The sequence below is a fragment of the Pseudonaja textilis genome, unplaced genomic scaffold (genome assembly GCF_049901715.1).
Source record: "Pseudonaja textilis isolate UNSWEBS1 unplaced genomic scaffold, rPseTex1.2 PTEXCTG76, whole genome shotgun sequence".
Classification (NCBI taxonomy): Eukaryota; Metazoa; Chordata; class Lepidosauria; order Squamata; family Elapidae; genus Pseudonaja; species Pseudonaja textilis.
The window spans coordinates 1-58,284 of NW_028262833.1; the positions used below are offsets into that span (position 1 = coordinate 1).

Here is a 58,284-nt window from a genome sequence, read left to right on the forward strand (position 1 = left end):
TTGCATCCACTTGAAATGTACTCCAAATGGAGCTTAATAAGCAATTTAAAACAGCCAGCAAGGTACTATGGAGGAAAAAAATGCCTGCATATATTCCCCTCATTATGACCAATTGCAACTTTGTATACTGTGCCTTAATAAGCTGAAATTGGTAGTGTTGGATTCAGTAAATTGGCTTTCATCTTTGACTTGTTTGCTATGTGTATTTAAGTACTATTAGGAAGTAGCCTAATAAAGCTCCTTCATGGGGTTTAATAATTTTATTATTCTATGACTATATTTTTAGGGATTTTTGTATTTGGTGTCTTAAGTTTCTTTTGCTGCTAGAAATAAAATATAAATATAGTGGTTAGAGCTTGTTCAAGTTATTTGTAGTCATAGGGCCTTATCCTGTTGGTCTTTATTTGCCTTATTGTTTCAACATTTACAGATGCCCTAAATAAAGTACAGATTGAGTGACCTGATCAGTGCATGCCAGACTCATAGCAATAACCACTAGGAAATCCTGCCAGACTATTTCTTCAGCTGTTAGTAAATGTAACCTTTGGCATAGCCCAGGATAATTATTTTTGAAAGCTTCTAAAGGCAGAACCATCAGCTCAGCAATGAAAAATTGATCAGTGTATTTGTTAGTTACTTTGTCCAGTGCTAAAGTGAACTGGCCCTGAGATACAAACTCCTGCTTCTTTCACAGACAAGACTTACTGTTTCAGTGTTAAATTCCTAGAAGAACATTTCAAAATAAAACCCTGTATTGTACATGTTACTGTAGGATGGGGAAGAATACCAAAGATGATAGCAATATCTGAAGCACAAGGAAGCATTTACAAAATAAAGTGAGGTACTTTCAATTGATACTATCTAGAACTACTTCAATATACTGTATTTGTGTCTTAGCTATTTTTTAAAAGGTGTGCATATCATTTAAGGAATCTTTAGAATCCCTTGAAAAACATTTTAGCACATGTCAAGCATTCTTTATATGTTTTCTGATTTGACCAGCTAAATAAAACAATCAAGATTCTACTTAGTAAAACAGCTGCAAAGAAAAAACTACCAATAATGCTGACAAATCTTTTTTTAGTATTTCTTTTATTTATAAGGAAATGTCAGCTAGTGTACACAAGGAAATAAACTCTTCCAAGTTATTACTTTTTTTGTAATTTGGATACCAGTAGATATATTTACCAACTGATGTAGGACAGGTAGTAAGTAGGTAGGTAAGTCCTCAATTATGACCACAATTGGGAACAACTTTCATTGCTAAGCAGTGTAGTCATTAAGTGAGTTGCATCTGATTTTACAGCTTTTTTGCTGTGGTTATTAAGCAAATATGTCTTTCCTTTTGACTCCGCTTGCTGGAACCCCTGAGAACTTGCAAAAGACAATCACATGATTCCAGGATGCTATAGCTGTCTTACATATGTGCTGGTTGCCAAGTGCCCAAATTTTGATCACATAACTGCATGAACACTGCAAAGGTAAGTGTGAGGACCAGGTGTAAGTCACTTTTAAATGCCAGTATAACTTTGCTTGGTCTTTAAGTAAATACTCAAGGTTAAAAACTACCTGTACAGAATGAGATAGACAAAGAATAGATATATCTGAATGAAAAGTGATTTAACTATTGCTTCCAGTTAACTATTTAATACACACCTAAAAAGTATTGACCTGATTAACATATACCAAATGTTTCTGCTTTCTGAAGCTTTTACTTCCTTGTCGTTTTTGCTTCTTTTATTTCACATAAATATACAGCCCTATTTCCACTTTTTTGGTATATGCCCCAACTGAATTGGTATATCGATATAACTGAATCCCACAACTCTTCTGTACAAGGAAACTAAAGAGAAAAAAATAAAAGTAACCAAAATATGTTTCAGGCTTCTAAAAATCAGAACTTTTAAATAAACTTGTTGGTAAAGCAAGTTACAATATCCTAGAATTTAGCATTCAGAACTTTTTAAAAAGTTCACTTTAGCCCACTAGTTTGATCCAAGATACTATGGAGGAAAAAGTACCCAATAGCCTGCATTACATAGTAAATCCTTTCTTTAACTCATTTTTAAAGTAACAGACACATTTTTCATGTGGGCTCTATCTAATAATCTGAAGTTTTTACTGCAAATTATACCATTCACATAAATTGACACAAATGATGTAAGTTTGGATATAGCGGACACCTCTCAATCCATTAAAAACATCCAATATACATATTTAAATAAAATGTATATAAATTCTGTTTCAGTCTTGGAAATTTTCACTTAGTAGAGCTAGGAAATACAAAACATCTCAGCCTGAAACAGTATTAGCCATATGGACAACTATTTCACTTGCCATAAGTGAAAACATAACTCTAGGAATCCTGTTTTCTTTTTGAATGTAACAAGTATAAATGCCCTCTTGCATTTTTATTTTTCATTAAAATACAGAATCATTCTTCTCATACACACAGTATTGCCAAGTAGAAGATAAGGGCACAGATTTGAAATGATGTATCAGTGAATGTGACTTTCAGATCATACTAGAATGGCTGTCTGAACTGCTTATAAAATCATAGCATGTAAGAGAATAGAATTTCTTATTTAGCCTTTTGAAGTGGCTAACATCAAGATGCATAGATGATTTTGAAGTGGCATTTCCCACCCACCCCAAAGCTAATGCCACCTTCAGAAGAGATTTTCCAAAGCAGAAAATAGGGTTTGCCTCAGACTGCCCTGCTTAGATGTCGATACAACCACTCCCATTATATAAAAAAATTACCCTGCATTTTAAATGCAAAAGTGTATACAACCTCATGTCTGAATCTAAGGCTTAATTTGATACAGATACAAATGGGAGTAAGTCCCATGGAACACAGCCGGTTTTATCTCTAAGTAAACTTGCATAGGATTATATTCCAAACCAGAATCCAATTTTTGTATGGTGGAAAAAATAAAACAAGGTTGTGAATTGAAGATAAGGAACAATTATAATATCCCAAAATGTAAAAGGATAATGAAGGATATGGTGTCATATTTATGAAAATTATATAGTATATCCTCACAGTATATTATGACAGGCTGGCTGCAGTATACCTACTCAATAAATGATGTAACACTTTTTTTTCACAGTGTAAAATGGAGAGTATTATCTCCAGAAATGCCTGTCCTGATTGTTTCTTATTTACCAAGTCAAATATACCAAAGAAGGTTATGAACAGAATAGAACAACAGAGTTGGGGGGGACCTTGAAGGTCTTCTAGTCCAACCCCCTATACCAGAGGTCTCCAAACTTGACAACTTTAAGACTTGTGGCCTTCAACTCCCAGAATTCCTCAGCCAGTGATTCTGGGAGTTGAAGGCCGCAAGTCTTAAAGTTGCCAAGTTTGGAGACCTCTGCCCTGTGCCATTTCAGGCAGGAACCCCTATACCATTTCAGACAAATGGTTGTCCAATGACAAGGTGAATGATTACATGGTTTTCCATTAGGACTAAACAGAATTTATTGGAAAACAATTGGTGCAGAAACATTTTTACATTATCTTAATTTAAGATAATATTAATCAAAGCTGTGCATTCTTTGAGGCAAACTATCCAGACTTTTAAGTCAAGGGTGTTTCTTCAGCCTTTCTTCCTGAAATTATTCTCTCATACAACCCACTATATCAGGCTTCTCATCAGGTTCCTGCCTGTCCCCTGTATTGATAGCGTGTTAGAACTTATTATCCAGCCTTGCCTTTCTAGTTCTAGCACACTAAGACCCAGTGGGCTGGTGAAGATACCATTAACATTTGAAGTTAGGCCTTTTTGCTTAGAGAAAATACTCTTAGGTAAGTTTCTGCACCTGAATTCACAGAAACAAGTTTATTTTGCTGGAATAAGAAATCGTAGATTGGGAAATGACAGCTCATTTGAGTTTTCAGCTATCATTCTTGTAATCCCACCAAATTATACTAAGACACTAGCCATATTAATAGGCTTCAGAATTATAAAACGTTCTTAACTAAAATCTTTACTCTCATTAACTAAAACTAACAATTTCTATTTCAGCCACTAGAGGGAGAGGTTACCATATAAACTGGTGTTACTTAGTTTTAGTTCCATTGGAGAGAGATGTGTAACTGCAACCAGATTTTAATGAACGTAAGAATTAAAACCCCAGCTATGAACACACTATAAAACCTGGCAGCATGATGTCTCTAATACATGACACAGGTCCTAAAGTGGTACGTTATACAATATAATAATAGATCTGGGGTAAATGCCTAACACATTAGAGTTAAATCACACAACATAACAGTACTGAGACAAGATCTACTGGAGAAGTAATTTGGGGTATCTAATCACATGGCCAATGGAGGGGTTTTTTTTCCAGGCACAAACAACATGAGTATTCTAAAGTCTCATGAGTGACCAACATGGCAGAACAAACGTATTTCAGATACAGAAATGTTTAATGGTATTAAAGTGCTACTATTAAGCAGAAACATATGCTAACATTTAAACACAATTCCACTGTACTGCTAAATGAGGTTATTTTGTTTTATTTTTTTTGTCCCAGTCCTATCTAAACAATAAAATTAAAGATCTACAGGACTGAAATTAACAACCAGTAATTATAATCAGCAATAAGTTATGAGTTTATAAAGCATTTTTTTTACTTTTCATTTTTTCTCTTAGTAATTGGGGGGACAGGCAAATTACTACCCCTTCCAAACAAAATCCTCAAATAAGTGTCATAAATGAAGTCTCAAAATAAAGAATAAAGTTTAAACTTGGTAAAGGAACAGTAATAAGTATCTGTGGTTAAAAAGCTTAAAGAAAAGCAAAGACCTCAAAGTGCAGGTTAGAAAGTTCAAAATAAAAACAATGATAAAAACATTGGATACAATCTTATTCTTTAACTGCAAAACAACAACAGTTTCTGCTCAGGAGAGATTGGAATCAGCCTGGCAGATTGTTAAATTGAGATGCTTCTTAGCTATGGACCCAAGATTATATTAGGAATCCAGGTGCCAAAGTCTGCAAAAGGAATCCAAAAGGTAGAGCCATAAAAACCAAGGAGGAGTCCCTGTTCCTCTTGTGCATGGCAGCAGGAAAACAAGTCCCTTTCAACTGGTGTTAATTATAAGAGAGATTTGCAGGATCATGCCTAGGAGATCTAAAAATACATTGTCCCGTATAGGTTATCTCACCCAAACAACTTTTACAAATGTTTACCAAAATGATTTGCAAAAGAAATAAATAGGTAACTGTGGCTCAGAATGGAGACTTGTGTCTTCTCTGCACATCATCCCTTGTTTTACAGGCTGGGTCTGTCTCTCACCCTCTGTTATCAGGAGAATCATTCTAGCTCAGCCACTGAATCCAGAGCATGGTTGCACCTGTGGTGGCCTAATACAACTCAATAATCTAGTGGTAAAATCATACAGAACCCAAGTTTCTTGCCTTGAAAACAGGTCCAGCTGAAACATTAAGCTAGAAGCAGAACATCCTGCTATTATTACCTTTCTCAGATGATAATGATCAAAGATGGCTGGAGATACCCAGTTAATAAAAGATGCTGACTGGACTAACTTTTGCTGGTGAGGATACAGGAAAACTATTTAACTGCTTAGATATATCGAAGAAAAATAAATTCATTGATGGAATTTAAAGAAATTTAAAATGGAGCTTAAAAAAAACCTTTAAAGTATTGTGCAAATGCACTGGAAGTGGTTCATCCAATGAACTATATCACCTTGGCTACTTTATCCCATAATTTGGGGAAAACATACGGGAAAACATTCCAGATATGCTAGATTTTCATAGATATTGGACATACTTTACATTATTAGCACCACAAGGGTCTTATTTGAACATGAGGAAAAAATGGTGACAAATTAAAAAGCAAGCACCTGAACAGCCAAGTTTCCCATCCAATCCATCTTTCAATATAGGTATCCATTGCTGATGGGAAAATCTCAGTCCAGCTATATGTAACTGGAATGGTAGCCTGGATTTGAAATTAACTGAAGTTTAGCACTAAGTCAAAAAATTTGGATTATGGTCAGATAAAGACTAATTAGTTCCCCTGCTAGGTCCCCACTCTTCCATGGACCCATGGAGTTATTCTAAAGTTGTGTCTGTCCAAGCTTAGCTGTTGAAGGTGGGTTGGGTAAGAAAAATACTGTATCTTAAGAGCTCTGCCATATGAAACTCAGTTGCCCCAAAGAAACCAGTTGCTCTGCTCTAGCACCAGGCTCTAGGAAGTGAAGGAGAGCTTGACACTAGCGCTGGAGTAACCCTCATCACTCCCAATGCTCTGCAAGCTGCTGTGATCATCAATGTCACTTGTACTGGTTGTGCTAATATCATCCACGTCTCCATGGGAGAACTCTGTGCTTTCCACATCCACTTCAATTTCTTCTGAAAAAAAAAAAAAAGAGTCTCAAGTTAGTATCAGAGCAAGTTTATATTTAAGACCATCCCTGCCTGAAGAATCTAGGTCAGCAGTGTCAAACCCGCTTGCACTGCAGGCCGTATCGTGATGTATTGTGATGGTTTTTTTGCCTTCACGGAGCTGGGGTGGGTGTGGCCTGTGCGGCCCATATTTGAACCACAGGCCACCAGCTTAACAGGCCTGATCTAGGTTCATTCCAGCCATGTCCTGAGGAGTTATTGTAAAGTTGTGTGATAAAATATTTGAGAAAATGAAAAACAAAAGAGATAAAAGTGCACTGTGCACATTTTTACAAATTTATATTAATAGCCAGCTATCATTTGATTGCTAATTCAATATTTATATCTAGTCATAGTACCTTGGATTAAATTAATAAATATTAATTCAATATTCTATACATGAATAGACATTTCTCTCACCCACCCACCCACCCAGATTTCTCAGTCTACATTAAGGAGCATTACTGTACATCAAGATAGGTATGCTGTTCATATAATAAAACATATTTGCATATTTGAAGTTTTAAAGTTCCACGTTAAGGATTTGAAGAAGTAATGCAAAATAACAGAAGATTATAAATCATGGATCATTGAGATTGTTTGTAAAACAGAAAGGGTAGTGTATAGCCTAAAGTCTCTTGATTAACTGAGTTTTCTATTCCAGTAAAGCTTTAGCCTCTGTTGCAGTGTCATCTAGCTCTCTCAGGTATTCTGGATCTATGTAGTCCCAGAAGTATCTTAAGCTAAGAGAGAAGAAGGCCCAAGTATCAGTTTATCAGTTGTTCAAAGTAATTAGAAATCCTTTCTGAGCAGATTTTTAAAAAATACATTTTTAAGGTGGCTAGGGCAAATGGCCTTGAAAAAAATCTGCAAAAATGCAGTGGCATCTGGTAAGCTCAAATGGATGCCTTGTAAAAAAACAACAACCCCACATTCTTTTGATTTGTCAATCATGGTGCCTCAACACTCTCAAACGATAACAAAAACTTCAAGGGGAAACACTAATATGCATTTAATTCCTGAATTGCACGTTCATCTAAGAAGAAGCAACATGTCTGTTTGAGAAACTCGTGTAAATGAATCAATGTTAAAATCAAATATTGTAAGAGGGATATCATCTCACAAAATTGTTGACTTCTCCTTTCCTATTATATCAGTTTGAGTATACTGCCTTAAAGCAAGGTATTTTATTATCCTACTGTCATAAAGCAAAAATCCCAATAATGTTTAAGTTGAGAGAAGCCTCTAGCCCTATTCAGAAAGAGAAAGGGAAAAACCCTCTGCACATGTAAAAAAGTCCTCTCCTTACCCCAAAGGTAATCCTCTCAGAGTATTCATAGTAGGGGAGTCTTTGCCTATAGAATTATGAACACTTTGGTTCATGTAGGCAAGAGTCCTGTATTACCATGTTTTTTGCCAGTACAGAATTCAGTATCTACATATAAAGGTTTTTCCTACAGACATTTGCCTATTTGCATGAACATCTTGAGGATATACCATTGATATGAATAACTTTTGATGGGTGCAATGTTTACCATAAGCACTCTTTCATTTGAATACCTAAGTAGAGCTAAAGATAATTGTATTTATATCAGTCTCATAATTCTAATGAAAGCGGTTTCTGGATGATGTGCAAATAATCTTGTGATGTCTTAGCATTTATGCCTTTCCTGTCAAAAAAAAATCATGATAGTATCACAAGAAAATAAACTGTATCCAAATAGGTTTCTACTTCATATTAATTTGAAAGCTCTCCTAGAATATCATTTGTATTGTTTTTAACTATCAAGAAAATTGAATTTATATTTCGGCAAATTTGGAGGGGATAAACAGAGGGGATGAGTACAAATGACAATTAACCAAGCAATAATGTTCCAGAGTGTAACTACTTTGTCAGATGGTTTGTCTATTGCAGGTCTACCACATTTAATCAGGTACAGAGTCTTCATACTAATGAAATACTATACATAAGACTAAATTATTTTAAGTAGCTATACTGTAGACCTCTAAGGTGCTAGTACTTGTATGAATTCAACCCAAACAGGCAAAAGACATCAAATATATTTTATACAGAGAGCAAAATTAAACAACTTTAAGATCAGCTAAATTTAATAGGATATTAAGGACTCCTCAGCACCTATGAAAAATTTAGATGACTTATGTTTCCAAGCAAGACATGGCTCCTTCATGGCAATGATCTTGCAATCTGAATGAAATTACGGTTACTCATAGGTTGAAGCAAAGAAATTGGACAGAACAAAGAGAACTGAACATTTTGTGTCTTTAATCAACATATGGAGGGATCAAATACTGACCTCGCTCTGAATCAGAGCGATCTGAGGACATGGTTGATCCAGTGCTGTCCATTCGTATTCGCTCGATGTCCTGAGGGCTTTGCAACTGCTCCAACCGTCGCTTTAGGAACCTTTGCTCTCTTTCCAGGTTCTCAAGCTGATGCTGGCTTCTCCTGTCGGCTTCTTCAAGTTTCTGCCATGATAAAAGATTGTTTTTCATTGTCTGGATTTTCCCAGCACTTTCCCCATTTCATTTACTAATATTCTCTGAGGATCTGATTCTGAGAGCTTTGTCAGAAGTAACTGGTGATCTTTTTGACTACAGAGAAAATAGGAAATATGTTTTGACAAAGTTGGAGGATCAGAGATGGCGTGTATGAACGATATATCACATAATGTGTTGCTGTGTAATTATGTGTCAGATATATGCCCTTAAATGGCATCCTTGCAAGTAAGGAAAAGTAGCGTCCTTACTCCCTACGAAAATCATCTGTTTCTCAGTCCAATCTTAGAGTAATTAAGAGGAGAGGATCGAGTAGAGCATGGCTAGTTCTTTTCCATCACTGCCTAGGCTCCGTTCAGATAACTTAACAGGCAAAGGCATCACAAGTAAAAAAGCGTATGTACCTTCACCACTTAATTTATCAGCTATTTTTTTGAAGCAGTTCCCCATTGACCAGTCATTTATGTAATCTACTGCAGACTCCTTTCATTACAGCTGGGAAGTCTTACCAGGCCAATGCACAGGGTTTCTTGATGGCCAGCAAGTTGCATAACTCCAAGTCATCTCAGGCTAATACCATCCATTTAAGTAAGCAGGGTTTCCCTCCCTGCTAAGCTTGAGCTGTTACAAAGTGTTTAAGCACATCCTGATCCCTGTGAGCCTGGCACTACTCTTAAAAAAAAAAAAAATCAGGAAAGCATCAGAAACACTGTAGCCAGGGCACCTGCTGTGCTCTTTTTAAAATACTTTTCTTTTTTGTCTGTTATTAAGTACTGTATTTATTTTCCAAGTGCAGTTCCCATATATTGTAAATGGAATGCAAAGAAAATGTGTAGATTTGAATAGTTAACACATGCTACTAATGACTCTTGGTCATTAATGGTATCTTCCTGATGTATGTGGCCTGCTCACTGGCACATGGAGCTGTGCAGAAAATGATCTGTTCTGAATAACTGACTGTCTGGATGAGGCCCACGTGGTTTAGAATAGATTATATTACTTGACGTTTCACTAGTAGTAAGTATAACCTTAAAATCTGGAACGCTTTTTCTTCAACATGGCCTTTCCTAAATTTGTGCCCTCTAATTAAACTGAGGACAGTAACGTTAGTCGGTTGAAGAAACGGGAGACAGCAAGTCAATTAATATTTTCAGCAAAATTACCAATTAAGGCACACAACAGAACTCTTGCATACTATGTTTTATATGATTTCAGACACATAGTTAGCATTTTGCTTTTATTATTGTTTCACAATGGTACTGTACAATATATTTGGGGTTAACAGTTTCTAAATAATGATATTGCTATCATATCTTTTGTATTTAAAAATATAAAAAAATTAATTTACTATCATAAAGTCATGAAAACATCAATGAAAAACATAACATTTCAGATCCTGGTACGTATTTGTCAGATGCCTGAAAACAATTTAGGAAAGAAACAGAGAAATAAAACTACATTTAACATAGGAATTATCTTGATAGTTGGGCCATATAATTTGGGCATTCAAACATAGATATGTCTATCTATTCAAAAACTATCTCAACAAACAATATTGAACTTCACAGAAAACACTTTGTTCGATGAAGCCCAATGACAATTTATAGTGCCAATGATACAATATACATTCCTGTTAACATTTCTTAATTGTATTTTGTGGAACTGTACTATTCTGGCATTTTAAATAATTTGTAGACATTTAAAAGATGGTATTTAAGCAATTATATGCTGAATGTTAGGTTAATGATTTCTATATCAGACTTCAGATTACTATCATTTCTATACTACTTCCTTACAGAGCAAACAAATTATGTAAATTTACTGAGAAAAATAATGCTACACATCATCTATGATGAACCGTCTGAGGAAGATGATAATCTTACCTGTAACTATAGTTGGTGGGGTAACTGAAACATTATTATAAATGGAAACTGATGTTGCTCTTACCTTAATGTGTGCTTTGGCTTTGTTAAGCAGCCCAAGGGTTGTGTGTCTGGTGCAGTCAGGTCCTAATGGTATCAGAACTTTTAAGCGTTCTAGACACAGGCGGAGATGAGCTCGTCTGGGAGGAAAAGGGGCAGAGAGAGATACATTGTGAACTGAAACTTGCTTTCTTCAAATAGCTTCCTAAATAATATCACATTGACTTCTACTGCAAAATGTGGAAACACTTTGAGTGGTGTTCTAACAAGCATAGCTGGTGAGTCAGTTAATAATTCTGACAGGTATTTGGGGAAAAAACGTATATTGAATTATTTCTCCATTGATATTCCACACATTCATCTTAACTGGCAAATTCTGATAGTTCCATGTTACTCCAGCGGACACAACAATGCTCAAAGAAAAATTATGCCTATCATGCTTTCCTTTTTTATTTTGCACTGGAAATTAAAATGGTCGACAATCTTGGTTCCACTTTGTTCTCACCCACATATTTCATGATTACTTTAACAAAGAAAGAGAAGGCTGCAACAACTTGCCACTCCACATTTTTAATATAACCCACTTTTCTTAAATTGACACTCTCCAGAATAAGTTGGACTACAATTCCCACTTCCACCAGCCATCTTGGTCAACAGACTGGGTGTGAACAAATCTGAGCAAAGCTGCTGCAGCTTTTCATGTTTTCTTCATTTCTAACCAAACAGAGAAAGAACTGTGGTGTAATTAAACATTTCAGTAAGAGGAGTGCAAAACAATTGTTAAATTATTTGGCTTCTGTCTTATTTATTTAGGCTATTCCATACACAGAACTATGCAACTACCCAATCTCCTACTGTCAAACATCAATATGACTGTTAGCACCCCCGCATACATTTCCAAAATCCCAGCTGCCCAACTGATTCATGCTCAGCTGCATCCTTGTGCCCCCATATTTGGAGCTGATAATTAGGATACGATGTGTGTCTGAATTGACAGCTCCAGTTTTTGCATGTTACTATAGTTAGAGGACAGGATGATCTGTCATTTAATTGGTTCATGTAATTTGGTGTAAGAGGCAAAAGTACATAAACTAGAATCTTGTGTTTAACACATAAACATAGAAGATAGGGAATTCTTTGGCAAGTTGCAGAGAACCATCCATTAAATACATTGTTCCACAATGACTAAGAAAGTAATATACAGTACTTAATTAGAGACATCCATACAAATAAAGCAACTGTTTTGCCCCATATATTTGGAGAATATTAACCTGCCAGCTTCCTACAATTATGGCACTATCCTAAATCAAAGGCACATCCTCTTTCATTGTAAATCTGATTGTTTGTGATAGTTAAACAAGAGATGGCCATTATACAAAACTGTTAGAGAATTTCTATTATTTCCAACTTTAATTCTGGTTATAGTAGGAAAGAAACCTAAACATGCAAGAATTTTTTTAAAGTTGAGTATAGGCCAGCCCTATTTTCCCTACATCTTCTCACTAACTTGCAACATCCAGTTATTGTTTTAGACAACCAGTACAAGATGTTTCCTATTAGAAATAAGAAGTATCGATATTGTATGTTAATATTATCATGCTGTGAGTAAAAGGCATACATTAACTGCAGACTGGCTTTTCAATGTGCATATAAATTATGTTAATTATGTGTGTCATATGCCCATCTCTCAGAATTAATTTCCACTAGTAGTTTCTTTGCTTTAATCATCAGTTGACACATTGAATCAAGTCCTGATGATAACTGAGCAGAAATGAACACTTCACCATATCCAGATCAGAAAATCCAAAACACAATTTCAGATTAGATGTCTTAGGCATTATATCCTCTTCATATGGAAAATGAAATGAGTTTTAACTTTGAATATAGGAAATGAGGATGAAGCAGCTTCATGGGTTACTTTAAGCTGCTTTGAGCCCCTAAAGAAAGGCAGCATATACATTTAATAAAAGAGTAAATAAACTGACATTTGGTAGAATGAGTCTTCTATGACTAGAATATAGCATCTGAAAAATACCATTTGTTTTAAAGGAGAATAAGCAATAAAAAGGGAAGAGTTCTACAGAGTGTTTAAAAATATACACAGTGACAGCTGACACACAGCTGTTCAGAAATCTAAGAATTAATTTTGTAATATTGTTTAAATCGTTTTTATTAAACAATATTGTGATAGGTACTATTGCTGATCACCCAACTAATAGAAATTGAAAGAGAGATTTCTCAAATGCAAACTGCAGAGTTTTCAAATGGGCATGAAAACATCAGGGAGAGGCAATATTCACATTCAGAAGGTAAGAAAGATACAAAAGAATTATGGACTCGGCTTAAATAAAAGGAAAGACTTAATCAGCAAAGAGGACAGATCACAAACCTTGGGGGAAAATTGACTACATAATTCAGGAGTTCTTTATACACACGTACACACACACACACACACACACACACACACATTAGCAAAGTGCAGGCAAATACACATTTTGGACTTCATAAAAGTGGACATTTTGGACTTCATAAAACTTCATATGTAGAGTCAGATGTTTAATGTTAAATAATTTCCTATAGTAGAAGAAACAAATAAGAAAATGAATCAAAGATGGGAAGTGAGATGTTTCCCAAAATAAGAGGCACTAAAATTGTTATTCCAGCAAGAGAGAAAACAACTGGCAAAAATCTAGTGACATTGCAGAAACCTTTGTGATGGTCTGCCAATAATATAAAATGGCTCTTTTACCATTGAAGAAGTCACCAGTAAGGAACACATATTGTTAGCTTGGATTGCAAATATGGTATCAGAAAGACTAAAACTTAAAATCATCTTAGTTGGGTAAAGGATGTTAAGAATAACAAAGTTTTATCTCCAGATAGTCTTTCTTTAAAGGAACAGAAAAAGAGCAGTGTACCACTTGCACAATACAGACAGGAAAATACTAAAACACAAATAATTCAATTCCTATTTTCATTCCTAGTGACGTTTGTGTTCTGGCATAAAGCTGAATATAGCAAAATGAAGAGATTGCTTTGAATTTCAGTGAAACTAAGAGTGATGTGATCAGGGAAAAATACTGTTTGAATCCCTGTAGAGTTCAAATCTCTAAAATCCTATTGTTCAGTAATAAATCTTATGGTCATAATATATTTTCATTTCAACCAAATGTTTGGCAAAATACTTAATGATATTCCAGAATGGGCTGGATGGCTCCAAAGTCATAACTAAAATGCTCAGATAATCTGTCAAAGTGGAGAAAGCAAAAGTGATACTCCAAGATTCAATCTTGAGCCCTCAACACTTCGATATGTTAATGGCTTGGATGACAAGATATATGGAATGTGTGTTCAAATGTAAAGATGACACAAACAATAGGAGGTAGAAAAATCATTCAAAATGATCTGGATAATTAAGAAATAGGCTGAAAATAAAATAACAAAATTTAGTTGGAACAAATGAAAAGTCCTTAGGAAAAAATAACTAAATGTATAGGTAGACCATATAAAAATGAGGTAGCAACCAGGCATTCTGATCTGGGCTTAGAAGCCTACTGGCAACAAATAAATGCACTGACTTTTGAAATCAATTTTATCCAACAAAATTGGGTTTGGCTTCCAAGCATTCTGGCTGCTACGTTCTGCACTAATTCATCTTCAGAGGCAGCTTCATATGAAGTGTGTTAGAGGTAATAAAGGTCATACCCCTTTCCAGAATTAGATCTTTATAACTATCATACAACCAGGTTAGTGACCACTGATATCTCAACTATGTTCGCGTGCATGTTAGAACTGAAAACATGCCAAAATGAGGGGAAAAATTCACTCCCCTTCCAATTTATGTTAATTGATGTGCTCTTGTCCTGGATCTTTGCAGTGTAAGAAATTGTAGTTATTATGCCCCTTTTCATTTCTGTTTTTCATGTAAAAAATAATTCCTGCAACAATACAATATGTATGAATGTATGTATGTATGTATGTATGTATGTATGTATGTATGTATGTATGTATAGGTTCCGTCAGTGATGGCTTCTAAAAGGCTATCCGGCTAAGAAGCCTGCAAAACAATATGACTTTAGCCTTCTATGCAAATCAAATTACTGCATCAAGACACACAAACAAGAGCAGGTCACATAGCCTCCTCATAAAATGTTCTCTTAAACCAGTTACACAATCACTCTCTATCTGACATTTGTCACATCTCCCAAAAGCAAATAATGTAAAACCTGAGGTTAAAATAATGCCCTTTCTCAGTACTGCAATATTGAGATTCCATAATGAACTGAGAACATATAAACAGAAATTCATTTTGATTTCAATGAAGTGATTTGCTTTTAACTGACAATTAATGAAAGTATTTAATATACTTTTAACCAGCTGCATGGTATTTCAGAGTAAGGGCAAAGGCTTAATCCTATTCTTGAACAATTTACTACCCAAATTTCTGTTTCAACCCTGAGCAGGAAAAGACAGGGGAAAATAGCTCTTTTCCCCCTCTCTCTTGAGTGTGGACGGTTATCCTTGGGATTCATTCTGGTCTCAGATAATCCATATGTTCCACGCTGATCTATGTAAAGTTTAAAGCTAATCCTCCAGCTTTCCTCCCTTTCTTCTGAAGAAATCTCTCCAGGACTCATTCACAAACTACAGCTGAAACTGAATCCTCCAAATCAATAACACAAAATGATGTCAGTCTCTGTTTATGTTCCTAAAAGCCTTCATTGGTCTTGCCCACAGACAAAGGAGGAATATGAGAGCTCCATCTACCCAAATGAAGGCTGAAAAATTAATCTGGCTCCTTCACTTACATGTGGCATTTAACAATGTTAATAAAGACTTGTGGAGGAGGGGATAAGAATGGTAATTCTGACAAGAAAGGATGACTAAGAATTTTGGGGTCAGAGGCTTGGCAGGGGACTGTCAGAAAAAAAGCAACTCTACAAGGGAGACCAGCTTATCGGTATTTCCATTCTAAATGTCCCTCTATTATAAAAAGGCGATTAGTCATTAAAAAAAACAAAACCAAAACTTTTGGCAAACACCAATTTGTGGCATAATAAAGACTACCAAATTGATTATCACACCTTTTTGTGGATTTTGGGAAATTTCATTAGAAGCTCAGGAATATCTTCGTATAATTTTTAAATGTAACTTTTTAAAAAAAGGAAAATTCTACTAAAACTGAAACTTGATTATTTTTCTGAACCAAAGATATTCCGGCTATTTAATCCATATTGCTGTGAAGAAAGCCTCTTCTCATGTAACACATTTAAATTGATCTGAAAACTAGTGACTTCAATAAATCATATAGTTGCAAGCCAACATACCGGATAAGGATCCTTATTCAACACAGAACTCCTCATTACAGCATCCTGACAGATGGATGGATGTCCAGTTTCTGCTTCAATGTCCAGTAAAGGAGAGGTTACTACCTCTCCTGATGACTGGTCTCACCATCCAACTCCTTTCCTTTAGGTAGATTTCCTTAACATTACCTGGAATCTGCCTTCCTAAAATAACGAGTCCATGTCGTGCTTTCCAGCTTGACCAAATCAGACCCTGGATCTTCTGTATGAACACCTTTTAAGGTACCATGTTTCCTTGTGGTCTTCTGTTTTTAAAGCTAAATATATCACGTTCCCTCAGTTTCTCCTCTTAACAATTAGTTTCTATCTGATCATGCACGCTGCTCTTCTTTTAATCTGTTCCACTTTCTCTTTCTTTTTGAATCAGTTTGAAGAATTGCGTACTGATTTTTCAAGTGGGATTTGACCAATACAGAAAAAAGCAACATGATTGGTTTGCATGATTTGGAAATTATACTTCAATTGATGCTGCTCAAATATTCATGTCACATTGCTGGCTCATAGTTAGATCTCAATACTTTTTCAAGACTTTTTCAGACATAATGTGGCCAAATAAGTATCTCATGTATTCTAAACTTCCAGATTTCTCCCCCTCAATGAAGAAATGTGGATTGGTTTCTGAATGTCTTCCTATTTTTAGCCCAGTTCTCTAACTAAAAATATCATTTTGAAGTTTATTTCTAGCTTTTAGTTTTAACTGACCATTCAATTTTATATTACCTGCAAATACAAATATTCCCCCCAGAGGAATATTGATCACATAATTAATTTAAAAAAGAAAGACCCCAGAAATATGGGCTGAATTTTGTGGCATTCCACAGAATATCTCATTTCTATTTTAAGTTACACAATCATAATTTGCAAATAATTTATAAAGGACTCTGTATATCGATATCGATATTTATACCTATAGTTTCAACAAGAATTCCTTTCCTTTAAATATTATCACATTTCAGCAATTTCTTTTGAATTGTTAATAATTGACAAGTTGAAAAAACTGCTTCTTGCTCACCAAGCTTTTTCTTATATCCCAACTCAATGTCACGTGCCATTTCAAAAACTTTTGAAAAGATAAAAAAAACAAAAACAAAAAAAGGAAAAAACACTTTCTATCGGTTTATTTTCTATAACCCATGAATGATATTTCTTAATTAATTAACCACCTATGATTGTTTAAAACAGGGGTCGCCAAACTTTGGACCTCAGGGACCACCAAACTCATAATTTTAAATCCCGGGAACCACTAATATGAATTTTGACTGATGGTGGCTTGCTAAAGTTGGTGGAAGAGAGAGAGAGATTAAGATCTGATCTAACCTCCCTCCCTCCCTCCCCCCCCCCACAGAGGCGGGGTGGGATTCAAATTTAACATAATTTCTGTGGGCGTGGCCTAATTTGTGGGTATGGCTTGGTGGTCATGTGACCGGCTGGGCATGGCTTGTATGTAAATATTATAAATATTTATATAAATATTGATTTTTTAATTTAAAAAGAGCAACTTTTACCCCAAATCAGGCAAAGCAGGCAGGCAGATTGAGTTGCTCACAGAATCACAGATTCATTCAGAGATCTGTAAGATCAGCTACTTGAGCCTGGCATATAAAATTTGCTAGCAAGCAAAATCACAAAATTAACTCACAACACACTATGTATGTAAATATTGATTTTTTTTTATTAAAAAAGAGCAACTTTTACCCAACACCAGGCAGAGCAGGCAGGCAGGCAGATTGAGTTGCTCACAGAATCACAGATTCACTTAGAGATCTGTGTTTTGCCATTGGCTAGCTGAGTCTGCACTGCTTCAGTCCTAAAGAAGATTCGGCTCTGCTTAAAAGCAGAACCGAAGATCTAAAGATAAAGATCCAGCGATTTCCTGCTTTCTAGCTAATCTAAATCTCCTGGCACAGCAGAACAGCTGATGGTCGGGAAAAAGGAAAAATGAAAAATAGCAACTTAGTAGGCAAGTTTGCCAGGTAAGGAGTGAGTGGGCAGGGAGGGAGGGCCATGTGGGTGGCGCAGCCTTGTGTTCCTGAATAGCCTGGATTAATTGCTTTGGGGGGGTGCTCTGGGGGTGACATTTCTCTATGGACCACCAAAATTTTCTTGCAGATCACCAGTGGGCTGCAGCCCACCGGTTGGCAACCGCTGGTTTAAAATAAAGCTTTGCCAAACTCAAGGGGCCCTGGTGGTGCAGTGTTTAGAATGCAGTAACACAAACTCTGTCCACAGCCTAGAGTTCAATCCTGATGGGTTCAAGCTTTCCATCCTTCTGAGGTCAGTAAAATGAGTTTCTAGATTATTGGAGGCAATATGCAACCACCCAAAGAGTGCTGCAAAGCACTATAGGACATTATATAAGTCTAAATGCCAATGCTACTGCTATAAAATCAGAGATGCATTACACTTGCCCTATGGTAAAAGCATTAATATATATTTACATCTCAAAAGTAGAAATTAGTATTATTAGTACAGCTACCAATGTACAGCGGTAAACAATATTCTCTCAAAATATTTTGAAGGAGGAAACCCCAACGTTAATGTTCTTTATATGGAACATTATATATGTTCTTCATAAGTATAAAATATCTAGTGAAGGAAAACTGATTTGTAAACCTTAAATGAATTCATGAATTCTGCTTCAAAGCTATAAATCATAGACTTCACATTACAGGGGGGATCTGTTCCATTGCTACTCATATTGTATCATTAACTTTTGCATATTGTGCTATGCATTTAATTTGTGGACTTTTTCTAAGATGATATCAACCCTACCATCATATACTTTGTTTTTTTTGCTGATGATGTCTACTGTACTGTACCTTTTCCAAAGTCTGAACAATATAAAAGTTGGGTGGATTCCTTCTAAATGGATAATGTGTAAGTTTGAATCTATCATTTCTTAGGCTGATGAACAATGGTCTACTCAACCCAAAAGAAATCATGGGTATCTTTACAACCTTCTGATCATCCATGGGAGTATGAGAAAAAAAATACAATAATCCTTCCAGTCAAAATACCATCAGAGCATCCCTTGGCAGAGCTTCTTGACATGGAAACCTGTAGAAACTGAGGAAACTGTTTTTCAAGGAAGAGTCCCTAAGGGAGATGGGTGGTCCCTCTAAGGGAGATGGGTGGTTCAGAAATGTGAAATAAAGAGAACCACCACTGGTTTCCACAAATGTCTTCCTATTATTCAGAAAAACCTCAGCTCCAGTTTCCACTGTGGCTACAAATAATTCTCCAGTTCAACCAGTTTGCCACCATGTTCAACTTCCCCATCAAGTACTTCACATGCTAAGAGGATTCTTGTGCAAGGATCTAAATTTCATTTTCACACTTGGGTAAGATATTCTATACTTGATAAGTCTGAGTTACTCCAATAAATACACATTTTTTAAATTTGATTTATATGCTAACCTTTTTCAGAAGCACGAGAGATCTTACAAAGGGCCCTCCTCCATTTTATGTGAACAATCAACCTGTTTAAAATGCTTTAGTAGATCACACACTAAATAGATTGGATTAGATGATCTCTGAGTTCCCTTCCATCTTTATAATTCTATGATCTCCCTTTAAACCTCTCTAAGCAGGTTTGTTGAGAGGAAATGTGAAGTGACAAGGTCTTCTTCCTAGTAACCTGCTTTGGGAAGGAAAAGTCAATGAACTTCCTCTCCTTTCCTAAAGATCTTAATGAGAAGTAACAGGGTTCTCATTTCCTCCAGTGATGTTTGTCATTGATCCTCTAATCACACTGATCACAATTTCCTTCAGATTTTTAAAAGGAAGCACTTCACATTCCTCAATAATGATAAAACCATGTTCTAATAAGATAAGAAATGATATGACTTCTGCATCATGGGTCAAATTCAATTCCAAATGTAAGTCACAAACAGAGTCTGGAATTCAATGATGTCTACATTTCCATGTAGGATATTTCTAAGAACCATGAAAACCTTCTTGCATAAGAAGAAAGATTTAACTAGAAGAACCATTTGAAATGGAGGAGATAAGACAATATAACAGGATCACTATATGTGAGGAAAACTAGCTATTTGATTTTATTAATTGTACAAAAAAATTTATTTTATGAGAATCATCTTAATAGGAAGGTTGAAGAAAACCTACTGCCAGCGAAATCCTCGGTTAGATTAACATGGATGCCCTTTTAAAATCTTCCTTGTACAAAGAGATCCTGTGTGTGCTTGTGTGTTGAAAAGGCATTGTTTTCTCTCTGCCAGTCTGTGTTATCTCCTTCCTTTAAAGCATAAAACTCCACACTGCAGTTTATCACAAATTCAGAGAAGCCTCCTCCTCACATTTGGCAAGCAGTTGCCCGTCTGCAGAAACCTGCAATTTCAGAGATACTCTCCACAGTTACAAGTGACATCACTCCCTCTGATTATATAATGCTCTGGGAGAAAGCCTATTTTTATGAACACTTACTGCATTGCTTCAGTCTCCTACTGTAGCTTGTGTACTTACAGCAAGATGCAGTTTCTTCTTTGAGGCATTACTGAAGAAAGAAATTCTGCCCAAACCAATAGTTTATTAATATTGTGTAAATCTGATCCAGATCCAGAATAAAATATAAGGGCAATTCAGTGATTCCTCTGAAAGTATTTAGAACAAAATATTACTGGATACAAATGACAACCAATTTCTACATTAGGACTGCTTGTCTAAATGTTTCTTTATGGTAGCAGCTTCATAAGCAGCTGTAATTTACAAGAACCAAACATAACATGAATTGTCTCCTTCTTTATAAAAATAAATTCCTATCAGTGACTGCTGTTGATGCAAAGATGTCAGGTAGTTCTCATGCCTTTATAACGATTGTTACATTGCATTATGGTTCCCCAGATAAGTAGTTAAAGAAACATCCTTATACCGATGGTTCCATAAGGCAAATGTCACATTATGAATGTTGCATTTATAGTTATTGCTATGTGAAACTATTTCCATAGTGTTTTATCTGAAAGTTGTAGTTTTAAAATTGTATCTCTATTGGGTCTTCTAGCTAAAGAACAATAATCTTGCATGGATGCAAATTATATGTTTAAATCATTTTGTATATTGGAAGCATATCAAATGAAAGATTCCAAAATATTGATCCAAATAAAAAAATTTTTTTTTGCAGAAGTATAATAATTTCAATTCCTAAGATAGAGTATGAAATATTTGGCATTATTATTATTATGGTTCATTGCAGAATCAGCTAGATGTTTAGATAGGATTTGGCATTTTAATCCACCTATCGAATCCTTCCCAAGAATCTGAGATAGGCAGATGTTGTTTGATGGTGCTAAAGGTATCATAATCACAGGATGTTAAACTGTTCCAAATAAAATTGCCTTTTGCAATTGACTGATGGTGAATTTGTCAATGCTGATGGTGCTCCAATGGTTTTGGGATTGTACCCAAGACGCCTATTACTATTGGTACTACCTTTGATTTCTTTTGCCACAATCATTCTATTTCTATTTGCAGGTCTTTATATTTTGTAATTATTATTATTATACTTTTATCCTGCCTTTTTATATATATTTGATAATTATTAGTGAATCAAAAGAAATGGAGAGAGAAAGCTTTAAATCAATTAACTTCTTGTTTTAAAATTCAGAGAAAATTCCAAGTTTACAAGCGTTGTTTTTTCTATTGACTAATCTACTGCACAAAACCTATTAATTTAAATATTCCTATATGCAGCCTAATCTGATCTTTGTACTGTACATTTAAAAACAAGAGGTTTGAATTAGGGATCAGATGCCATACTAGTCAATATAAAGTTTCAAGACAGTATATTAATCCCAGTATTTATTGCAAAGTTCTAAATATAAAAAATATAAAAATAAAAGCCATGTATTCAGCCCAATTCTGAATTTCCCTCAGTATTCTCTATAAAATCTAGACCAGCCACACAGAACTTGCAATGCCATTGATTTGTCAACCAGAAATATAACATTCACAATAGTCCGACGTGCTTGTGGTTGAATATTGCAGAAAGATCTTACCCTTAAAAAAGAAAATGGGAGGAATATCCTTGTGGGGGGATGGGGACACAACCTTTTCCGTTCAAATCTGTCCTTAAAGTAGAAGCAATGCATTTTTATTTACACAGAGAGAGAAAAGAGAGAGAGAAAAAAAATCTTGTATACCCATTGCATAGCAAAATCAGCTCCCTTCCTGTCCCAATACAAAAACATTTTCAAGAAATAGTAAGCTTTACAAATGGCTAGTTAAATTTCACACACATACAAAAATGCATGGGGTTAGGGAAGCACTTTTAAAAGAACTTACAGCTGCAAGCAGCCAAGCCAATTCAAAAGAATATTTTGAGACTATATGAATAACATTATCTGTTTAAAATCTGCACATTTACAGAGATAGCAAAAACGTATCTGGGGGCTCCCTTTCACAATACGCTTATCTTGTAAAGACATAATGTATGAGTTGAATAAGATTTGCTTCTCTAACCCAAAAGACAACTTCCCCCTCCTCCACAACCATCCTTTCAAATGGCTGCTGCTGCTTTAATGCTGTTTCCTATTGGGCAATCTGCTCTCTAGCAGAAAAAGGATAAAAATCCAAGATTTTGCTAAGTAATAAAAACCAGAAATGGAAAGCCAGAGACTATATGGATGGAGAAAGCCTGTATTTTTTTTTGCTGTAGAATGTCATGAGTGCTGCAAACTGAGCTGTGCACAGCAAAAGAGTTGGGGCATCTGCCAAATTTTGCATTCTTTCAGAAATGTGGTTCCTTTGAATCAGTCTTAACTCCTGGCAACTGTCTGGACAAGTCCCTGCAGTTCTCTTGGCAAGGTTTTCTAGAAGTAGTTTGCCACTGCCTGCTTCCTAGCACTGAGAAAAAGTGACTGGCCCAAGGTCATCCAGCTGGCTTTGTGCCTAAAGCAGAACTAGAACTAATGGTCTCCCACGTTCTAGCCTGGTGCCTTAACCACCACACCAAACTGGCTTGAATGATACTATGATCTGAATTCACACACAACAGGGTCAATTATAGATCTGAGGGATAATTAAAGCTTACAGTTTAGAGCTTTTTTGGCAACTTTATGCCAAAGCAAGGAAGGAAAGATCACTCAAGAAATGGGAAGACAAAAAAAAAAACCAACTTGGTGAACAGTGTAGGGGGCAAAACCAGAATAATTAATAATCCCAAAAGTGTTGGAGAACAGATATGTGTACATTTCTCAACCAATTCCCTGAACATGTATTTCTACACATGCTATGTTCTCAATGTTTCACAGAAATATGTCCCAAGTAGGATACACCACTTCAGACAGCTGAGATAGCAAGACACTTCCACTTTAATGGATTGTAGGCTTATGGTATACACATAGGTCTATTTATACTATATAGCGTGACTCACTTATTAAAGCTGCAGATACCTCAGATATATTTCTATGAAGTGACTGCTCTCTTTTATAGGTTACTGCAATGTAGATTATGCAGGCTGACTTAATGGATGACAACGATGTAGCCTTGTCTTATAAAAAGGACCAGATTACCCTTTTTTAAAAAAGAAAAGGCTTTCCAGTGTTCCACTGCAGCGGTGATAAAATTTGTATGTGGCAAAATAACTTCTTTTTACACAGATGTACAGTGTATAGGAATCTTTTCTGAATTCTTTGCCAATCTAATATAAGGAGTTCTAAAGTTTGGAAAGACATTTTTGGATATTACTGTTGCTATTAACAAAGGTTCTTTTTCTTTAAAAAGATATACAATAAAAAGTCTTACTTAAAAAAAGTATCTAGCTAGACTTCAGAGGGAGATTTTTTTTAAAAAATACAACACAGCCTATAAAGAAGATTTTAAAAATCCACTGAATTTGCCATAAATTTCCATCAACATGTTCTTTTATAGATGCCCATTTTTGGCTCAAACTTTATTTCTCTCCCTGCCACCACTAACTTTAAGGCTTTTTGTTCAGAAGCATGGGGGTGGGAGGGATCTAATTCATCAAAATTACACTTTAGTTTAGTTTCAGCCAATATGGTTATTTATGCAAACTGATATCATGATTCTTTCAGCTAACAAAAGTTAAGAACGGGTCAATGAGGGAACAGATCTGCTATACAATTCTTAAAAGGGTCTTGTGACCCAGAATATCCTAAGGGACAAATTGTTCTTTAGATCTGCTTTAAGGGAACAAAGTTGTTTGCCTTGGGAAGGACTGCATGTTTGCAATCATTTCCGGAGAACAGTGTTTGGACTTTCTCATCATTTAGCCAGAATTCAGCCAGCAGTTTTCACAAAATCTTCTTTAGAGTAGGATTATTTCATTAGGCTTTGATTCTATGCATTTAGTTCCCAGCAATTCACTTTTACAAATATGGAATAGACTTGTACATTCTTAAGTCACAATGTCAACGGCTAACAGAATAACCAGAGGGACTGGGTTCATACAACATGCTAAACAAACTGAACATGTGGCTTGTTTTAAACCACATTGTGGTTTACTGCCTTATGCAAACCTGGCATTTTGCAATGCTAACTATATGCGGTTGCCCTTACACACCATCCAAAAGTTACAATTTGGTCTGCCATATTATTCTTCTGTTGAACAAGCTGCATTGGTTCCCATTTTCTTTTCCAGGTGCCAGTTATTACCTTTAAAGCCCTACATAGCATAGGTTACTTGTGGGACTGAGGACAGTTGCCCATTCCATCATATCAAGTAGACTACATATGCTCCAGGTCCCTTCAATGCTCTCATCTAGTGAGACTTAGGAAACACACCTTTTCCAATGAAGCCCCTGCTGTGTAGAACCTTTTCCCCTTGAGATACAGGACCATGCTGCCCACCTTTTAACCTTCCAGAAGGTTACAAAGAGGTGATTGTTCACCAGTATGAGCACTGAGAAAGGTAAGATTGGAGCCTGAAGAGGGTGGTGTCAGCTGCAGTAGAGGAGAAGGGTTGTGAATATCAAGCTTTTTGTTTTTATTGTTTTTATAGTTGTTTTGAGCCACACAAAGTTTTGCTTCTTCAAATAAGTGGTCAAATGTGATATAATGTTCATTATATGTATGTTATTCTCCTAGTTTTCAGATACAGGCTGTTCGTGTTCCACTTTTTTTCCTAAACCAATTAAGGTGTTATCTCTGGTTTCCACTTGTTTCGGCTTTAAAATAAGTTTGAAAAACATACGAGGATGAAAGATACTAACTGGCCAAAGGTTACATGGTAAATTTCATTTGAAATGTTTTCTTCCTGGTCTAACTTTCTGATGGAAGGCAAAATTCCCTATGAATACACTCAATTCATATTAAGTTCTCCCACTTATAATTCAGCTCTGACTTTTGGGCCTACATCTTACAATATAAGCTTACCAAATTTAACATTGGACTTAATCCTAAAAAGTATTTTTTGTGATACATGAAGTTATATTTCACTTGGATTATCACAATGTCTTCTACATAGCAACAATTTTGAAATCTCTATAATTTCAGATAGGTTACAATGTTTTGCCAAAACACTTATCAAGAATATACAATATGAAGTTTGATTACCCATATCTAGATATACTTTCAAAAGTGCTTCCTATGATACATAAATCTCAATATGATTTGAGATCAAACTCCTTCTCTCAGCCTGTCAAGCACTGAAAAAATAATCTGCCTGCCTAAGTACCTTCTAGGGAGGAAGGTACTTACTCACATCTGCTATATTTACAAAATGCTTTAAAAAGTTTTTCAAAGCTCTAGCCACAATTTGATCTCTTACAACATACATTTTGGAACATTGTTTTGTTTAAAACACTAATATAGCTAGCTCTCAATCAAGAATTAAAACAACATGAAAAATACATAAAACTATTACAACCATAAACATTAGAAACACAATTATGTGAAGTAGATAAGATAAAGCCTTTTCCAAATAAAGTTCAAATCCTAGTGCTTAAAGAACACAATTTAGTTGTTTGAAAATTATATTCCCATTCCCTTCTGGATTATTTCTACATCTTTTATATTTTCTGGTAAAGTCCTATCAAAAAAATTAACCAGATCCAAAGCTATTTAACTTACTTTAGAACTCATTTGCTACCTGTAAAATCCATGACCTCTCACTGATCAGTTGTAGTTAGTATCTTCCACCTAATCCACCATCAAGAATTCAAAAGAGAATACAGATTCTGCCTAAACATTTCTATCTGAAGAAACACTTCTACTTAAAGAAGAAAAACATCTCAAAAAACAAAAATCCAGACTGAATAAGATATCAGAATACATTCTGAATCAATAGGAGAGAAAGCTCTAACAATATAACAAGCTTTTATAGATAATCTTTCTCAAGAATAGTTTTTATTTCCTCCATTTTCTTCCTTAGACTGACTCAAAATAGCTTCTATTAAAAGCTTTTCTTTTGTGAACAAAAGTAACAGGACTGTATCTTCAAGAATTTACACTCTTGATTCACTACCAACTCACCAAAACATCCTTATGCACCATGCTTAAGCTTTGGAGTGGTGGTAGAAATGTCCAAATACTTAAGTATGAAACGAAAGATCCAAACATGAAAATACTAAAGTGGCATGAAATTTAGCATCCATATAGTTTCAGTTCATAGTATCCCCAAATATTTCCAGGTCTTCAAATATTTCCAGCTTCAGCAAATACACATCAACCAATATGAGCTTATAAAACAAACAAACATCCATACAAATATTTTATATTATGCAGTGTTACATTCAACAAAGGAAATTTAATGCAACCACAAATCCTATTTGGGCAAACTTTTTGTCACTTTTATAGCATTTCATAAAAGAAATCAGTTACATTGTGTAGGATCTCCAAGTTAAGAACCTTAGTAAGTATCGCTCCTGGCTGAAAGGAGAAAGACAAGCTTTTCTCAATCTAAGGCTCTCCAGATAGGTTGAGACTAAAACTTGGTAGGAATCATGTAAGGATTTTTTAAAATATTTTTTTTTTAAATCCCGCATCCTGTCTTTATCAAAAGCTACTGCAGTTAGCAACAAAAGGCCGCCTTTAGAACTCATTTGCTACCTGTAAAAATCCATGACCTCTCACTGATGGCAGTGAAGGACTTTGGGGGTAGGATATAAATTTGTCCATGAGAAAGACCTGACAATCTCTCATGGATAGAAAGTTCCAGAAAAATGCCAAAGTTTTTTTTCCTTTATTTTTTTCTCCTCCTTTGTTTTTATAATTCACTTTTGGAAGCTGGAATTAACTTGAAACCACTGAATGTCTAGATAAGAAAAAATCAAAGACAGAAGGGAGTTTCTCCAAGGGATGAGAAGGATGCCCTTTCTCGTTCTGCCTTTTCACCAGGAAAAGTGCTAATCTTTCCTATTAGCCCCATCATTCTGATGACAGAATATGGTTAATTTACAGATGTCCTAACAATAAGGCTTATATTCAGCATCACTTGACTGTGTTAAAATAATTAAATACAAGTGCAGAATGTAGCCTCCTTAAAGTTGCAAATAAGTTAACCTGAAATTTTCTGAATGGGAGAATATATTCATATTGCTTGGGGGCAATGAACTTCTGCAGTATGAAAGTAAAACTCCCCTGAATATTAAGTCCTTACTATTAATCTATAATTCCCTGTTAACAAATAGCCGGCTCACTGCACTCTTTACCTTGCCATGGGCAATGACAAAATTCAACTTGAGAAGAAAAAGAATAAAAAATGCATTGTCAACATTTTCAAGATGACATTTGAATGCAAGAACATGCACACTAATACATGCTTTAAAAGAATATACAAGTTTTAAGTAGATGCAAAGCAATTACAAAATTTATTTCAAACATCGTTAAACATGCACAGATTCTTCATGGTGAATACAATGGTTATAGATGCACCTTATCTTGGGAGATTAAACTTCAATCTCCGTTCTTTTTTTTTAAAAAAAAAATACAGCATTATAAAACTATTTCATAATGACACGTTAAACTTTTTACATAGTCATCTGCATTCTACATCTTTCAAATTTTCTCTGGAGGGTTGGAACAGAGAGACAGAGAACAAGAGCTGAGAAGAAAATCTAATCATGGGACATTATACTTTATCCAAAATAATTATAATTATTTGATCATTTCATCAGATATATTAATTCTATGACTAAATTTTCACAATCTGAGAATTTAGGCAGAAAAATAAGTTGACTGAAACATAGATATTTAACTGAAGACAACCTAAAACTCTATCTGTCAGAAAAAAACACATGAATTATTTAAACAATGGATGATAATATATTCTAAACACAAAGGGGGAGATGAAATGAATTCTGGAGATCTAACTTTTTAACCAGATTTAAAAACAAAACAAAACACATAGCGTTCAACAAAAGCTATACTAATTCAAGAAATAAATTGCCCTGTTATTTGTGTGCATTTGTCTGTATTATATCACCATCACAATCTGATTAATATCCTATCTTTCTATAAACACATTATTCCCATATCCTTAAATATTTTTATTCAATTTCTTTAAAAATGACTTTTGAACCTCATTAGGAAAGCTTCAGTTTTAGAGATAGAAACTATCATATTTAGCTTGATTCAAATAAATATTGGGTTTTTTATGATAAAATCATAAAAAAGGAACTGAGGTAGAAAGTTATTCAAATTATCTAATTGTGAATGAACGGTACAACAGCAATTAAAAAAACACAGAGAATTTTTTCTTCAAAGCATTAAACTTATGTCTCAAATAAAGTTTATACTTTTAAGCCAAAGAAGAGTTAGTAGAAGAGTTGTCGCATAGCACAGAAGATTAAAATAGCCATGTCATTATGTTGCTCAATCTTTGGTAAAATGCTAATATTAATTAACAATGCTACAGTAAATAATCAATTTCAAAAAACTCCCATGATTTTGGAAACTCTACTTCCATGATTTTGGTCATTGACTAATAAATACCTGGATGAAAACAATTCATGTATTATTTAATTAAAGATGTCTCAATTAATTGGATAGCATTTAAAAAAAACTGTTGATAACTTGTTCTGACACAAATGCCATTTTTCCCTCTAGCATAGGAGAATTCATGTCAGTCTAAATGGTACCTTAAGCATGTACTAGAGAACCGTAGGCAATTTCAAAACATGTTTCCAAAACTAGTTTGTTTCTATTAATCATAGATGATTTATCACAGAACAAGATTCAAATATAATGCTAATTATTTTTAAATTAATAGGGCTCTGCAAAACATTAAAAAGAGATGTTCTGTAAGCATGTAGACAATTGGGAACAGTCTTCTAATCTAAGCAGTCAAATAAATCTTGGGGGAAAAAATGCCACTCGCTTTAATTATTCAAAGAGAACTGCTTTCAGTGTTATGGTCGTGCTAGAGAAATATAAATGGTTATTTCTATAGTCTGTTCCAGCTATGTTAAACTATATTTTAGTATTATGTCAACTACTGGCAATGCTTTATCGAATAATGACCATATCAACATATGCACACGTTATTTGAACAAATGAAGAATATTTCTTTTCTCTTGTACTGCTCTTCATAGAGATACACATTTATAAAGATTTGGTTTATGAATATTTAGTTAGTGGAGCTCAATATAATAATTTGGTTTGGTATTCTTTAAACATACTCATAGAACATGGATTTTTCCCCACTAAATCACTGTAATATATTGTATAATATTTGAAGGCCCACAAGGATGTAAATAAGGCAAATTTAGCAGCTCTTTATCATAAAATAATGTTTTTGAAATAATGCCCTTTATGGTTAGTGATATTCTTAGAATAAGTTGTAGCAGCATGAAAAATGGTTCCGCAGTATTCCTATTATACTTCAAGGATATTCCTTTTAGACCCATTGCTGGGGAACTGCACACTTTTACACATATCTTGCTCATGGGTTTCTCAGAGGCTAGTCATTGTTAAAATGCTCAGAAGAGGTCATTGGTACGATTCCATCATGGCTGTTCATAAACAAAATGTAAAGATTTTCTGATCGAGGCCTTAAGGACAGCCTTGATCATATAGGTTTTAAAAGATCAATATTAACAATAGCATCTTGTTTTCAAAGATGAAATTCTTTACAAAAATAATGACTATTATTTTATTATTTTATTTCCTATATATTATATTATTTTTTCATGACAAGCTATGAGCTGATTCTGTGGGTATCAACATCGTCATCATCATCTTAGGAGTTGTGAGGAACTATTCTAATAGTTTGACTTAAAATATTCAGAAGGAAAGTACACAGTGCATGAAATGTAAGTAGTACAGAATGCAGCTGTCTTTAAATTCAATCTACAACTTAAATTTTCCAGACATGCAAACTATGACTTTCTCTTTAAGCTTCAAGGATGATATAAGTCCAGTTTCAGTTTATAAAACTGAGTATATATACACTTTAAGTGTGCCCCTCCCATGAGTGCAGATTTCTAAAGAGGAATTAGAAAAACTAGAAGCAAAAAGAACAACAAACGGAAAAAACCCATGTCATTAGTAAGAGCAGCTAACTAACAGGAGGAGTTGGGAAAACCTACCTCTTCAATAGAGAACAGACAAGACTGGACAATTACAAATACCAAGCAATAGGAATACAAATATAGACACTGAGTTTGTAGGACAGAAGATAGCTGCAAACTTTGAATAATGTCAAGCATGACGACTGTTTTCCTTAATTTAATAAGTTAAACATATGGTTAAGCAAATGATGACATTGCAAAGCATTGGTAAACAGGTTTTAATCACATGAAAAAGGACTAAAGGGAACGTTCTACATGTTTTTAAATTGTAATAATTTTATTTATGAAATGTTAATGGTTTACTTAAACTATGTCTACCCCTTCAGTATGTATTTAATATAAGAATCTGATATAAATCTGTTTTTTATTCAGCCTAGGTATAATAAATATGGCATATTATACGTATGGAATTCTGGTCTAAAATATATGAAAATATGTTAAGTAGCTGCAAAAACTAGATATATATTTGATCTTAATTAGCACTATGCTATATTTGCACGAAGGAGGGGAGAAAAGCCACGCTTGGAAGAAAAAGTACACAGAAACTCAAGGTTTGACCATGGAGGGAGAAAAGGTACAGTGAGTTTCTCAAAATAAACACAGAACAGAAATGAATTGTCTGGGTTGTACACTGCAATAAAGAGTTGAGAAAGCGAGGAAGGAGGCTCAGGTCTAGAAATATTCCAGTCTTATAAATCTAAAGATTATAAATCTAAAAAAGACTGTATCTGAGTTCCCTATTTTTAAAACTGCATCCTTTGGATCTAAGAATTAAAATATAATTCAAATATCGAATTAGACAAGTAACTACTTACAGATAAGGGGAGGGGCAGATTGAATCAGATACCTAATAGTCTAATGGACAATTTAAAAATTACAGATATGTCAGTAATAGAGATAACAACGAGCCTCTAAAAAAAATCATTTCCAGTTCTATTTCCCATCTCTCCACAAAAAAAAATCTCAAATGAACAACTGTCTGCAAAATGCCATTAGGTGCATTTTTTTTCGTTTGGATACAGTGGCAAACATAAAGAATCTATGGATAGAAAGTAATGAAAACCTGATGAAGGAATTATTTTGTTTTCCCAAGAGTCCAGGGGTAGATTTCTCCAGTAATTACAGATAGTCAGTCCTCAACTTAAGACCACAATTGAGCCCAAAATTTTGGTTACTAAGTGAGACATTTAAGTGAATTTCCCCCCATTTTACGACCTTTCTTGTCACAGTTACTGTGAATCACAGCAGTTATTAAATTAGTAACACAATTGCTAAGTGACCTGGCTTCTCTGTTTACTTTGTCAGAAGTTTGCAAAAGGTGGTCAGATGACAATGCAACCATCATAAATATGTGACAATTACCAAGCATCTGAATTTTGATCATGTGACCCTTGGAATGTGGCAATGGCCATAATTATGAAAAACAGTCATAAGTCACCTTTTTCAGTGCTATTGTAACTTTGAATGGTCACTAAATGAAAACCTGTAAATAGGTACTAATAGATTCTCAAGAAGCTATGTTAATGATTTGGCTTGTAAGTGAAATATCTATAAAATGTTAATTTCAGAAATGGATAGCGAATGGGCCCAGAAAAAAAGGAAAAATCCCTGCCACCTCCCTCTCAATACATCACTGCTTATATGCCTCATTCCACTGAAACAAGTGTCAGAAGAATTATGCACAAGTGCTGATTCTTTGCCTGTTTCTGTAACATTCTGTAATATTCTCTAAACCATTTAATATATAACAATAAAGCTTTTTTAGAAGTAGCAACATTATTTCCACCATCTTCCACCAGATTCTACTCCCAAAATTTCTAGCTAAGTAACTGATCTCGCTCCATCACATATATAGACTGGTGAAAATTCTTGGAGTTAAAAGGTTTGATGGATTGAGAAAATATGGAGTAAACTTTGCTCTAAGTTTAGGCATTAGTAAATGTATAACTTTTGCCAATACTCTTATGATTAAAATGGGCAGTACGTAGCAAATGGGTTGCTTTCATTTTGAAAGCTTTGGGTAAATTGATCAAGAAGAAGCAAAAATTCAACAAAAATAAAAGGTGAGATGATGAAAGATCGTTCTGAATTTTAGAGTGGACATTTGAACTCAATTTTGATCAGTTACAATCAATAATAAATTATTAGGAAGCTGAAATTCCAGATTAGAATTCCCTGAAAAATAGGTACAAATTTCCACAAAAAGAGGGGAAAGGGGACAGAACAAAAACACACTTATAGCTAATAAACTATTTGTTAGGAAACAACTTTAGGGCTTGGAAAGATCTAGAAAAAGGCCATCCCTTTTTACATGGTTGCAGTATTCAAAAAGAAATGGGGCCACACCAAAGAAAAACATTCCACTTGTTGTTGCTCCACCACATTCACTGTACATGCTAATTGACTCATCAGCCTACACCATAATATTATGTGATTTATTTTGAAGCTAATTAGGAACCCAGCATTATAATTTACTCAACAAACTATCAAACCTTAGTATGATGCATGGACCAGTCAGTCTGGGTTTACCAGTGAGCTAAACCATAATATGGGTGATTTAGTTTGAACTTTGTAAATCATATTTATGGAAGAGCTACATAATCAGACACTCCAAATAGTGTGGCTCCTAGAAAAACCTCCAAATGTTGATGCCAAATTCTAAATTTTGATATGAAAAAGGGAAATAATTATAAATTGATTTGGGAGTAATACTATTATTATCTGTATTTAATTTTATTACACTTTAGTCCTGGTGTGCCGAAAACATTTTGTAGTGAGGATCTTGGCACTATATTCAAAAATACTATCAGAGCAGGAAAAATAATATAACTTTCATTTTGATTTATTAACATTATGAAAAACAGACCATCTTGCTTTGTTCAATAGTTACAATAAGCTACAGTTTAGAAGTGTTCAAATCAGCTACTGATTGAGGAACATGGAAGAAGTATAGCCAAAACCAAAACTGATGCTCCTCTAAAAAAAAAAAAAAAAGATCAATGTTGATTTTAAATGTTTTTCCCATCTCTATTAAATAGTTAAAAAACAGAATGGTATCACGTTAATCTTGACAGCTGCTAGTATGGCAACTTCACCAATATTAAGGTCTTCATTACACTACAAACCTTGCACTCCACATAGTCTATTTCTGCCACTTTCCTTTTTCACACATGCTGTTTTATAATGTAAATCCCCATGATAGGAATTGTACCTACAATATGCATTCTACCTACAATTTAGCTTATGGTAATGTTGGTAGATGAATATGGTAAAGTCCAACACATCAACAGGGCACTAGGTTGGAGAAGGCCATCTTAGGTCATTTGCTAAAGATCATTTTGCTAATCTTACCTACTTGTATTTTCCTAACATCTATTATGAACACCTTGTACCACTTAATTTTTTGAAAAAAGTTTCAATTTCCTGAGTTTCTTCACATGATATCAGTGTGCAAATATGGAAGTATTCACTCAAATCTATCTTGTGAGTTTTTTTAACACACTGGTGATCATTAGCACCAATTTTACTCTCTATCCAAGACCCAGTTTTTGTCATCAGTAATTATTGACCCATAATTTCCTTTCTCTCTCTTTTCTACCTACCCTTAACAGAACTTTGCCTTTTTTGCATTTCAAAACTACCTCAATTTTCACCAAAATTCTCTGTTTTCCTGAAAATCACACTAGACTTAATTCGCTTTTTTCCCTGAACATTATACACACACTAGATTTAAAACAATAAAAATCTTAAGGCTGAGATAAAAGAACAGCTCACCCAGCCCACAGAGCTGAAAAAAGGAAGTAAACATATACAGGAAATATACAAAGTACACTTTTTGTCAAACAGCAAATCAGTAACAAACAAAACAAAGCTAGAGCTACAAAACACTGCAGGGATTCTGGCCTTTTGGCTGAATGTAGGTATATAACTTCTCCTGTTCCAGTCTGGCTTTATCTGCCATGCTAAATCAAGGTAATCCTGCATTCTTCTAAATAAATTCCAAATAATCTGTTCTTCTATGAAACATATTTCCTTTTCCATAGAATCAGTAATGAGTCTGAGACTATTGATTCAACCAACTTGTCTCCTCTCTAGTCTTGAAGATAAATATATAAATACAGTAGGATCTTGATACAATGAAAGCAAAGCTTTAACCTAATATGTGTGTGAACTAACTTCCTGCACTCCCAGTAGTATTTCCATTCTGTTGCAAAGGTGATGAGTCATAGGGTAGAATTAGTGAAACAACAAAAATGCAGGTGTTATGATAGTGTAGCTCAAGGATGATTACACTATGTCCTAAAGCATGTTACCAGAAGACTGTTCCTCAAAACAAGGAACAGCAGGAAACTAGGGTCCATTGGCCAATGAAAGATTTCTGTAGTGTGTGTAGAAAGATTTATGACAGGTCTGAGAGAGAGAATAGAATAGAATGCAAGACAAAAACAAACATACAAGCTCTTTAGCTAATATGTACCAGTATTTGGAAATCTGATACCCTAGCAACCTTCTGTATGGACACTGACTCAATCAGATTTCAGCTTGCACAAGGAGAAACGGCATTTCCTCTGAATACAGATTAGCTGTAAAAATAGGTCGCTTCTTTGCATTTTAAGGAGGATGGACACCAGTTCAACATTTTAAGATCTGTATTTTAAATGATCCTGTAGTGTGATGTGGCATTTCCAGGCTACCAAAACTTATAAAACAATATTTTCCAATAACTGACTTGGAGATATTTGGGACAACAATTTTTATCTGCCCATTTGTGGATATCGATAATCATAGCCCAATCTATCTAGTAAAACTAGACTGAGCATCCTGAAATTATCATAGGACGGTTTAGATGTTTTAACAATTAAAATATTAATGAGGCTTGTAGTTCATGAAGTTTGTTCATTAATGACTTACCGATTCTTTTCTAGTTCGTTGTGCGTAGACCTGAAAGATAAACCAAGAAAAAGAAACTGTTAGATATCTCTAGTCTACCTCATAAGCCTAGTCTACCTTCACTAACACCTTTCTCTATTTTAGTGTCTTGCAGATATATTAGTGGGTAATTCCCATGTTTCAAAGCAATTTGGGAAAGACCAAACTGAAGGATGGCTGTCATAAATCTTGAGCAGTTTTTCATTACCAGTTATAAGATTCATATTCAAAAACATAGCCAACTATACTACTATGTAAGTAATTTAATATCTAGAACTGTATATCTTACTGCTAAATTCTAAGCGTTACCATTTATCTTCAGTTCAATATCAATTTGCTTATTGCTTTAGTCACTATTATTATCTAGTATGAAGCAGTGTTACCCAAAACATTCTATAAATAAGGTGCCGTTTATAGTGATTAAAATAATTAAACAAGAATAGAAACAAATGAGAAAGCCCCTCATTATCCAAGTTCTTTCCTTACATTTACCTACTATATGTATTCATGTTAATAGATCAATCATGAAAAAAATTAAAAATTATTATTTTGTTTAAGCCAATTTACTAAACTTTGCAAGCAATCTGCAAGTTTCCAAATATGTTTGGAGAATTTATCTTTTTATAATATTGTAATATATAACAACTAAAGTATGTAGAATTTACCAAGCATCAATTATAAATGACTAGAATTAAAAATATTTTACTGCTTTAAAAAAGTTATACTGTAAAATTTATCCCAGAATGTCTAGTTTGTTTTTTAAATTCAAAGCCTGTAATTTTAAGATTTGACAACATATTTTATGAATTAACATCACACTTTCCTGAAGCTCAAATACTGCCTTCTATCTTCAATTGAAAGAACTTTTAACGAAAACCATAACATTTAGTTAATGAAAAATTCCAGGCTCAATGAGAATTTTCTGTGAATCAATAACTTCTAAAAATGGCAGTCAGAAAAGTGATGAAGGAATGCAAGTTTAAAAAAAATCAAAAAGAAACTTCAAAAACATTAGTCAGAATTATTTTAGTGAGCTACACTGACAGTCAAATATATCAGATACTCTGATCATGATGGAGAAATTTGGAAAGTGGTTTTTAAGTGGAATAACTAATATTCTGATTTTATTCTTTAAATGCACATACCTATATGCATTACTAAGATAATAAAATCAGATTTTCAAGACAATAATCTGTCCACCACAACAGCAAGCAGCATTTTAAAAATATAAGCAGAAGGGACAAGATATTATGTCACTGAGGACATAGCAAGGAGAAAAAGACCATTTCTCTGAGAAAATATATTTCTCAGTTTATTGGCCTGTCACAGTAATGTTCTTATTTAGTTCTAGTTCTAACCTAAAATTCTTGAGGCCCATTAATTACCACAATATTACATATATTTTGTTCAACTGCTAGGAAACAATGATAATATTGTAAAGTTAATAAAGCATGACCATTTATTGTATTCTTTATTAAGCATGTGTACATTTTATGCATTTGGATTTTTAAATGTTTTGAAGCAGTGAATTTTTTTTATATCTGATACATTTAAATGAAATTATTTTGAATAATCCATTAAGTGACAGTATTTAAAGACAAGAAAAACCTTCAGAGTTGCCACCATGTGCAGGGGAACCAATTTGTATATAAATCACAACTTTGTATTAATAATTTTATTTACTCCTCATTCCTTCAGGAAACATTTCCCCTTTCTAGAGATGCCATGAAGGGCTACAACTCCTAAGCAAAGGATTGAATTCCTATATTATAATCAAACCAGTCATCAAGGTTGGAACTGAAAGAACAAAGTTCAGCCTACCACTGGGAACAAAATTAAAACAGCAGGCTCTCCTTTACTTCTCACATCTTCCTTCCATCAAAACACCATAAATGAGGAGGGATGCCATCTTGTCATGAAGTTTGTTAATTTATACTGTGATTTAAAGCCATACTAGCATAAAATAAAATAGTATGAACTTTCCCACGTAGGAGGAGTGAAAAAGAAAAACTTCTGCAGCTGCTAAATATATCCTGTCAGACTACTATAAGGAACAATCCTTAAAATAGAAAACATTTTGAAATACATGTAGTGTTCTCCTTGGTAACTCAAGAGATAATCAGTGTTCTCTCCTCAGAAAAAATGCTGTTTTTGTCTCTTGCATCTTCGTAATACATTTCTAACTAAAACTAAAATTAGAAGTTAACAATCTTACAAAGTTGTCTGTTTAATCATCATTAAATATAATCGTCTCTTCTTCTTCTCAAGAAAGTACATTCACTGTGTCTAGCCTGATGATGGTCTGATCTTCTCATAATAGGCCATGTCAGTTGAAGATGATGGAAGTCCAGCACCCTCAGGTTGTAATATGCAAGAAGACAAAATTTCATTTGTGAACTGTATTATATTCCAAGCAGAAAATCAGTGTTTCCATTTCATCAACCATGCCAAGCTACAATGTTTTCGTTACATTTCCTTCCCATTTTATACCAAGCAGCTACAAATTCAAAAACAAAGCTTCATTAAGTAAGTTGTTTAATAGCCATCAGCACAAAGAGATCTTTCAAGTAAGCCACTCCCTGAAAATAAGATTCTTAATCTTTGGGCGTAATACTAACATGCTTCATGTTAAAGATGGAATTCTAATGAATATGCATTGGACAGTACCAAAAAAACATATCTGAATCATCAGGAATTTTCTGTAAGAAAATATAATTTATGTGAACTATTAACCTAAGGATTGCTCCATGAACAACATCTAAAGTTCTGCTATAGCCGAAGAGAAGAAATAAATAAAATTCCATAAGGATTCCTATGTCATCTCTGAAGTGTAGCCTTAAGCATTCTTTTTTTAAAAGTCCCCAATTTTTCTCTGGTAGATTTATAACCTACTTTTCCTTTAGGTGCTCACGATCACATATGTGCTGTGTCTTGGATCCCCCAAAAAGGACTTTTCGGCTAATGGAAAGACAGTTGTTGACTTATCTGAAGAATACAGTAGATCTAGTGAAATAAAATATGTTCCTTTACCTGAAATCTGTATGGTTGTTTATAATTTAAACTGAATCTTGCCATTGAATGGCAAATCTGTTATGCTCAGAGTCAATTTCCAGCAAGTCCAATCAGTTATCCATCTGAGTTCCACTAATCTCTTCTGCTAAATAGATCTACAGAGGACGCTATAGCCATCACTCTTCACACTGCTCTGACTCATTTAGAACAGCGGGGGGGCTATGTGAGGATGCTTTTTGTGGATTTTAGTTCTGCATTTAACACAATTCTTCCACATAGACTAGTGTCTAAACTTCTGGACCTTAGGCTTTTAATTCAATCGGCCTTTGGATTATGGATTTCCTGTTTGGCCGTTCACAGAGGGTCAGATTAGTTAAGCATACCTCTTCAGCCCTTATTCTTAACACTGGTATACCACAGGGTTGCGTGTTGAGTCCCTTACTCTATACTCTTTATGTGCATGACTGCATTCCCATTCACGCTAGTAATACTATTGCTAAATTTGCAGATGATACAACAGTGGTGGGACTTATCTCGGGGGGTGGGGGGTGAGTCTACCTATGGAGTTGAGGTGGACCGGTTGCTTTCGTGGTGTGGAGACAATAACTTGGTCCTCAACACCAATAAGACCAAGGAGCTTATAGTGGATTATAGAAGGAACAGATCAGACATATGCTTATCAATGGAGACCGAGTGGAGCAAGTGGCCAGTTTTAAGTTTCTGGGTGTTACCCTAAAAGAGGACCTGACCTGGGGTGCCCACATTGCAGCCCTGGTCAAAAGGGCCCAGCAGAGATTATTCTACCTGAAACTTCTCAGAAAACAACAACTGAATGAAAAACTGCTGGTGACCTTCGACTGTTGCACCATAGAGAGCATTTTAACATACTGCACACCTCTGTATGGTTTGCCAATTGCACAGGGGCAGATAGGACAGCACTCCAGAGGGTTAACATCATTGCCCAGAGGATCATTGGGTGCCCTCTCCCTCTTTGGAAGAGCTTTATAGCTCCTGCTGCCTTAAGAAAGTTCAAAACATTCTCAAAGATTCATCTCATCCTGGGAACCCTTTTTTTGAACTATTACCCTCTGGCAGATGGTACAGAATATTAAAAACAAGGACAAATAGGCTGAAAAACAGCTTCTATCCCAGGGCAGTAGCTCTTTTGAATTCTAATGTATAGTGCAGTGTTGGTGCGGTGTCAGGGATTTTCAATTCAGTGTGTGGAGGGTGAAGGATGTGTGTTTGTATTTTCATGGTCATGGTCATGATGTGCACTGAAGATGGTGTTTGATTTTGTTGTATGAGGTGCAATGACAATAAAGTAAACTAAAACTAAATATATATATTTTTAATAATTCTAGAAACATCAGAGTTCCCAGAAGCATACTAACACTGTCATTTTTGTGAATAATGACATTCAAAGTAGTGATATTGTTACAATCATTCAACTATGCATTAAAAACAATCCTTCAATGGAGGAAAATATGTTTTGAAAATACAGGGAATTTTGCTTAAAGGTTTCTCTTTTAAAAGTGGCAAGCAGCTTAATATTTTTGCATATCAGATAGTTGACAGAAAAATATTTGTCAAAGAAATTAAAATTAATTCAACTTTTCCTTTTTTCCCATATTCAGCACTCAGAATTGTGAATAAAATTTTATTCTTGGCACATGTGGAGTAATTAATGCTACCACCATACTAAATGAAGTAATGACATTTAAAGAGAAACAGAAAGTTTGGAATTCTAAATCCTGAAGCATTATGCAGATGTAATAAGAGGCACAAATAAAATGCAAAATAATATGTATAATAGATCCCTATAGACTGACTGCAGTACATCACTCAGTTGGACATAGTGTTATTATGATTTCTTGAACAGTTGTGCCAGCTTATATATCTCTTAACACAAATTATTGAAATATTAAACAACATTGTGTTTCTCAGCACAAGCAAGTCAGTATAAATAATACATATATTTAACCCAGTTTTCTTATTTAAATAAAATATGTTGTTTCTAGGGATGGAAAAAACGACCTTTACAAACACAGGTTCATGAATATCAAAGTAAAGCCCTACAGAAGCTTGGAAAGTAATGCAAACAACTTTGGCAAGTGGTTGTAAGTCATAGGGATCTTCTTAATTATCCTGAAATTCACTTAACTGCCCCAGATGATCTGGTAAAACTGATATTAAGTTAAAAATTAAGAGTGGCGAAGAAAGTAGTTGGGGAGATTTGAATACCTTTCTTTATTGTTTAAAATGTGCAAGTGGGTTACTGTTTCAGCCATTTACTTCCCAGCAGCTTCTCTATAGAACCTCTTCACATAAGAAAAAAGAACCTACAAGAGAAAGCTTTGGGTAGAATAAGAATTCTATAAATTTCCTGGTTAAAAATCCTTTTACTGATATGTCAGGAACATATTTGTATTCAAATGCACTTCCAATAATTTCTAGTTTATCTCTATAGCACAAAAGCTTAGGACTTCAATTTCGAAACTACTCTTTCTGAAACCTTCTTGTCAGGAAATGGAAGGCAAACCCAAGCTATGATATTATTTATAAGATACTCCTAAAAAAAAAGACAAAGAATGCCTTCAAGAATCTCAATGTTAAACAAAGAATCAAATAGCAGATATGTAACACATCTGATCTACTGCTTGAAAGCAAACTTTGAGCTTGTGTATTGTATCTCATTTTCATTACTGATACAGACAGTTACAGTTCTGAATATGAGGATATTAAAATATTGTTAATAGATACACTTTGCCTATGATGACATTTTTAAAGCTTTGAGCAAAATACACTGCATGAGAAAGAGGGATTGAAGGTGACTAACTTTTCGGCTCCCGTGCTGAAAATTGTGCAGGTGCGGGCACGTGCCAGCACCCAGAAGGCAATGCATGCTATCCCCTTCATGCCACTTCTGGCATGCGTGCCATAGGTTCACCATCACAGGTCTAAGACATGTAAACATACTTAGGCCTTGACTTGTTCTATGTGAGCTATATGTATGAAATGGAAAGGTTTGAAGATAAGGGATGGCAGCAACTATACATGGCTTTATACATCACCAGTTGAGGCTTATATATAAGCCTTGTGGGTTCAAGAGAGCTCTGCATGTCATGTCTTATTTCTGGATTTTCCTTCAGCATGAAAAGGTTCCCTATTTCATTACAAATTAGTTTTCTCAGCTTTAATGATCTGTTACAGTATACCTTCTATATACAATCTAGTATAGTATATTTTCTATATAGGAAAGGACTTAGTACTTGGCTATATCAGCACTAGATAAGAAGACCCATCAATATTTTAGCAATTATAGATAATTCCCATGGAAAAAGTAGACAGAAAATGTCAACCAAGCCATGTTACTACTTCTGTCCTTGAAACCTAGCAATAGCCAACATTCACATTCTAAGAGCCAGAAGCAGTCTATCTGTGATAACAAAGGGTGGATACTGCAGTTGGTCTCATATGAGTACCGTGATAGGAATTATCAGGTTACCTACAGATGTTCAGAAAAGCTATGCTATCTGCAAGTATCCAGCCTCCAATGGAGATCATTACAACAGACAGAATCAACATGTCATTCTTGCTTATACCTAGGTCTTATTTAAACAAGGTATTCCTTCTTCAATTTTCTACCTTCCCCAAAGAACTGTGAGATTGTTGAGACTGAAAACTGGTTACCTATTTTTTTTGATAAACAGCAACATGATGTTAGATGGGCTTTTTGTTTTCTATACCATGATGTGACTGCATCTGTTCTACCCACCCCCAAGGATGGATTATACATCAAATTATCTTTTGCAAGTTAGCAACACTGAACTGTTTTCCAAAGCTCCCTGGATTAAAAGCAGCACTAAACTCTCAGCATTGGAATAACAGGAAGGACAAGTAATTTTTGCTGCCCAAACAAAATATTCATTCTGTTTGGTTAGACAACAACCAGAAATTGAGCACTGGTTTTCACTTGGATTAGAAAACAAGCAAAAGGAGTCAAAATATATCTCTAAAATATATACCACTCCTATTTTTTTGGCCAAAAAAAAGAGAAATATACATACAGAAGTTGGTACTTCAAGCAGCCTACTTCTATGAAAAATATTGCCTATTACATGCTTCTTTTTGCCATAGGTACTTGGAATAAAACTGAAATAGAAAAAGGTAATTTGAATTGGCACATATTTGTACACACCAGATATTATCTGTTTGGTTTGTGGGTTGCAAACTGTGTAAGTGTAAATCCAGATTTAAGAAGTTGATAACTTCCTTAATTTAGTATAGATCTAAACCAGCAGAAACAGTACATGGGTCGGTGTACATTTTTATATTCAGGGACAATCCTGAAAAGAATTATCTGTAGCTTACATTACACCTGACATCAGAGGGGTGTTTGTAACTTAAAACCAATAACTATCTCTGTGGTCTGATATAGAATAATATATTTGTAATGAACAAATGCTGAGCAGGAAAGCATTGCATCAAATGTTGAGCATAGCTGCAAAGATGTCCACAAGTATCTCCAGGTAGTCATCCATATTTTGTTTTTTAGATACATGAATAAATTACCTAAGTTCGAAAAAATGCAAAATATATTTGTAGTGTTATCAATTGCTAAAAAGATTTCTCTGATTTATACCTAGAAGGGGTAAGTAGAAAGGACGTCTGTTTATTGCAGGGAAATTCAGTCACAGCTATTTATTTAAATTCTGGAGAGTTTTTTAAGAACAACACCAGGCTAAGTAAAGAGTCATGTTTCAAAAACTTGATGAAATCAAAGTGTTACCAAAAATCAAGTGCTAAAACTTTAAACATCTTTAAAATCTTTAAAGATGTTTACAGAAACAGTTATGCTTTTCTTTTATGAAAAAAAGGAATTATTGAAACATATATATCAATAATGGTCTTTGTTTTCTCTTAGATACAAGACACTGATTATACCACTTAGATGTATGAATTTGAATTCAATGGCATATTTCATCAATACCAGAATAAGATTTATTAAAGAAAATAATAAAATGCAATAAATATCCAAAGCTAAGATATACTGAATGAAAGCAACACTTCCTTTTCTTTCATAGATAGGATAGTTCTTGGCCTACTAAATGGATCTAAGTCCCAGAGCAAAACTTCTCTTAGACCAGGAGTGTCAAACTCAAGGCCCGCGAGCCAGATCCAGCCCACAGATGCTTAAATCTGGCTTGCGGGCCCAGACTGGAAATATTAAAGAACCAGCCCGTGGTGCCTCTGCTGGCCCAAAGTGGCCTCACAGAGCCTGCGCATGGCCTGTTTTCTTTAACAGATAAACAGAGTTGGAAAGGACCTTGTAGGTCATCTAGTCCAACTCCCCCTTCTAAGCAGGAGACCCTACACATTTCTGACAATGGCAGTCCAATTTATTTTTGAAAGTCTAAAGTGATGACGGTCCCACAACTTCCGAGGGCAAGCTGTTCCATTGGTTGATTGTTTTCACTGTCAGAAAGTTTCTTCTTATTTCCAGGTTAAATCTTTCCTTGTTCAGTTTCTATCCATTATTTCTTGCATGGCCTACAGGTGCTTTAGAAAACAGGTTGACCCCTTCCTCTCTGTGGTAGCCCCTCAAATATTGGAAGACTGCTATCATGTCTCCCCTGGTCTTCTCTTCACTAGACTAGCCATGCCCACTTCTTCATATGTTTTAGTCTCCAGTCCCCTAATCATCCTTGGTTGCTCTTCTCTGTACTTTTTCTAGAGTCTCCACATCTTTTTTATAGTGTGGTGACCAAAATTGGATGCAGTACTCTAAGTATGGTCTTACTAAGGCTTTATAGAGTGGTATTACTACCTCACTTGATCTTGATTGTATTATGCATACTAGTAGCATTATGCATACTATTGCCTGCTGAAACAAACCTGAATGAAATGTAGGCAGAGGCCAAACACACTTCTGGGGAGAAAATAACAAGTAATTTAAGTAATATTTTGTTTTGATGTTCCCGTAGCTATTCTGGCAGGCCCTTATGAAATTTGTTGTTCAAAACATCTGAAAAGATTCAGGTTGATTACTCTTAAGGCAGATAAACTGAAGCAAGAAGTTTTGGGGTTTTTTTTACAATAAAGATAAATATTTTCCTTAACATCAATATTGTTTAATGAAAAATTCCATACATTGTTCATAAGAAACATCAAGAAGTTATCCAGAGGAAAGTACATTTCATGAAATAATGACTTTACTTGACATTTTGGCCTAGTGCTACTTATTAAGCTTGGTAACAGTTTGTCAAGTACCCATTTTATAAATGGAATTTACAAATACCAGACATAAAAATCTTCACTATGAGCAACACCAACAAAATATATAATTCACCAACTTCTGGATATTATTTGGAAAAGTAGAATAAGGAAAATAGAATCGTCTCAGTGGCAGATTATATTTGTCAGTATAACAATGTTCTTCCTCCCTGTTGATAGAACTTGACTTTGAAATTTTGCAGCCACACTTATTCCTTAGCAAGCTTTGTCATGCATATTCATACTAGTCTTTCCATACTCAGATACACATATACATATCTGGTATAATCTTGGGTAAAGTCATATTCTGAGTCTGCCTTCTATAGTTAAGCCATTTAATGTCTTAATGCCTCCCTTAATATGTTGTCTGTTGGATCTACATGTAAAATATTGTATCTATTTTTGCAAAGGACATATGTGTCTAACATTTCAGTTTTATATAAGCCTACTTATATAATTTTTTTTATTATTTCAATAGATCTTATGTCCAGGTAAGGAATAAAATCAGTCAACAGGACTTAGATGTTATACTTTAAAATGTTACATCTCATAAGTATATTTAACAGGATAAGTATCATTTCCACCTCTGTCCCTTTAAAAATATTTGCCAGTCCTGGGCTGGCAAAAGATGCCACAGCTTTGCTGGATAATAAAGGAGAAGTTGTCCCCAAATTATATTTAACCCCCAAAGAAATCTGGAATTAAAAGCTGATTTTTACATTGAAATCCAGGGCATTTAATGTTCTTAGATTTCTGGGCATATCTGTATCTTGATGAAATGTGAACACAAAATGGCTGCATATATATTTATATACAGTATATACATATACATATACACATAGACATACACACACATATGGTATATACACATATACATATACACATACATATATATCCCTACCTTATGACAGCCCATGGACAAATACCTCCATCATATTCCAAATTGCTCTATTTTCACTAATGGCAACCAAACACAGCAGTTTTGACCTTTTTTCAGGCAGAAGTGAGAGCATAAGCATGCATCCCCACCACCACAAAGAAGAGAAAATCACTGCAATTTTTTGTGCCATTAGCAGCAAAAAGAGAGTAATTTTGACCCCTTTTGCTGGAAGGAAAGGAATAACGAAAGAACTTGCCTTTCTCTCCCCCTGCTAAGAGGTAGGAAACCTTTTTTTGTTATTAATTGCCTTCTTTGTTTCTAACTGCTCCTGTATCACCAGCAGCTCTTCCTTTTCTGTTTCTACGGTATTTCCTCTTCCACAGACCAACTACCTCTACTTCTCCCGCACCAACTAAAGGATCTACTTATTGGCCTACCATTTAAAGCAGGGGTCGCCAACCTTTTGGACCTCAGGGACCACCAAACGCATAATTTTAGATCCCAGGGACCATTAACTGGTTCTGTGGGCATGGCCTAATTTGTGGGTGTGGCTTGGTGGTCATGTGATTGGCTGGGCATGGCTTGTTTTATATAAATATTGAATATTTTATAAAAAGAGAGCAACTTTTACCCAAAATCAGGCAAAGCAGGCAGGCAGTTTGAGTTGTTCACAGAATCACAGATTCATTCAGAAATCTATCTATTTGCCATTGGCTAGTTCAGTCTGTCACATAAAATTTGCTTGCAAGCAAACTCATAAAATTAACTCACAACACACCATGTATGTAAATATTGAACTTTTTATTTAAAAAAGAGCAACTTTTACCCAAAATCAGGCAAAGCAGGCAGATTCAGTTGCTCACAGAATCATTCAGTGATCTATCTATCTGCCAGCTCAGTCTCTCAAATTTGCTTGCTGTGAGTCTGCACTGAATTTGCTTACAAGCAAACCTTCAGTCCTAAGGGAGGTTCGGCTGTGCTTAGGTAGAAAGCAAGAAATCCAACCATTTCCTGCTTCCTAGCTAATCTAAATGTCCCGGCAGAGCAGAACAGATGATGGTCGGAAAAAGGAAAAATAGCAACTTAGCAGACAAGTTTGCCAGGTAAGGAGTGAGTGGACGGGGAGGGTTCCCCTCGGCCATGTGGGCTGAGTAGCTTTGTCTTTCTGTGCAGCCTGGATTAATTGCTTTGGGGGGTTGCTCTGGGGGTGAGATTTCTCTGCGGCCTACCAAAATATCCTCACGGCCCATCGGTTGGCGACCACTGATTTAGAGAGACATCAAAGAGGAAGCTGTGTTCAATATTATCACTAATCTAAGAAATTCCCTTCCAAGAGAAATGTGATTCGTTAAAACTGGGCTTATTTTAATATATGCTTATTTATTCTCTTTGGATTTTAGTTGAATAGATTCTATAGTCTCATTTTTTTATTTGTTTGTTTTTAAATATTATACATTTTAAGATATAGTTCAGTGGTGGAATTCAAATTTTTTTATTACCGGTTCTGTGGGCATGGCTTATTTGGTGGACGTGGCTTGGTGGTCATGTGACTGGGTGTGGCTTAGTGGTCATGTGCTTGTTCATGTGACTGGGTGGGCATAGCTTGGTGGGCATGGCCAACTCAATGTCACTCACATCAAGGGGTGCCTCACCTGGCCCCTCCCCTCCCAGCCATTCCTTGTCACCCAGCCTCAACTTATCTATAGTTCTGTAAAAATGTTGTTCACCTTTTTTGACTTTATTATCTATGTACTATAGATGTACTTTCATGGACCACTGAAAGGAGGAAATGGCTCACATGCTTTACTCAAGAGTGTGATAGGCAACTGGCTTTCAAGGGGCTGCCACAAAAAAAGGGGGAGAATGTATTTTCCAAAGAAGCAGAATGCAAACAAGAAGCAATGTATGGAAACTGAACAGAGAGAAGCAACCTAAAACTAAGGAGAAACTTCCTGACAGTGAGAACAATTAACCAGTGGAACTGCCTGTCTCCAGAAGTTCTGGGTGCTCAATCACTGGAAGTTTTTAAGAAAAGACTGGACAGCCATTTCTCTGAAATGGTATGGGGTTCACCCCAAGGTCCTTTCTAAGTATTATTCTGACACCTTTCCCAGGATTTCTACTCAGAGTTTGGCATCCTCAGTTTTCTTGCCTGAGCTGGGGGTTGGCTAGAAGACCTCCAAGGTCCCTTTCAACTCTTGTTAAACACATGTGTATTTTATACTCTACATGGACTATTTATGCATGGACTATTGACATTGAATGCATGTAAACCCTGAAAAATATGTGGTAGCCCTGGGCAAAAGAAAGGCAGAAAAATCACTCTAGGTGTAGGGACAGTGTAAAATATTAACACATGATAAATAATGGAACAATTAAAAATAATAGCACAGAGTTTTATCTCTCTCTTCCTATTTTTTTCTTTCGTTCTCTCCCTCTTTCTTTCTTTCTTTCTTTCTTTCTTTCTTTCTTTTTTCTTTCTTTCTTTTTTTTCTCTCTCTCTCTTTCTCTCTCTCTCTCTCTCTCATACACACACACACACACACACACACAGCACTTAACAGACAAGCATTTTGGAAGCAGCTCCTTTAAATTTCTCCAAGGCTGGAGTGGATTCCCCCACCCCCTCTGTCAGACCGCACTCTTTCTCACTAGACCGCACTCTTTCTCACTCTAGGCACTTTACTCACACAGGGAAAGTGATACTTGCAGTGTTCATGCCTTTCTTCCTTTCCCCCGGGGAGAAAGAGGATGTGGGGAACGGAATGCTAGGAGAGCGATCGCAAGTGAGCGACCGGGCGACTGGGTTGGGGGTGTGGCCAGCCAGGGGTCGCCACCGGTTCAGCAACCCACGCCAAATAACCGCTACCGATTCGCCCAAAAAGGTGCGAACTGGTTGAATACCACCTCTGATACAGTTATAATTTCTGAATGTTACAATTTTATATTGTAGTTTGCTTTAAGACAATGATTTTGAAAGGCAAATAATAAATGCATACATAAAAAACTATTAAAAACTTTTTTGTTTAAAAAATTTTAAACACAAACTTTAAGCTGCTTTGAATATTAGAAATACTCACAGTAAGAATTAAGACATACACACATGCACATACCCACACACATACAACACCCCCCCCTTCTATTCTTTCCCAGGCTTTTTTTGCCATTCTTGAAAAACATCTATGGACTAAACCACTAGAAATTATTGGTCAAAATTATTATCTCAAATATTATAACACTACACTGATTTAGCACTTCACTACTGAGATGTTTGGATGGAATTTTACAACCATTACAGATTTGCAGAAAGCAATTCACTCTGAGTTGCATGCTTCCATTTTTTTTATATAAACTGGGCATGAGGTTGTATCTCCTGTTTCTACTAATAGCTGTCAGTGTTCTTATCCTCAATTTGTTGTGTCCTTTTCTGAACCCAGTTAGATTGTTGGATTATACAACAGCCCATTTAAATTTCATTAACCCTGATATTCGAAAAAGCATCAGTTTGCATACATGTAGAGTTGTTGTTTTTAATTTCCTGCGATGCAACAATTTTTTGGCTATGGAAAAGCTATTGAGACTGCAATTTACCAGCCTTTGCTTCCATATAAATCCAATTGAAGCAATTAAAATTGACCAAAAAAAGAAGATTATGGTGCTTTACACTACAAGGCTAAAATGATCTTGTATGCCCCCTGCGTATTTTATATCACTTCAAAACCTAGTTCTTATGTATACTGTGTTCAGTTTTAGTATCAGAGACTAGCTACAGTAGTTGAAACTACTTGGAAGTGATTTAAGATAAAAAATTAAAATAAGAATAGTAAGAAAATTTTAAGTGCCCTCAATAATGTGCAAATTATGATAGGAAAAAAAAAAGAATTTCTGGGGGGGGGGGGAATTCTCCCTTCTCGACTCATGTAGTCATAGTAAGCCAAACAGGAAAATAGCAAATAAGACAACTAGCTGTTAATTCCAAAACCACAAATAGTTTGTTTCACCATTGGTTCTTGTCTTCCCTCTCAAAAAAGCAAGATTCAACAGAAATGATAAAATGTATTCTTGTCTTATCTAAATGAAGTTCTGAATTTGCCTTGGTTCTGTTTGGAGTACTTTAACAAGTTTATCACCACTGTTTTATTTGTTGATGCTTTTAATTGATTGTTTTATTATTTGCTTCTATTTACTATAATAGTGCATTATTACATGTAACTAAAAGCTGCTCATATTAAGGGATAAATACTGCAGTGCCACACTTGTAATATCTGTAGTGATTACATTTTCAGCTGCATTCCATGTCAAATGAAACAAAACAAAAAGTCACAAAAATAAATATGGGTCAGTACCACGAGTCCCAGAATTCAGCTGTCCTGCTGGGATCCGTTAGTTTTATTCTAAATTTAGTCAAATATTAATGCAATTGTGTATCAAATTCTTTGAAGCATATATTTTGCAAACCAAATTGTACGGACCACATATTCGTCACACCACTAAACTTAGCAGCAGCAGACCAGAGAATGAAAAAATATATTGAAAGCATAGACTTCCATGTGTCATCATGAATGGCAGGTATACACATCCTATTATAAATGAGCTCTGTAAAAGTTTATTTCCTGCTAAGATACCAACCAAGGATGTGCCAAAGATAGCAATTCTACTCAGTTACCTGAAATATTTCTTCTGGGTTATAAGAATGGTAATGTTTGAGAACGGAGTTCCAGTTTTTCTTTTGTTTGCCCTATATATGCTTCCTTGTGCCTTGCTTTTAAAACACTTAAGTATCAGAACTGTTACATATGTAATACTGATCTTCATAAACTCCCATGTGAGACTTTTTGGCTAAAGAATGAATACTATTTATATACATATAAATGTATACAAAATAAATAATGTAGCAGTTATATTACCCTATTAATAGGAGTGATAAAATATATTTAAATCTTCACTCAGCCTAGGCTCATGCACTAGTCTTAACTCTGGTTATAAAAGAGATTAGGAAGCTCTGATGGAAGAAACCCATGATAGTATGACCACATGGAATTACTATGCAGTGTACTCTAGGTGGGGTGGCTTTTGAAGACAACTCAGAAATTAACACCAACTTTTGATGACCACACTGGTTACCAATAGACTTCCAAATGCTACTTTTTACCTATAAAACCTTTTACAGAATGGCTCTGAATTATGTCAGGCTCCATCTTTTCCCAAATGATTCAGCCTGTCATGTCAAGGACCCCTTAAACTCCTGGAAAGGAGGTGCAAAGGTTGTGAACCAGAAATATGACATTCTCTATAATAGCCCCAATGATTTTTAAACAGTGTAGCTCCAGGGCTATGCTTGGTCCTCCCCTCATTACAACTCTCAAGGCAAGAAAAAGTTTGATGAGTGGTGAGTTGGCTGCCATTATTATTGTTATATACCTTTACTATATGTTCTTTGGGGTCACATTATATTGTGTCAGGCTCTTTGATATATGTTTTAATGATATTTTGCTTTTGCACACTATTCTGAGCCTGGTGATTTAGCCAATAAAAAAATGTTTTAATAAATAAATAAAATTAATTCCATTGATGGTTTCATGGATGGCACTTCAAAGTTTGCTTTTTCTATCCATATTTGTTTATTTACAATACTTGCAAGATATGCACACACAAAAGGAAAAGAGTAAAAACAGGGGAAATCTTTGTGCATTCTTACATTTTCCCTATCCATATTATTAAGGGGGGAAATTCCCTGAGGTCCTTTTTCCTTGATTAGCAACACCTAAGGCAAAACTCCTATCTGAGAAAGAAGAGTAGTTCTCCACTTAAAACCACGAAGGACCCCAAAATTTCTGTTGTAAGCAAGACATTTGTTAAGTGAGCCTTGCACCATTTTGCTTTGACTTTTCTTGTCACAGTTGTTAGATGAATTCCTGCACAAAAAATGGTTAAGTGAACCTGGCTTCCCTTTGATTTTGCTTGTCAGAAAGTCGCAAAAGGGGATCACATGACCTTGGGACACAGCAAAGGTCATAAGTATGAAGCAGTTGCTAAGTGTCTGAATTTTGATCATGTGACCATGAGGGTGCTACAAACATCATAAGTATGAAACACAATACATCGCTTTTTTCAGGGCTGTTGTAACTTTGAATGGTCACTAAATGAACTATTGTAAGTTGAGGACTATCTGTACATGAAGCTGTGTGACTTTTTGTTTTGTTACATTTGACATGGGATGCATCTGAAATGTCATCACTACAGATATTACAATGGCACTGCAGTATTAGAAAATGACTAATTTTGAAGGCATCATTTAGTTTTAATGTTATTGTGTTTCTGCAACAATGATTTTTAGTAAATTCTCCAAATTACATAGTTAAATAAGTAAACAAGTGCATTTTGTTCAGAAAGTGGAGTCATATTTGATTAAAATGGCTCATATATCACCAACAGAGAGCACTAGAAAGATTATATCTTTGGAAAATATTGTAATCAAGTAAGTGAGCCTTTGGCATAAAGCAGTCTGCAAATCTAGAAAATATATTTATCCCCTGGAACACAACTCTATTATATGGTAATTGTTTTGCTCACACTTTCCATCAATTGGTTTGTTACACACATAGAACACGCCACATGAGGGACAAAAAAGCAAGTTCTATTATTAAAATAATACACTATTCAATGTGAGGTTTCATAATTCATCAGATTATAAATTACATTTTACCAAAAATGAAAAAGTCTGCACAAAAATAATACACTATAAAATATCATCTTCAAGTGGTGTTCAAGCAAATATGACCTGATCTAAAACTCCAAGTCTGTTTTTGCTCTTTAATTGAAAATATTTAAACTACAGACTTAACATAAATACCTGGGCAGAGGGGTGTAAAATCCCCATACCTCCACTGAATAGTGGGATACATTTCCAGAATAAAAATGCAAAGGATTTCCCCCTAGATTAATATTAGTCTCTCTAGAGTAAAATCAACTACTTGGGAAAGCTTTCAATGATGATGCAAGTTACATAAAAGAGCGTGGGGAACCTGCAGGAACAAGGCATTACGTACTCAGCTAACAAGCTGGTTCTGCAAGATTTAAAGAGGCAGCTAACACAATACCACATTGGTCAATTCTTCTATTAAAAGCCACAAACTTGCAGATCATCAAGGGCTGGAGAAGCAAGATTATGAGGAAAGGGGAACTCCAGCAAAAGTGCCAAATAAAATACAACCTATTCTCCCTGATGCATACATGAAATATTTGTGCCTACATATTGCAACAATCTCCCCTTTTCAAGTCCTCTTCAGACTGTTACCTGTTTGTGGTGCCTGTACTGTTGCCTCCGCTGCTATGCTTTCTTGACCGGCTCAGTCTCTGCAGTGGCTTTGGGTCCTGCAGCCCAAGACTTGTCATGGAAGGGAAGGATGAGGCATACCCATGTTCACACTCTGCATAAATTATGATCAAATGGAAACAGAAGGAACAGTGAGTAAGAAACAGTATTTTCCAAAGTCAACACCAACAGAGCCCTGAATGACTTCTCAGGCAGCACGCTCAGCTTTAAACAAATGTGAGAACACTCAGACATAAAAACCACAGGCAATGCACCTGTTCAGATAAGGCTGATTAGCTTAGAGTCCAAATCCCTTTGAGTCAGTCCTGGTGACTGCATGCAGTTTTCTCTCTTTTTCAGAAGTGGTTTCCCATTGCCTTCTTCTTAAGGCTGTGAAAGAGTGAATGGCCCAAAGTCAGCAAACTGATTTCATGTCTAAAGCAGCACTAGAAATTACAGTCTCCCAGTTTGTATACTAGTGACATTAATCACTACCCCAAACTGGCTATCCAGTTGTATGTTTCAAGACAACTTTAAAGTCTGTATCAAAACTTCTTGATCAAATCCAAAGCATATTAAAAAGAAAAACATTCTGCCACTCTGCTCACAATTCTCCATCTATTACATGTGAATCTCTTTACCCCCACTTTTACCCTTCTCCCCAAGCAACTGCTTCTTTCAAAACAAGTTAAGTTGGATCTATTTCCAGGAGGGTGGGTCACTTCAATTCCTGCCCCTTCCTCAAAAGGTGTTACCTCGGTCTCTGCGATCCAGGAATTCGGCTGCCTCCAAAAGGCGCTGGATGTTGATCATCTCTACCCGCTCCATAGCCCTTGGGATGGATGAGATCTTTCCCCGAACAACTGTGAAGGAGGACTTTGCTGCCTTGCCCCTAGCACTATGGGTGAAATAGACCTTAGTTCTCTGATTTTCCCAAGGGAGAAAAAGAATAAGGTAGGAAACGAGTAACTTGGAGAAAGGATGCCTTTTGTCCTGCTTCTACGAAGTTAATCAGTGAGGCGTAAAAAAGAACTGAACAACTACTGCAGCAGTTACCCTGACTCATGGCCACATCCTACTTCAGAAAGATTTCTTTCCTTTACCTCTAGGCAATAACAGAGACCCTTCCCACAACTCCTAATCCCGACTGCCTCCCCCTTTGGTCTTGGCTATTCGTCGTCTTCTCCTTCAAATCTCTAGCACTGCGCCCGACCCAGCTTCATACCCTTTTCTCAGTGCCCCAAACATTTAATCTGTCCTCTAACCTCTTTTTAATCTACTCCTGCATTCTGCCCCCTATTGCCCCCTTCCTTCGTGGCCCCACACTTTTCACCTCCTCTATCTCGATGCTGCCCCTGCATCCATCGTGCAAGCCCTCTCCCCCAAAGATCTATCGCTTTCTCCGCCTTCTGCAGCAGATACTGTACGTCCCTGCCTCTTTCACAGTTTGTTTACCTCCGCTTAGAAATCATGGAGGGGGAGGGGACGCACATGAGACTTTCAGCCCCAATGCCATTTGGGAAATGTAGTTCTCGGCTTCCTCTCCCCGCAAGTCCGGCGCGTGTGCACGTTTGCATTATGGGAAGCTTCATTTTTTCCACGTTACGCACCGAAGAAAGCTTAAATAGCTCTCCCCTCGGTATGTTTACGGACACGGAGGTAAGATGAGAAAATCCCTTCCTTGTTTACAGAAAATAGCGGCCATGAAGGTTGGTCTAATAATAAACAAAATTCCAGGATTAATAGACAGCTTGTCTTGCGCCTTTCCCTCTAAATAATCAGTTTTGGGATTTGTTAAGCCGTTTTTGCATAAAGTACTCGGAAAGAAGTTCCACTGATACCGATGTGTTGCTCCACTGGCGCAGTTTAAATCGACAAGTGACAAAAGTACCACGAAACTGCATTTTAATTACTACAATAGCCATAATAAATCCATCAATTAAACAATCTATTCTACGTGCCTGTTTTGTTTTATCTCTTATTTCAGTGAATTTTAAAATACAATTTATAATCAAATCATCTTTTAGAAATTAAATCTGCAACTGAAAACATGTTTGCTTGAGGTTTAAATTCCATTAAAATGTAATTAAAAGTACATATTGGATAAGAGTTTTGATGTGAAATAACTTCAAATCAAATCTGTATTATGGTTACAGGCAGCAAAAATACGGTAATTACTTCTGTTTAGAGTCCTATGAGACATATCCCATGGAATGAACTATGTCTAAAATATTCCCTTTTCTTAAAAAAAAATAAAAAATCCTTGAGTAATGTTCTGGAGCGAACAGGTCCTGTGATGTGATTAGTATAATTATAAACCTAACAAAATAGTAGCAAAGTTTTCAGGAAAAACAGTAGGCATACTTTCTGTTTTTAAAAACAATATATGAATATTCTTCAATTTACTAATAAATCATACTTTATACTAAGAAAAAAATAGAATCTACCAAAAATGTATCTCCTTGTATAGAGAAACTGAATTTTAATTGAAATAAACTGCTAGGCAAACTGAATTTTAATTGAAACACAGAGAAATGTAAAAAGTTGGGAAAAGACGATGTACAAACTGGTCAGAATGAAAAGCTGAATTGAGCAATTTGTAATACTTTATAATTGAATACAGAAAGTATTTTGCAGATACCAAATAAACAGTTCAGTTTTATCCTTAGCAAGAAAGCTATTCATCCTATATTGTTTCAACAAGAATCACTGTGAAGCAACATAATTTTTATTCCTGAAATAAATAAGTAAACATACATCCATATTAAGTACATATGAAAATACATAAGAAGTGCTTCAGATTTGCAGCTCCTTTCTATGACAGCAGTCTGACTTTTTTCAGATTTCCATAGGAGCCTTACAAAGGGGGTTACTGATTAAAGCAATCCATTCATTAAAACTACTATCCTTAAAACAGTGGTCCTTTTTCAGGTTTGCCTCAAAGCTAGAAAAAAACCTGCAATACTTTAAATGAATAGCAAGAGAGGCAATATGTAGCATTTGCCTGAGGTCCAAAGCATTTCTTGCTAATAATCTTCAAATTTTATATATAAGAGCATTTACTGGCCGGATGCCATTTGGTCCAGTAAATGCTTAGCTCCATCCAGTTGCCCTGACTACCCCAAATTAAGGGATGACTAGGTTGTAAACAGAGAGCTATATTAAGAAGGTTAGTGGTTAAAGTACTAGGCTAGAAACCACAAAGTCGTGACTTCCAGTCCTGCATTAAACATGAAGCCAGCTGGGTCACTCTGTCTTAGACCATGGAAAAAGGCAATGGTACCACTTCCAAAAATGTAGTGGGCACCTGTAAGTCACCAGAAGTGAAGACTACTCAATGGTACATTCAGATCTATTTCCACAATTATTGTTAAGACAATCCTAAGTAAACAAAATGTGATTATTTTTACACAATATTAGTAAATGTGAACATTATTTTTATGAGATTCAATAAGGCTCATTCTAGATAGAGCTTTTACATAATCATTCAGCCTTATTCACTAACTTGTTAAAAGGATCCCAAGGCACACTTCACTTAATCTGTCTTTTCCCATCAACTTCTCCATTGTTTTTTCTTTCCAAAGTACAGTACTGTATTTAGCTTTAAAAAAAAGTTACATGGTAGCTTTTGATTGACAGTGCTAGTAGCTCTGGAAACACCTTATGCATAAAGTCAATAGAAACCAAATTAAATCATATTACTTAGTGGTTTAAAGATTTTTGCATAGACAAGTTTCATGATGATGTGGTAGATCATTTGGTTCTAGGATTTCATAGGAATACATAAAGGATTTTCTCTATAAATCATAAAAGATTTGTGAAATAGAATAACATTACTCCTTAAAATAAGTTTTTATTGTGGTTTATTGTTATACTTCCAAAATTGATCAGACTACATGATTTCTCTCTTAATTAATTTTCTGAATAATTCTTACTTAATTTAGTCACAGGAGTCTTAAGATGTTTTTTTTCCTGCCTGCACTTCAGTATGTCATAAAAATAAATATTCCCATAGGAATTTCATGCAATAGATGAGTTCAAATTACATGGAACTAACCTGATAGGCAGCATATGATCAGTGTTGGTTGGAGAGAATAAGAAATGTAGTGCAATAGAGCTAGAAGGCTATTGACCTGGGGAAGGTCATTCTACAGGAAATATCATTTTATCAGCATTCATGATTAGCAGTGACAATCCAACACCCATCCCCAAAAACCTCACCACTCCTCAGGCCCAACATTTTTGGGAAACTATAATGGTTATATTCAATCTGATATAATAATAATATATGATAGTAGGTCAATAGGTTTATTTATATTGAAATCCTATCCATATCAATTTAAAGCTAATAGGTTACTGGGACTATCAAATCTGGACTGCAAACAGCTATACAATTCCTAGATGGCAGCAAAGAGAGAAAACTCATTAGTGTCATCTAGTGTTATCCAAACTTGCTACTTCACAGTCCACCTGTTAGCCTATATTAATTCCCTTGTTTATACAACTGTAGCTTGTGATGTTCCATAGCTTTTTAGAGAAGGCAAATCAAAAGTCTGGGAAGAAATTTTGGGAAAGTTATTTAAGGGATCTTCCAAAGATACTGCTAGTGGCATCACAAAGAGCATTAACTCTACTGATATTCTTACAAGTTAGCATGAGTGAACCATATTTCACTTCCAAATTCAGTAATAATTACTGATCAAGCATCATTGTAATTAATACTTTTCCCTCATACTTCACATTTTTTCCCTCGGTTACATTCAACAAAATTACTTGGCAGGCTATTTGGGATTATAGAGGAAGAAAATGAAACATAAAATATAAAGTATAATTTGAAAAACATTAAAATGTACTTGCTGCCAATGATTACCACAGACAGGTAGGACCATGTGTGACCGTGTATGTATTTTTATTCCCTAAAGAATACTATTTTATTCTTCAAAATAGTTCAAAGAATGGATCACACCCTTGTAAGCATCACATTTGTTCCATACTAGATGCAATTCAAGAATAACATACAATTTCCAGCAGCTTAATAATTTTGCTCCTGCCAGATCTGTCTAGTAAATAAATAAGTAAATAAATAAATAATTACTATTACATTCCAATTTATTTGCTTTTAGGCTACACTACAATAAACTTTACCAAAAACTGCAAAA

The 58,284-nt window shown here is 35.2% G+C and overlaps 1 protein-coding gene across 3 annotated transcripts; it reads right to left on the reverse strand.

The window, feature by feature from the left end:
* Positions 1-2,099: 2,099 nt before the first annotated feature.
* On the reverse strand, positions 2,100-54,583 carry MXI1 (MAX interactor 1, dimerization protein). Of its 3 annotated transcripts, none has more exons than XM_026704746.2 (6): positions 53,881-54,583; positions 53,108-53,240; positions 35,625-35,654; positions 10,887-11,001; positions 8,738-8,909; positions 2,100-6,389 (listed from the first exon to the last, which is right to left on the reverse strand). In XM_026704746.2, the coding sequence occupies exons 1-6, from the start codon at positions 53,951-53,953 to the stop codon at positions 6,226-6,228; spliced, it is 687 nt and encodes a 228-aa protein (XP_026560531.2). In that variant the 5' UTR covers positions 53,954-54,583; the 3' UTR covers positions 2,100-6,225. The 3 variants fall into 3 exon arrangements, with proteins under 3 accessions (XP_026560531.2, XP_087774957.1, XP_087774958.1); XM_087918831.1 differs by having other exon boundaries at positions 2,100-6,386; positions 53,881-54,557; XM_087918832.1 differs by lacking the exon at positions 53,881-54,583 and adding an exon at positions 53,401-53,510.
* Between the last annotated feature and the right edge of the window lie 3,701 nt (positions 54,584-58,284).

Excerpts from the sequence above, each read along its gene's own strand:
- MXI1 (XM_026704746.2), bottom strand. The coding sequence starts at position 53,953 with ATGGAGCGGGTAGAGATGATCAACATCCAGCGCCTTTTGGAGGCAGCC. Across the intron at positions 35,655-53,107 it reads AGTACAGGCACCACAAACAG|GTCTACGCACAACGAACTAG; the intron begins GTAACAGTCTGA and ends TTTATCTTTCAG. Across the intron at positions 6,390-8,737 it reads TCGCTCTGATTCAGAGCGAG|AAGAAATTGAAGTGGATGTG; the intron begins GTCAGTATTTGA and ends TTTTTTTTTCAG.